Source organism: Hevea brasiliensis, chromosome 6 (assembly GCF_030052815.1).
Source record: "Hevea brasiliensis isolate MT/VB/25A 57/8 chromosome 6, ASM3005281v1, whole genome shotgun sequence".
In the NCBI taxonomy this organism is placed as follows: Eukaryota; Viridiplantae; Streptophyta; class Magnoliopsida; order Malpighiales; family Euphorbiaceae; genus Hevea; species Hevea brasiliensis.
Genome location: NC_079498.1, coordinates 14735210 through 14807298, shown reverse-complemented (window position 1 = coordinate 14807298; position 72089 = coordinate 14735210).

Sequence of the window (72089 nt, the reverse complement as noted above, 5' to 3'; positions counted from 1 at the left end):
TGGGTATCAAGTACCTCAGACCGTCACACCTTCGGTCACATATGTATCTCCCGGTGTGCAACAAAACAGCTAATAAGCTGTAATAAACATTAGGCACAGGGCCAAGTATCATCATAATGTCAGAATGGCTAAAAGCCATAAAATCATAGAATGGCATAATGCCATGTGCAGTACTGCTAATTGAAACCTATTAGCATGCCAACCTATCCAAACCAATCTTACTAGGTGTACTAGGGCATGTTACACTTTTAAATTTTATAATTCTTGAAATTGAAGTTTAAGTGTCACTATTCATTTCATTTGTCAACTAAAATATTGATTTTTGCATAAACAATAGGTACATTGATTCTAATATTCTCAACATACCACATTTTGCATTCTAAAGTTGTTGTTATTGGTTGTCAATACTATTTCAAAGCTTAGTGTTGGTTATTCACAATTTTTAGATTTCAAGCACTAAGTTTGCTGTTCCATTGGTCATTTGTACAGTAGGAATTTGATAAAATTGTCTTCATAAAAGTTGTTCCTTATTGTGTCTAGTTACATTTCCTTTTTTGAATCACTCCATTTAGAGTTTTGTAACTCAAGTTATGGCCTAAATACCATAACTGGCCGGATTGCAATTTTCCAGATTTTTCTGGGCAAAACCAATTCTGCAGGTTTTGTACACTAACTACAGGTCAGTTTTTGAATATGTTATGATCAAAATTTGGGTTTGGTTTCTTCATAAAAGTTGTAGGTCTATGTCTCAGCTATAGGCTGGTAAAATTTTAGGTCAATTGGACCTTTATACACTGAGTTATAACCAAATGAATAAATACTATTCATTTGGTCATTTTGCCCAGGCAGAATTCAAGTCACCTGGATTAGGGCAATTTTTAGGTCAACTTGGTTTGGTTTTCTGGGCAGGGTTTCTTCACCAAAGTTGTGCCATTATATGTCTAGTTTCATGTCCAATTACCCTTGCACCAATTGAACCTCTACAACTCCATTTATGGCTGCCCAAACCTACTGGACTCACACCTAGTCCTGCAGGTCACCAAGGGCAGCATGCCTAAGGTCGACTCCAACATCCTTACTCACTTCAATTCCTCCTCACACATATTCAAATGGTCACTAATTGACCATTACAAGGTTAACATACCATTACATGAGCAAACCCTAATGTTGTTCAAGTGTCTACATTTTTTTCAAGTTCTTTCATGCATTCCACTTGCATTTCACTTACACAAACATATTCAATCACTCATCTCATACCAAGGGTAGCTCATAACCACTTTGCTATCAAGAAAAATCATCAAATCCTAACCAACCCTAGCTGTCAAAATTATAAGGGTGCATACACACATTTTTATTTTGTTTTCTTACATTTCCTTTTTCCTTCCTCTTTTGGCTGCCTAGAGGATGTTCAAGTTGCAAGATCAATTTTTTGTGAAGCTAGATAGTGGTTTCAAGGTAAGAAGAGGTGAGGTTTGAAGCTTTCATTAAGCTTCCATGGAGGTTAGGGTTTGGGATAAGAGAGACGGCTGGTCTTTGGTTAGGGAAGAAGGCAGATTGGTTTTTAGTTATTTCCTTCATTTTATCCTCTTTTAAGTGGTGTTTAATAACTTGTTGAAATTTGATTGGTTAAAAGCATTTTAATTGCATCATGCTTACTTAAGCATGATGTAATTATTATGTTTTCTTTCATTTTTCTTTTTCTTTAATTTCTACTCATTTTTAATTTGATTTTTAGCAATATTTATTCACATTTTATGCCATAATAATTATTTACTTAACGGGACAAGTTGGCCAAAAATCATCTCTGAAGACGAAATGACCAAAATGCCATTCGTTTGGATTAACAGACTAAAATTGTCTATACTAATTGAAAAAGTTTTTTAAGCATACTAATGCCATTGAACCCTCAATGAATTTTCTCTGGAGTTTTAAAAATTATTTTATAAATTTTCTCCCGGGTTTAGGGCTTCTAGTTGTGAGGACCGCAACTTCCCACTGGGTTACCCATCGCTAGGGCACCGGCTCATTTAACTTAGTTGTATTTTATTTCTAAAATTTTTCTTATTAATATTTGAGTTAATTATGTTTCCTCACTTTAGTTTAAATATTTTTCCAAATGTTCTAGCTGTCCGGACCGACACCGGTCACCGGAACGGTAGAATGTACGGAATTGTTACAGTGAGGGTGTTACAAAGACTAAAAGAAATTTAGAAATAATGAAGAGTAGAGGAAGAATGATGACATAAGAAATTTATAGAGGTTCGGCTATCCCAAGCCTACGTCCTCTCCTCAAGGCCCTCTTTGAGAGTTAACTCCACTAAAATTCTTCTTTGGGTGAAGAATAAGCCCCTTACAATCAGCACAAGAGCAAATCCTTGCTCTTTTACAAATCCTTTTACACTTAAGAGCTATTTAAAGCTCTATCACACTCAAAATTATAATAAGTACTCACAACAACCTTGCTTGAACTCTCAGAACAAAGAATTTACAACTCAAATATCATGTTCTCAACATTAACTATGGTAGCTCAAGTTCTAGAGAAAAAGAATGAAGAAAATCTTTAGAACACAAAAAATTTCCAAAAAGAATTGTTGTTGTAAAACTTGTTTCCAGTCATAGATGGTGCCTATTTATAGTTTTTGCAAGAATAACCATTAGGGGTGCATTAAATATTAAACTAGCCATTCAACTACCCAAAGCTCTATTTTATCGAGTTGTAGAAACCTAGGTTCGCTTGTAAAAGTTATTTACTTTAGCTGCCAAAGGTTGGAGCACCAAAAAATATCTTTTAAAAAGTCACTTTCGGCTGTCGAAGTTCCCATTTTCGGCTGCAGGAGTGCTCTCTGGACAAAATGACTTTTAATGCTCAAAAACCATGCTTTAAAGAATGAACTTCGATAGCTGAACTTCCCACTTTGGGCTGTTAAAGTGCTCTCTAGACAGAAAGCATTAAAAGGGCACTTAGGCTTAAAAAATGCATAACTTTTTGACCGGAACTCGGATTTTCGATCCGTTTAAACAGTTGAAAAGCTAATTTGATAAAATTTTCAATGAAAACACTTTGAAAAACAAATTTGCATTTCTCAAATATGAAAATTTCATTTTACTCTTCCTTGGTCAAGAAAAAGTTATAAGTAAAGACATTAATAAATTAAGAGCTTTTTTAAAAAACTCATAACTTTTTGATTCGAACTCAAATTTTTGATCCGTTTGAACCATTAGAAAGCTAATTCAATGTATTTTTCAACTAACTTTTCAAAATTGTCACAAAGGTTTTGCGGTCACCAAATGATTCTCACCAAAGCAGAAAGAGTGAGGAGTCGCCACTTTAATTTTAAGGGAAATTAAAGAAAAACTTTTGTAAAATTTATGAAGGCCACTTCTAAAACAGAGATTCTAGGTTTAGGGTCCGTGTACGAGTAGGAAAAGTGTTTGGCACCTCACCTCATCCCTTAATGAGAGCAAGCATATTTAACGATGTGCTCCTTATAATTTAAAATTGATAAATTTAGGGTTAGAATTGTGATGTTAGTCCCTGTCATTGATAGAAGGACATTTAATGTTTCACTATTTTGGGTCACCCTAAGAACTCAAGTAAGTGGGATGATATACATATACACATACCATATACATTTTTTTATATATATATTATATTTTTATTTTATTTTCATTTTAATTTCATTTTATTCATTATCATATATCATATCAAAAATATAAAAATAAATTTTTACCTTGTTAGGATTGGATTTGAAGAGTTGTTGAAGCTTACTTTTTAAGGGTTTGATGAATGATGATGGATTAGTAGTTCAAATTTTAGATTAAGCTTTATTTCTATCTTTATTTTATATCTTCTTAGCAATCAATCCATTTGATTTGAGTGCTTTTGAGTGAGAGAAGGGGTGAGAAGTAGGTGAGATAAGCTAATCAAATCTAGAACAATCTTTCTAAACCTTTCAAAAAAAATCATAGCATGCATTTGAAAAAAAAATGATCCAGGCATTCTTTGAATTTTTTACCCATATTTTTTTAGCCTTTTAGCCAACCTCCTTTGAAACCAATTTGAGCCTACATTTATCCCCTTTATTTATCTTTTTCCCCCACATTACTATTACCAGCACCCATAAACCCAAACACTTACCTCCCCTCATGAGAATAATTTAAGAAAGTGATAGATAAAAAAAAAAAAAAAAAAAAATATATTTCTTTTCTTTGTGTGCTTTATGACTTACCTATGTTGGGATCATTGGGGTCTTTTTTTAAATTTGATTGAAGGACAGAAAGGTGAAATATCTGAAAGTAGGTTTGTTTTTTTTTAAAATACTCTTTGTTTTGCTGAAAAAGATTCAAATAACCATAGTCTAGTACTCAAAATGACCTCGAAGTAAATTGATGTCATGTTTATTTTATTTGTTATGTATTTATTAAGTTCCTCTTCTTTCAAATTAGGACTCTAATTCCGAAGGAGCGTTATTTGGTCCCTAAAGATTCATAACGAGTGAGGAAGACTCTCGGCTTACCCATTATGTACCTTATCATTAGCATTCAAATAACTGAGGGTGTGGTGTGTGTGATGGATATACAAAAACTGACTTTAGTATAGATTTTCATCCCTCTTAATTAGGACTCTAATTTAAAAGGGATGCATTGATTGGAATCTTTAGAATTCCCTTCCTTAATGAGGATTCTCAGTTAATGGAGGGAAATCTCATCACCGGTAATAATTATCCATAAAATCTTTACTCAGATCGCTTCCTATTAAATTGTTTAAAATTTTATTAATGATATTTTTATTTAACTCAGACGAGCTGAAGGGAGGACTGCCCTTTAATAATATGATCTCGAGAAGAACTCTCCATTAAGTCTCGATATAAAATTTGGGGTTCTTGGAAGTACTCTCCCGTGAACCGAATATTGAAATTTGTTTGATGGGATTTGTTAAAAAAGAGTCTGTAGGATTTCCGTGTTCATTAACATCAGGGGTTGTTTCAAGGAAAGGACTCTCTCTTGACCCCCTATTTTGAAAAGTGAGTTTAAAAGTCGTGGATGTTGATCCGAACTCTTCACCAATCTTCCTCATAATTTCCTCGATCTCTTTGCTGTCTGAACTCCTTTATTATTCCCTCATAATTTATTGTCTGAACTTCTCTATTCTAGGTTTCGTGTCTTATGGTCTGAGTTCCTTTTAATTTTCTGATCTTATAACTCATCGAGCTTGCCTCGATTTTAGATCTCTTATCTTGAATTCTGATCTCATAACCTCTTTCCTAGCCAACTTCATCTTCCGACCTCATAACCTACTCAAACCTTTCTACATGGATCCAGACTACCTCTATTTTATTAACATTTTCTCATTTACTATCGATTGACCTTCTTATGCATTGAGGATTGCCATTGATCTTTGCTCCAAGATGATTAAGCCTTTGAATGGAGACCAGCTCTGATACCACTTATTGTCCCTTGTAGCAACTCAAGAAGGGGGGGGTGAATTGGGTTCTAATTACAAAATTAAAGACTAAAAGAAATTTAGACACAAAGAAGAGTAGAGGAAGAATGATGACACAAAAAATTTATAGAGGTTCGGCTATCCCAAGCCTACGTCCTTGTAACGCCCTCACTTTAGGTAGTCCATAAATTATACTATTTCGATGACTAACGTCTGTTTGGACAGCTAGGATGTCTGGAGCTACACTCAAACTAGAGTGAGTAGACATAAATTGATTGAATAAAGACTAAGTAAAACTAAGAAAAAAAATAAAAGAAGCGAAGTGCAACTCGGTTAAATGAGCTAGAGGTCACAGCGATGGGTGACCCTAATGGGAAGCGACTGTGAAGACAGTTACCAACCCCAGACTCATGGCGAACCCTGTAAAATAATTATTTGGGATGAAATTGAAGGATTTAGGAGGTTTAAATGACAATAAAAATGTCAACGGAATGCAAGGAAATAAAGCCAATAGGTAAAGATAATTATAACTCGATGAACACAATGAAGGGCATTTTGGTCATTTCACCCTCAGTGTTGAATTTTGACCTAAATGTCAATCAAAATGAGAGAGAATAAAATAATTAACATGAATTAAAATTATGAAATTGTGTAATGAAAATGAGTAGAGAAAACAAGAAAAGAAAATAAAAGAAATAAAATTTAAATAAATCTTTATGATATAAGCATGATGCAAAGATGACCTAATTAAAAAAATTTGCACTAATAAAAATTTAACACATAAACTAAAATGGATAAATATTGAATATAAGACAAATTCGACCAAAGAAATCTCATCTTCTTCCTTGGTTCTCCCATGGCCGAATCACTATGCTAAGAGTTCCTCACCATTTTCTTCTCTTTTTAGCTTAATTTCCCATGAGTTTTCCATAATTTTCCATTAGTCCCAACATTAAAAGTTTATCTTACACCTTGGAGAAGAAGTTGGTAGCAACAAGGAGTAGAAATAGTGAAATTTTCAAGTTAAAGCTTGGTCAAGTTGAAGGTTAGTGCAAGATTTTCCTACCTCTCTTCTTTAATCATGATAAGCATGTTAGAAGGAGTAAGAATTGCATGAAAAATGATGTATTTGATATGTGTATGAAAGGAGTGAATTTCGGCAGCCATGAAAGGATTCGGGGTTTGATTATTTTTGATGAAATTAATTTATCTATTACTGTTGTTGATGAGCATATGTGATGGATATGTTGATTTGGTATGAGTTTGGTATGAGTTTGCATGAATGATGATTATGGAAGTTAGGGTTTTGCATGAAATTTGGGAATTTGTTGATATGATACTCAATTGAGGTAACTAAGGTCAATTAGTGACCATTTGATATGGATTGACCATAATTTGAAGTTGGTAGTTTGATTGAATTGAGAAATTGGGAGTGTGATTGCTTGTGCAGGATTTTGGACCTATGAGTCCAGTATGTTTAGGCAGCCATAAGTTGAGCTACATTGCTCCAATTGGTGTGAGGGTAATTGGAGATGAAATTTAGGACATAAAGCCACATTTTTCATGAAGAGACCCTACTCAAAAACTGAACCTAACATGACCTAAAATTAGCTTGAATCTAGGTGACCATATGCTGGACCTGAAAAAATGACCATATAAATAGTAAGTGTTCAAATGGCCATAACTCACATTAGGAAGGTCAGAATGACCTGATTCTTGAACCATTGGAAAGGTTAGACATACGAGCACATTTTTCATGAAAAATACAAAACCCATTTCTGACCCTAACCCAACCATATTGATTAGGTCAATAATTCTGACCAGAACCAAAACTGCCCTGAAATTCTGGATTTTGACCTACCCGACCAGTTTTGGTAAAAATGCCATAACTTGGTCTAAAAAACTGAAAATACAGTGAAAACAAAGCCAAAATTTCCATGAGACCTAGGACTACAAATTTGGTGTTTTGACCAAAATCCAAAACCTAATGGAACTTGGGCAAATTGTTAGAACAAGTCAGTATCCCAAATCTTGAAATTAACCTAAATAGCCACTTGACCCCATAATAGTATTTAGATGATATCTCCCACTAGGAAACTTCAATGAGCCAAACTGTCCCCAAATTTGATTTAGGAACCTTCCTCAGATTTTAAGTGTAAGAACCCTAAAATAGGAATCAAAAACACTGACCTGAACCTGAAATCCTGAAGGCATAAGGTTTAGAAGTCCAGGCCAGTTAATTGGCTATAACTCACTCTACATAACCTGAAAAATTTTGATTCTTGAACCTGAGTGACCCTAATACATAGGAGAACAACTCATATGAAGGTAATTAGGCCTAAATATGACTGTAACATGTCTAAATGGTTGGACAAAGTTTGACTCCAGAATTTGCCTAGTTCTAGAACCATAAAGAGGTAATGAACTAGTTTTGGTAATTTGACCATAACTTGAGTTCTAAAACTCCAAATGACATGATTTAGAAAGGAAAACAAAGATAAGACATAGAGGAACAACTTCCATGAAGGAAGTGTTGCCAAACAATGGCTACATCTTAACCAACTTGCTAGGTGAATTTAAGACACCCAATCTGGAGCTTGAGAAAGGTTCATAAAATGACTTGTCATATGATATGGAATTCACTAATATGAATTTTTAAACATGAAAGTGACATGAATATGCATGTGGGACTTATGTTTTCCATCACGAGTAACATGAAAATGCTATGAAATACAAATAGTATATAACATGAAATAATGAAACTATAAGTACTTAATAATACTACTTTAAGTATACCTAGACTTATGTACATAGCATGGCTCGATTAGTATACCAATTAGGGACTAGAGATTGTAGTACTACCCACATGAATAATCATTGATAGATAACATCTATTTGATATGGTTATTACTCTAGCTTTATGTCTGCCCATTGGCCATTGTACCTGATATGATTTTTCTGGTTTTATGCCTGCCTGCTGGCATTGTGTCTGACATGACCGATGTATACATGATAGCCATACAGATGTCTAACTTAGTATACTCCTATGTATCCAGTCTTTGTAGTTTGTTATAGGTTACTTGGGTACAAATATGAGTAATAAGCTTTAAAATTAAATAATTACATGAAGAGATTACTGATATGAATTTAATAAGACTGAATATGAGATAAATGAATAGAAAAGATCCTGATAAATTTAATTGCTTCCAAAGTTCAATAAAAATTATAAATGACTCAAAACTCATGAAATTTGGTATTTTATGAAGATTTTACATGAAGCATTTATTTTAATTTCTTAGTTTATTTTTACTTTAAATTATGCATTACTAAGCATTATGCTTAGCGCGTTGGTTTTTCTATCGCATAGGTACTGGTGAGTAGGACCGGTTCAGACAGTGAGTTGGAGCAGACTTTGCAGTAGTGTGACAGGTCATCCTAGCAGTCCTTTTTTTTTTTGGTAGGGCCCATGTGTATCTAGATTTTGTACGTTGTTCATTGTACATAAGTAAATAATGTAATTCATTTTGTGATTATAAATAAATTGTAAATTATTGTATATGAATTTTATATGAATGAAATGAAGAATATTTACTTGGAATTTTTATGAGCCATGATGATATGACATGATATGGAAAAGAATGAGATGGATAGTATGACATATGATATGAGATTTTTAATAGGTAAATAATGGAACCCGCCAAACGCTAATAAAACAGAGGAGATTCTATCTGGGTCTCCACAAAAATAAATTGTGATAAAAAAAATTTCGATACATGGACAAATATGAATAAATGAAAATTAAGTTAATATGGTATAAGATAGAGTGCTCCGACACTGAATGTGGCATACCTTGCTCAGCTACATTGTAGAACGGGTAAGGGGTGTCACAGTCCTCTCCTAAAGGCCCTCCTTGAGAGTTAACTCCACTAAATTTCTTCTTTGGGTGAAGAATAAACCCCTTACAATCACCGCAAGAGCAAACCCTTGCTCTTTTACAAATCCCTTTACACTTAAGAGCTATTTAAAGCTTTATCACACTCAAAATTATAATAAGTGCTCACAACAACCTTGAATGAACTCTCAGAACAAAGAATTTACAACTCAAATATCAAGTTCTCAATATTAAATATGGTAGCTCAAGTTCTAGAGAGAAAGAATGAATAAAATCTTTAGAACACAAAAAATTTCCAAAAAGAATTGTTGTTGTAAAAATTGTTTCTAGTCATAAATGGTGCCTATTTATAGTTTTTGCAAGAAAATAACCTTTGGGGGTGCATTAAATACTAAACTAGCCATTCAACCACGTAAAGTTTTGTTTTATCGAGTTGTAGAAACCTAGGTTCGGCTGCCGAATTTATTTACTTCAGCTGCTGCAGGTTTGAGCATCAAAAAATAGCTTTTGAAAAGTCACTTTCAACTGCTGAAGTTTCCACTTTCGGTTGCCGGAGTACTCTCTGGACAAAATGGCTTTTAATGCTCAAAAACTATGATTTAAAGAATGAACTTTGGCTACCGAACTTCCCACTTTTGGCTGCCGAAGTGCTCTCTGGACAGAAAGTGTCAAAATGGCACTTAGGCTTCGAAAATGCATAACTTTTTGACCGGAACTCGGATTTTCGATCCGTTTGAACTGTTGGAAAGCTAATTTGATAAACTTTTCAATGAAAACACTTTCAAAAACAAATTTGCATTTCTCAAATGTGAAAATTTCATTTTACTCCCCCTTGGTTAAGAAAAAGTTACAAGTAAAGACACTAAGAAATTAAAAGTTTTTTTAAAAACTCATAACCTTTTGATCTGAACTCGAATTTTTTATCTGTTTGAACCATTAGAAAGTTAATTCAATGTATTTTTCAACTAAAACACTTTTCCAAATTACTTTTTCATTTTTGAAAAATTTATTTAATTTTCCCTTGGTAAAGAATTAGGTGAAAACTAAGTTGAACAAGATATTCTCAGTACTACCTAGACTTGAGCTAACACAATTAATTAAATGAGATTTACAAGATATAAAATAAATAAAAGTTATATTTTAGGGTCCCATAAATGTTTCCTTCCTTATCTTGCTCTTCCTTAACCTTGATTTGAAGCAATTTGGCAATTTCGAATCTAGAGCCTACAAATTCAACACAAACACTTTCAAAGTATATTAGTAGCACATTAATTGTTTATTAACATTAAAACATGGATTAAGACACCTAGATTCAACAGAGTGAATGATTTAAGATTTCCTGTAATTGCACCAGACTATAGCTAATTGCAATACATGCTTTCTTTATTTATAATCTATAAAATAAAATAATAGTAAAAAATATAAATTAAAGCAATATATATATATATATATATATATATATATATATATATATATATATATATATATATATATATTCCACATTAGCATTTCTCTAATGCAATTTATTTATAAAAAAAATCCTCTTTTTGCTAACTGTGCATAACCATAAAGTATCACTTTGTTATAAATTTTACATTAGATCTTGATTTAAAACTACATAAAAGTGCTATGTGATTCCACTCTTTTTTGAAGTTAGGGTTTAGATTAAGTTTGTGACAAAGTGAACCTCATGGTTAAACATGTTAGCAAAGGAAGGCTTTTTGCCATAACACCATTAATATTTGCTAATATGGCATTGATTATTTGATTAAAACTTTTTTCTAATTATAAAAATGGGTCTCATTTGAATTGAAATTAAAAAAAAAATTAAAAAGCATGTCTAGACCCATCCTTCGTCTCCTTCCACTATCAAAGCCATCATATCCTTCCTCGCACCATTTCCTTACACACCCTTGTCCAAACCAATTCTCAATCTCAAATCAACTAACTACCCACAATGCTAGATGAAAATTTCAATGTGAGGCTAAGTGATTTGGATTCTTAAGGCTAATGGATCATGACAAGAGTCTTGTTTGTACACTTATTGTTGGAACAATGGGGTATTTAACTCCTAAGTATCTTCACTATGGGAAAGCAACAAAGAAAAATGATGTTTTTAGCGATAGTGTGATGATGCTTGAAGTTGCTTGTGGCAAAAGACCAATCAAGAGAGAAGCAAAAAGCCAAAAATAGTGAATGTGATTGATTGGGTTTGGGGATTGCATAGTTAGGAGAAGATCATTGAAGCAGTTGATAAAAGGCTAAATGGTTATTAGAATGAGGAAGAAATAAGGAGGTTGCTACTTGTGGGCTTGAGTTGTGCTAACCTAGATAGCATGAGAGACCTACAATGAGAAGAGTCTTACAAATCCTTAATGGTGAGGCTGACCATATGATTGTGCCAAAGGTGAAACCAACCCTTACTTTCTCTTCCCATTTTTCTTTGACTCTTGAGGACATTATTTCTGAGTGTGAATGATTCAAGATTCTCTGTTACCAGCTAAGACTATAGTTGATTACAATACATGCCTTCTTTATTTATAATCTATAAAATAAAATAATAGCAACAATATAATATATTAAAATGATGCCATTTATACAAAATCCTCTTTTTGTTAACGACATATAACTATAGAATATCACTTTGTCATAAACTTCACTTCAGATCTTGATTTTAAAATATGTATAACCATAAGGTACCTTTTGTAATTTCTCCAAAACTCAAGCATATAAATAATCGTTACAATACAATTTTATACCTCCAACAAAAATTTCTTGTAATGGGGACAAGAAACTTTCACCAAAGACCTACACTAATGATCATAGTGAGAGTTAAATAATATACTAACCAAGAGTGACTTTTCTGTAGTAGTACAGTCAAAGTTGGAGTTGAATGGTACACATGATACCATCATCACAATCGTCTCCAATTTCAACTAAAAAAAAGCGCGTAATCCACTTTAATGCCATATTTATAGTAATCGTTCATGTATCTTTTGGACGAAATAAAATTATTACGTTAATAAAACGCGATTAAAGTTGAGGTCATTATGATATGTCTTTTGCATATATTTATTAAGCACACACACATGAACTTCATGAAAAATATGAAGAAAATGTGCCAAATTATTCTCGTAAGTTTCCAGTCAACACGCACATTTTGACACTTGAAAAATCTCTCTTTGCATCCTCCAAACCCCCAACCCCCCCCCCCCCCCCCCCCCCCCCCCCCACAAAAAAAAAAAAAAAACAAGAACATTTAATTCGGTAACTTTTAAATCAAACAGAACTAAACTAAATTAGAGAAAAAAATAATAATAAAATCAAATCAAACTAAATAAATTAAAAATTTATGCAAACCAAATTGAATCAAATCAATTCAATTTGATTTGAATCGGTTTGATTTGAAAGATCATTTTAAACTTTTTAAAACTTATTTTGCACTCATTTCAAACTTAATTTTAATTATATTTTCTATTTTAAAATCTAATTTAAGGTCTAATAAAATTAATTTAGAAAACTAAACTATTTGATTCAATTGAACCTATTTTTCTTAAAAACCGAACCACATTAAATAAACTAAATTTTTTAAAATAAAAAATTACATTAAACTGAATTATCAAAAAAGAAACTAAAATTTCTAATTAATTATTCGATTTTTTTTTTTAATTTGAAATGCTTATCCTTGGAACTATTACATTAATTAATTACTTGTTCAAATAAAAGGCTATTAATTATAAGTTGCTTATTAAAAGAATTAGTCATGTATAATTAGCATTATAGGGTTTGCAGCCCTTGAACTGCCGCACAAAAATGAAGAAAAAAAAAACATATTTTGAAAAATAAAGAACTATTTGAATTAGCCATTTTGTACAATCAATAATTAATAGTTAATAGTTGTTATCCTAATAATTGATAGTTAATAACTAATAATCGATTGTAGTTAATGTACCTTAAGTGTTTGGTAAAATTATGTCTAATTGTTGGTGTTGATATATACATAAAATGATTAATAAGGTTATATATAATATTATTTATTTTATTATTGAAATAAATATATAATTATTAATTTATTATATAATATATATAATAATTAAAAATATAATTTTAAAATAAATAATTATTTTATATATATATATATATATATATATATATATATATATATATATATTTTATCCTATAAGAATGAACATTAATTTATAATATTTTTATATTTATCTATTTTGTAATATTTTTATATTTATCTATTATTTCTTATAATTTTAAATAACATATTAATATAAAAAATTCATTTGAAGACAAAAAAAAATTGTGTTTAATAAATTTTAAAAGAGCAATATAGTTTAAATAAAAAAAATAAATTAGTTGTCAACAAACGAGGGAAAAAAACTTTAAAAATAAAATTGATACAAACTATAGCCGATAAATAATCTTATTATTATAATTTTAATAAGTTTATAAAATTGATTGATTCAACTATTTGAATATCTATCAATACATCATATAACTAAACCAAAGACCCCATAATAATAATAACGTACCTTATGTATAATTACCATAAGGAATGTTCCACTTAAAATTTGACTTGAGGTTAAAGAAAAGCACTAAAAATTATGCCAATTTGAATAAGAGATAAAACCTTAAGTCTTAAAGAAAGTGATATGTAAGCATTTATCATATGAAGAAAATTAAGTTTTTACTAAGTTTTTTTTTTTTTTTTTTTTTTTTTTTTTTTTTTTTCACTTTTCTCACAGTTGTCTTGCAAAGCACATCTTCATGCCTCAAATTAAGGCTAAATCTTCTTGGTCTCATAATGTCACTCTGCAAATTTCAACTTCACAATCAAATGCTCAATTATAAATTGAAAGACTTTTTATTGTTTTTAGCACCAAACAAACTGGCTAGATATTTATAATTTTTATTTTTATTTTTTTCTTTAGGGTAATGATAAAGAAATTTCATAATTTTTTTTTATAAGCAAGCAAAATTTTATTAAGAAATTAAAATTTTTTAACTAAAAAATTTCATAGCGGTTATTTTTCCACTTTCCAATTTTATCCATCATGGTATGAATGGACTCAATGCTGAATTTCACTACAACTTCCATTTTGTCACACATTAATCACAAAAACACTTGCAATTTTCCTTATGCATTATATATATGTATTAGTCAAACAAAATATTTATAAGCATTTGTGTCTCCTTATATTTTTAATTTTGATTTTATGTTTATTAGTAAGTTTAAAACTAGTCTCTTCTGCTTTTCGATAATATATATATATATATATATATATATATATATATATATATATATATATATATATATATATATATATATATATATATATATATATATTAGAGATATAAAACTATATATTCCTGAAATTTTTAATTATAAATTTAACTTTTAAAGTTAAGTGGTTTATTATTTTGATATCAGATCATTTCAGACAAAAAAAAGAAAAGAAATTAGAGTTTGAATTTTCAGATGTTCCCGTTTATTAATTGCAAAAATTTCATACTAAATAAGCTAGGTTTGTATTTATTTATGTTTAAATTTTAATAAGCATTCACATGTGAAATGCCTTTATAAACAAGTTTAAATTTTTAGATATAATAATAATAATAATAATAATAATAATAATAATAATAATAATAATAATAATAATAATTAGTGGTTTACCCTCTTAACATTGAGCTACAACCACAGACATGCCATCATCCACTATCAATAAATATAATCGTTAATTACATGCTTAAACTAAATACCCATCAAACCAAGAGAATCCTCACTATATAACCTAATACATTAGTAAGTCCTCTCAGTCTCTTTTAGACATAATCTAATATATTTACTACTTTAACTATTATACTACAAAGGGTGTCTTCAACTATATGGGCAAGATCCTTCTCACCAATGGAAAATAATTCCTTCCTCTTGAATTCTATTTCCTTTCTCCACCTTAGGTCAAAGCCTCTTTCTCTCATTGGGACTACAATGGGCAAGAGCCTCTCATCAATGGGTAAAGCTAAATCTTCAGTAATTGGCAAAGCCTTTCTCTGCAATGGATGACAACCTTACTCTATGAGCTAAAAGCCAAATAACTTTTTTATCATTTTTCTATTTATAGTATTAATTCCCTTAATCTTAATCTGATTAGGAGTCCCACTCAATTTAGGAAAAACACTAAAATAAGAGTTTTATTCTATATAGGAAATATACATCCATTCTATTGAGGAATATTTCTTCCACTCAAATTAGGAAAATGTCTTCCAAATGTCTTCCAAAGAAAGAAACATAAAAGAAAATGCAATATAATTAAACTTATGACATCATGCATGATGTAATTAAGCCTTCCAACCAATTAAAATTTGACAAACTTGAATTAAAGATACAAAAGGATTAAAAATGGATAAAAAAAAAAATCAAAAGTTGTCTTCCACCTCCAAGCTTGGCCGACTTCATGGAAGAAGTGTTCACCATTTATTTCTCTTTTCTCACTTAATTTCCTAGCAAATCCTATCCCAAAACCTATAATTCCTTTCACCAAAAATTACTCCCACACCTTGGAGAAGTATTTGGCAGCCAAGAAAGAGAAGGAAAGTGAAGGAAAATTGAAGTTTGACTAAGAGATAATTATGCTCAGTAAGATTAGTGCTTACTTTTCACATCTCTCTCTCTTTATTCTATGTTAGGGACTTGAATTGAGTAAGAAATTGCAAGAAAATTGAAATCAAACATATGTGTATGAACACCAAGAAATTTCGATAGCCATGGGAGGAGGTTGAAATTTGTTGAATTGTTTAAATTGAGTTGCTTAGAAGTGGTTTCTGATGAGTAGAGTTGAGTTAGATGTTGAATTATGTGTGTTGAAGGAAGTAATGGATTTTAGGGTTAGGGTTTATGAAGAAATTGGAGATTTGATGCTTAGGTATTTAATTTGAGTTTTAATGGTCAATTAGTGACCATTTATGGTGGATTGACCTTAATTTAGAATGAGCTGTGGCATTAAGAAGTGAATTGGTAGGCTGCCCCTAATGTGCCAGAATTACTGGGCTTGAGTCCAGTGTGGTAAGATTCAATAACTTGATTTGTGTAACTTTAATTGGTGCAAGGATAATTTGGGGTTAAACTAGACACATAATGACACAACTTTGATAAAAAAAACTCTTCCTAGAAAACTAACTTAGGATGACCTAAAACTTGGCCAAATCTGGATAACCAATTCTGGACCTGGAAAAAAATTGACCAAATAAACAATGTTCGTTCATTTGGCCATAACTTGGTGTAGAAAGGTTCAAATGACCTGATTTTTATGTCAATGGAAAGCTTAGACAATTTAGAACAACTTGCATGAAGAACAGAAACCCAAATTATGACCATAACCAATTCAAATTATTAGCCAAAGTTAGGACACCAAAACTACCAGAACCAAGATTTGCCTAGAATTTCTGGACAATGGCCAATCCTGTCAGTTATGGTGATTTGGCCATAACTTGAGCTACAAAACTCTAACTAGAGTGATTCAAAAAGGGAATTAAAGAAGACACATAAAGAAACAATTTTGATAAAGAAAAGTTTGTCAAATTCTCACTGTAGCTTAGACTAATGGAACAGTAAACATAGGACACAAAAACTAAATTTTTGAAAATACTTCTAGGAGGCTTTGAATTATAATTGGCAATCAATGCCAACAAATTTAAAACCCAAATTGTGGTATAATTATATATCTAAAATTTGTATACATATTATGCTTGAAAAAGTCAACAATTAGAGTGAATAGTAATGTATGAATAGTAACCACTAAATTATGTGAAATAGTAAAATAAACTAGAAAAATATTGTAATTGTTAAATATAGGATGTGATAAGTAATTTGTGATTGGTGAATTTGAATGACCCCAATGATATAGGAAATGGTATAATAAATTAGAAAAGCTATTATAATGGTTAATATAGATAATGTGATTAGTGAATTTAAATTCCTATATTTTAGTGACTCTAGGATATAAGAGAAATTAAGGCTAAAAATTTGAAATCCATGAAATGATCATGGATTAGTTGAACAATGAATGGTAATTCACCTAAATCATGTGAATAAGTAGTTAGGGCCTATATGCCCACCACAAATAGAATTTATAATACATTAATAATTCAACTCGAAATATGAAATTAAAATTAACTTAAGTAGATTGTCAAATGTATAGATAAGACGAAGTTATTATGAGGATATATGTTTCATCGTAACTAGAATAACAATAATAATATCTTACCCCATAAATAGTATATGAGAGGAAATAAGGAGAATCATAAATACTTAGAAGGTAAAAATATTTCTTGAATTGCAAATAATAATTCATATAAATTTTGTAATGAATAAATGAATCATATAAATGTGTGAATGGGATATTAGTTCTCATTAGGAGAGAAAGGAAGAATATTTTAAGTACAATAGTACATAAGAACCATTGTTGTGAATTATGATTAATATGAATGATATAATGAATGTATAAATTATGATGAATGCATAATTTTTGTAGAATTGTATTTTAGAAATTTATACTTCTACTATGAATAGAATTGAAATGTTATAAATTATAATCGAAATTTATAATGAAATAATGAAATAATAAAACAAAATATATTAACACTTAATGGTACTTATGTTCCATGTATTGCCTAGACACGTGTGTCAGATTGGATAGATTGGTATGCCAATAGGGTATTGTTTGAGTAATACTGCGTAAGGCTTTATGCCTTTATTTCTAGCTTTATATCTGCATTCGTGGCTTATATGCCCAAGTATCTGATTATCTCTTACCATGGCTTTTTAGCCATACTGACTGCATACGTGGTTGACGTTCCGTATTTCACGTCCCATGGTATGATGGCCCGAGACATCACGGTGTCCAGTGCCTAGTGACCCGCTTATCCAGTTTAGTCAGCCTATCATAAGCTATTTGGGCAGTGAAATAAATTAAGAATATTAGAAATTAAAATATCAGAAATTAAATAAACAAGTTAGAAAGACCTGAAATAAATTAGATTAGCTCTAATAAATTATTTATTAGAAAGACTTGACATGAACTAGATTAATATTAAAATTTATCTATTATGAAATAACTCTAAGAATTTTAATTATTATAAAATGATCTAAGATAACCTAAAAAATATTGAGGAAGTGATAAAAAGATTAGCAAAAGAATTATAATTTAAATAAATATTTCAAATGTGTCTTACATAATAATACAAACATAAAATTTAATATTTTTAGATCACTTTTATATTGTACATTATTACTGTAAATTTATGAACTAAGCACCTCCAAAGAGGGTTAAATTAGGATAAAATATATTTAATTTTAGAAACCTCATATGAAGTATAATTAAATCTTAATTATCCGAATTATATTTTATTTCTATCTTTATTTGTATATTATTTATTTGTTATATTATTGCACCTCTAAGCAGCAATGCTTAGCGCGATAGATTTGTTTCCTCGCGTATGTACTGAAGATAAGGTCCAGTGGACATTAGACTGGGACTTTGGAGTTCAGATTTGCAGAGTGTCCAAAGTTGTCACATCCTTAACAATGCATATAGATAGGGCTCATATAGGTCATACTATGTAATGTGTGCATTATAATTAATCATTATGTTATAATGTAAATTATGAAATTGTATTTAATGTGTATTTGATGTAAATTAATAAATTAGCTTTTTCATATGTAATTAATTTTTATTTCATGTAAATTATAAATTTATGTAAGTAGTTTGTAAATTATGTAAATTAATAAAGTTTGAGAATTTTGATATATGAATTGAATATTTCTTTGTAGATATGAATACTTATTTATGCTTGGAATGAATGGAAATTTTGAGTTTGAGAAATTGAGATTTTATGAGATTATGTTAAATATATTTGGAGTTTGGAGATATGAAAAATATAATTGGGAGTGTTTTTAATAGGTTCTGAAGAACTATTTTTTTAAATTACAGCCAGTACTCTGCCGGATTTTCTATAAAAATTTGCGGATATTCAAATTAATGTAAAATTTTAAATAAAGACTAAGAATGATATGAATTTCATATAAAAGCCTTTTTAATCAATCAAATGAGTATTTAGAAAATAAGATAAGATAAGATCAGGTACTCCGGCACTCAGTGTGACATGCCTTGTTCGGCTACACTGTAGACGGATGAGGGGTGTCACATGTCTATTTTAAATACTAGAATAATAAACTTAAAATGGAATAATCTATTTTGAAATAATTCCAAAATTAAGTTTTCACACTTTAATCTTACTATGGATGTAATCTCGTCTATTTACTGGATTGAGAATTGTTTGCCTTGATGGAAATTAATCCTAAGATATCCTAAGTCCTCTCTCAAGGTACCTAGGGTGTATTTTAATTAACCTAAACCCTAGTTTCATGGCGATTAAATTAATTAAAACCTTTTAAGATCTTTGACTAATTTTGGAACTCCACAAAGGTCATCAGCTTATTTCTAGGTCAGATTTCCTAGGTTCAAAATCTCGATTTTCTCTCAAGGTACCTAGGGTGTATTTTAATTAACCTAAACCCTACTTTCATGGCAATTAAATTAATTAAAACCTTTTAAGATCTTTGACTAATTTTGGAACTCCACAAAGGTCATCAGCTTATTTCTAGGTCTGATTTCCTAGGTTCAAAATCTCGATTTTTTAATATTAATCTTCACCTTTCAGTCCTTCAATTAATATCTGTAATCAATACTAAGTGGGTACCAGCACATAGCATGCATTAAGATCACAAGAAATTAAATCAAGGAACCAATCTTAAATTCAATAAATAAAACTTAATGTTTGTCCATAATAATGATTACAAGCATTACTCTCCTAATTCCAGAATATGAAAATTACTTACTCATAGTGAGTTTAGCAAACATGATAATAACAACGCAAAAGACAATAAAAATCCTCTAAAAGAAATAGAATGAAAGAACCGAAGAGGATCTGCAGCTTTGATCTTGTGGAACTTTGGCTGAAGGCTCCTCCTTGACACTGATGTCCTGCTCTTCTAGATGGCTGTGAGTGATTATGAGGCTCTAGGATTTCCCTTTTCTTCCCCTTATCCTCTTTTCAGTTATCTGCAGCCTCTATTTATATTGAATGGCCTAGGGTTAGGTTTTTAGAGTCCCTAAGGTGTGAGGAGTCTCTTCTCTCTATCAAAAACTACAGCTAGAGCAAAATCAGGAAGCTGACTGTTAATGGATACACGACCCGTGTATCACTACACGGCCCAGGGCCATGTAACTAACTGGAGTTCTGAAGGTTTGCATCTCGCAATGTCACTGAAGGTTACATAGGGCATAGGAGGTTACACGGGTCGAAGTACACAGCCCATGTACTTTCGTTCTTAAGAGAATTCTTCAAACCTAGCCAGGCAGAGACTTACACAGATCACCATGATTTACACTGGTCTAAGTACACGACCCGTTTACTGCATTTCTTCCTTGTCTTTCTCAACTTTCCTTTGGCAGCAGGTTACACAGGTCTGTGTCTTTGCTTACATGACCAGTGTAAAGTGTATCAGCAACACTTCTCTTCCCTTTGTGTTTTTCCAAGCTTTCTTTTGTACTCCTATACCTTGGAACTTCATCCAAACACCTGAAATAATGCAAAAAACATGAAATTGAGGGTTTGTCAATGGAAATCACAAAAGTTAATGAAATTAAGGACTATGCATGAGATTGCTTGCCTAAATGCTATGAAATAGTATACAAATGTACTTAAAAACATATATATAATACAAGTGTATCACAAAGTAAACACATAAAACACTAATATTTATTTGGTTCACCTTCTCAATATAAGGCTACATCCATGAGCATGCCATCTTCCATCATCAATAAATATAATCATCAATTAAAAGCTCAAACTATACTACCCATTAACCTAATTACACTCAAGAGAACCCTCACTACATAACTGCTCATAGTAAATATATTAGTTAGTCCTCTCAGTCTCTTCTAAATATAATCCAATATATTTATTACTTTAACGACTACACTACAAAGGGTGTCTTCAACTATATGGGTAAGAGCCCTCTCACCAATAGACAAGAATTTACAACCCCACTCCATGAGCTGAAAGCTAAATAACTTTTTCACCATTCTCCTATTTATAGTGTTAATTCCCTTAATCTTAATCTAATTAGGAGCCCTGCTCAATTTAGGAATAACGCTAAAATAAGAGTTCTACTCTACATAGAAAATATACCTCCATTCTATTAAGGAATATTTCTTCCACTCAAATTAGGAAAAGGTCTTCTAAATTAATTAGGATTTTGGGTCATAAATCTAACAAAAACAAATATTTGCTTATCTGGATTTTTTTATTCTATCCTTTCTCCATTCATATTCTAATTGATAAAATTAATACAATTATCAAAATTATGAATTTTTTAGGTTATTTATTCTTTTCTTTATGTATGATGTATCTTAATCCTTCACTTGCTAAGAAAAATAAGGATAAAGTAAATATATATTGATCTAATTTTTTTTTTTATTCTGCCCTTTCTCCCCTCCCCCAACACCCCCCCCCCCACCCTAAACCAATTATCCCAAGTCTTTGTCTACTATTACTTGCAACCATCAGCTACCAATGATGCTAATGTAGGATGGTTGATGTTGGAGTGGTACTAAAAGATCCTCTTAGATCATGACTTCCTTTGCTTGTTGAAAGAGAGCTAGCTCCTTGTGACACTAGAACCATAGATGGGAGAACTGGTTTCTCCATGTTCCATGTGAACCATTTAGCTTTCTTAAGTTGTTGAATTGTTAAAGATAAAAAATATGTCTCCAATTAATCAATCCATGATTCCAATTTTTCTAAAAGGAACCAGCTCTTGCTAATTCTTGGACTCAGCTTGAATTTAACTCCTGATAGTTGTGATGCCATTAGTATGAATTTTTTACATGCATTCACTAGTCTTTTTACTTGTCCAACAATCACTATGTCTTCCATTTGGGAGTGCTATCTCTTCTAATGATGTATTCTTCACTTCTTTTTGGAGCTGATATTTTTGTTCATGACAATAGTAGATAGCATCTCGATCCCATAGGTATAAATTTCTAAGAAGTACCTAACAAATGTTAAGGAGCTTAACTTCACACATTGCTTCATCAATGAATTGGTTTTTGGATGTGGCATCGTCTCCAATCTAAACTTCTGCATCAAGTTTGTGGAGATAATATTTTTCTAACGACTGCTATCAATTATGGTGGTAATTATCTCCTGCTTTACTTGCATGAGCAAAGTGAATAATTCTTCCTTCACATTTGGTGACTTTTGTAAACACAAATTTGTCAACTTCGACTTGGCCATCAAAGACAAGCTCATATACGGACTATCAACTTGCTCAAGCTCAAAAACATTATTAAAGTCTATCACTATTGTTCTTGTTGTACATTTGATTTTGTTCTCCTTTGCCATTTCTTTAGGAATAACTTTAGGTGGAGCTTCCAACACTCTTCATACATATGCCTTGTAATTTTACAATGCTTACAATATTTATCAAAATTCAACTTCAAGGTTATGGAATTACCTTTTTATGAGGCTAGATTCCCCTATAAGTTTGTATGCCTTTTCTTTTTTAAAGTTGTTGAATTGTTAAAGATAAAAAATATGTCTCCAATTAATCAATCCATGATTCCAATTTTTCTAAAAGGAACCAGCTCTTGCTAATTCTTGGACTCAGCTTGAATTTAACTCCTGATAGTTGTGATGCCATTAGTATGAATTTTTTACATGCATTCACCAGTCTTTTTACTTGTCCAAAAATCACTATGTCTTCCATTTGGGAGTGCTATCTCTTCTAATGATGTATTCTTCACTTCTTTTTGGAGCTGATATTTTTATTCATGACAATAGTAGATAGCATCTCAATCCCATAGGTATAAATTTCTAAGAAGTACCTAACAAATGTTAAGGAGCTTAACTTCACACATTGCTTCATCAATGAATTGGTTTTTGGATGTGGCATCGTCTCCAATCTAAACTTCTGCATCAAGTTTGTGGAGATAATATTTTTCTAACGACTGCTATCAATTATGGTGGTAATTATCTCCTGCTTTACTTGCATGAGCAAAGTGAATAATTCTTCCTTCACATTTGGTGACTTTTGTAAACACAAATTTGTCAACTTCGACTTGGCCATCAAAGACAAGCTCATATACGGACTATCAACTTGCTCAAGCTCAAAAACATTATTAAAGTCTATCACTATTGTTCTTGTTGTACATTTGATTTTGTTCTCCTTTGCCATTTCTTTAGGAATAACTTTAGGTGGAGCTTCCAACACTCTTCATACATATGCCTTGTAATTTTACAATGCTTACAATATTTATCAAAATTCAACTTCAAGGTTATGGAATTACCTTTTTATGAGGCTAGATTCCCCTATAAGTTTGTATGCCTTTTCTTTTTTAAATTTTCCTTTTCCTGCCTTGTTTTTCCTCTTTATAACCGTGGTAATATTACTAGCACTACTGACGTCAAGAACTTTGAAAAGTCTCATCTCAACTTTGATTCTTTCATGCAATATAATTGTATATTTTTGTAAGGCCTGTGGCTCTATAATTGAAATCCCTAACGTTGTCATTTATTTTCGAAACTTATTTGTGTAATCTTGCACTTTCTAGTGCCATCTCTATCAAAGGTAGTGCTATTGATTCTAGCAATCTTTCAAAAATTTGATTGGATGGACATCTTTTTGTAGAAGCTATTTGAATTTGCTCCAAGTAAGGTCTATTGCTACCTCAGTTTTGTTGAAGGATTTCCACTCTTTTGTATGGCTAACTATTTTTATTTATGCATAAAACACCCTTTTGTGTTATTGAATCATTAGATATCAAAGTAGGCCTCTAATTGAACAATTAGATGCTAGTTTCACTAGGTCAATTGCTCCATCATATACCAGAATGCCCACTTTAGCTTCCACTTTATAATTATCAAGGAAAAGTATGGTTGTGATAATTGGTTATTTCTTCCTTAGAGTCCATATCTTGTTAGTTAAAGGAACCCACATTTTCTCCTTTATAGATTTTCATCTTAGTCGATGAAAGGGTATGAGTTATGGCTTTTTCTTTGCTTAGGGTTTAGGCTTCTTGCATCTTGATCCAGCTCAACATTATGGCAAAATCAAATGTTAAAGATGCTAATTTAGTGGTCAATTTTGTAACACCCTCACTTTAGCTAGTCCATGCATTCGACTGTTCCAGTAACCAATGTCTGTCCGGACAGCTAGAATGACTGGAACTATATGTAAACTAGAGTGAGGAGTCATAAATAACCCAAATAATGATAAGGAAAAATTTAGAAAAAATTTTAGAAATAAAATACAACCAAGTTAAATGAGCCGGTGCCGTAGCTATCACACCTTGCCCCTCCGTAAGGCCTAACATGATCCCGTAGTATACTTATGAATTACCCAACTTCGTCTACTGATAACCCATTAACTACACTACAAGGGATTTTAAACCTTTTCTTATTTATTTTTACAGTGGTGAGCACTTTTGACAGGTGTTAAAATTTTTTTTTTTTTGACATTTTCTTAACTCAAGTGAAATCAAATAATAAATCCGAAGTATCAATAATTTCTGTAAAAATTTCAGTAGAGTGTCATCTGTATTTAGAGCAAAACAGTTCTTCAAAAACCTGTAAAAAGCACTTTCAATATATTTGTTCAATCCCAAACTCCAATATGGCTCAACTCAAATCAGTGTCTTCAACACAGTTCGAACTCAATTCAATATCATTTTCAGCAATTTCAAAGAATAAGTGCAAAATAAATGAGTATTTCAAAAGCTGAAATAAGAGAATTATAATACAACATTTTGACAGGCCAAAATAATTTATAACTTTATTTTACAACTGCTCAAGACCAAGTACAATATATACATACAGTTCACATACATTATAATAATATTTACAAGGAAGTGGTATACTTAATATACACGAGAAAATCCCAATGCGAAGTCACAAGTAGCCTACTCTGCTGCTTTATCTGTCTATCTACCTGTGATAGCAATGAAAAAGCTACCACTGAGTAAAATTTACTCAGTGGTGCACAATAACAATTTAAAATGCGGTATATAAAACTTTTATTAACAATTACTGTAACACCTCTATTGGCATAGTCTGGTATATTTCACTATTCCGGTGATCGGTGTCGGTCCAGATAATTAAGGGGATTAGAACTATGTTTAAAACACCTAGAGAAGCCTTGAACACAAATAATTAGTAATTGTCAAATATTTAAGTATAAATAAGAAAAACAGAATATAAAAAGTTAAGTAAGTCGAGAGTCACAGCGATGGGTGACCTTCTCAGGAATGACTGCGAGGTCGATTTAAACTCAAATTTCGAACAGTAAAATGTGATGCTGCGGTCCTTAGGACTATTGCGAACACAGTGGAAAAGAGAAAATCATGAAAAAGAATTATTAAGCCGGTCAAATAATTAGGTCAGAGATCAAGAAGAAATATTGAATTATTTGTAAACCGGATCGAACCGACGAGGGGCAATTTGGTCAATTGACTTCTAGAGCTGACTCCTTACCTGACTGTCAAATAAAATCGGAGAAAAGAAAATTTTGGAATCGAGAATTAAATTAAAGAACTAATGGAAAAATAAATATAAAAGAAAAAGAAAAAGGAAAAAGTTTATTACATCACCCTCATGACATCATCATGATGTCAAAATTCATTTTAAATTTCCTACCTAAATTGACTAAGTCAAAAACATTTTTAAAGACTTAAAAATGCATAAAAAAGAAAAGAAAATTAGATTTCCTTCTTCCTCACCCAAATGTGCCACCCCACTTCTCTCTCCCAAAGCTCTCCCTCACTTCACCTCTATGAAAGCTCATTTTTTAGCTTGAAAAAACCAAAAATTTAGCCATAGAAATTGCAAATTCCTTAGTTAAACCTTGTTTAGGCCACTTGAAAAGGAGTTTGAGCAAGAAAAGAAAAGAATGGGTGGTTGAATTTCAAAGAGAAGGTCAGTAACCTAAACTTTGAATTTCTAGTTGAATTATTGTGTTTATAATTGAATAAACTTAGAAATTATGAAAAATGGAAAAGAAAACAATTGTTGGAGGACTATATGTAAATTTCGGCCAGCCTATGTAGAGGAGTGATTTGCATGTGTTTGATTGAATTAAATATGTTAGAAAGCTTGAATGAGTTGAGAAATGGTGTTTGTATGTTTGAAACTAATTAAATGTAACAAATCAAGTGAGTTAGGGTTTTGGAACCTAGGGTTTTGGAAGACAAAAATTGGAGAATTGGTCAAATAGTGTGTTTAACCTTGTTTGAGCTGAAAAATGGTCATATGTGACCAATTGTGGTATGTTGGAAGTGTTAGAATTAGGTTTAAATTCGGATTGCTTAGGGACATTCTGCAGGCAGCAGGACCAAGGTCCTTTTCAGGTACAAAAACTGAAAATTTACTAACCCAATTGGTATGAGGCCAATTGAGAATGAAACTAGATACAAAATGTCACATTTTTCATTTAGGAATCATGCTCAAAAAGTGACCATAGCATAGTGAACAAATTGGCCAAATCCGGAAGTGAGTGTTCTGCCCTGTACAAAAATGACCAAATGAATAGTATTTGTTCATTTGGCCATAAATTGGGCTAGGTAGGTCTAAATGACCTGAAATTTTACCAGTAGAAAGCTGAGATATAGGCCTAAAACTTTCATGAAGAACATAAACCCAAATTATGCCCTTAACCAAGTCATTTAGCCACCCAAATTTGACGACCTAAAACTGCTAGAACCAAGTTGGTGCCCAGAAAATCTGGGTTAGGCCAATCCGACCAGCCATGTTCAAATGGTTATAACTTGAGCTAGAAAACTCCAAATGGAGTGATTCAAAAAGGGAAATAAATTTAAGACAATAAGGAACAATTTCTAGGAAGAAAACTTGGCCAAATTCTAATAGCAACATAACCAATAGAACAGTGCAAAATAGGTCACCAAAACTGAAAATTTGAAATTTTGCTTAAAAGACTTAAGTTTTGAGAAAACAACCAAAACCAAAAAATTAGGTAACCAAAATATGGTATGTAAGTGAAATTAGAATTCCTATACCTATTAAGCCTTAGATAGTCAACAAATTGACTTGAATAGTATCACACCTTACCCCTCTGTAAGGCATAACATGATCCCGTAGAATACCTAATGAACTACCGAAGTTCACCTACCGATAACTCATTCAGTACCCTACAAGGGATTTTAAAACAATTTTCTTATTTTTGATAAGTGGTGAGCATTTTCTAATAAGTATTTAAAACATTTAGTTAAAATTAAAACTAGTTAATATTTTTGATCCATTTTATTTTTCCGCAAATTTTATAAAAATTTTGGCAGAGTTCTATCTATATTTTGAGAAAACAGTTCTTCAAATACCTGTAAAAAGCACTTCTAAAATTTTTCTTAACCACTAATTCAAATTCTCAATCAATCTTAAATCTCAAGATTCCACAATCAACATTTCTCAATTTCCAAAATTCAATAATCCTCAAAATACTAGCAATTCATCTCATTCAAATTAAATAAAATAGTTCCACTCATATTTCATTTGAGACAAAACAATTTATATATATATATATGTCATTACAAAATTTACATCAAAGGAAATTCAAACTAAATTTTTATTACAAACTTTATACAAATTTTGTACAAGTTGCTCAAGAACCATTTTACATGTCCATATATTTATGTGCAATACATACATCAAAATAAATATTTACAGGCAGGATATAAATTATACCCGATAACCTCAAGCTGATAAATCCTCAATCCTTAACAGCTTAGTCTGCTACTCCTCTAGTCTCTATATCTGCGACAACAATAAAAGCTATCACTGAGTACTAGGACTCAGTGGTGCACAACATACTAAAATAATCTTTATGCAAAACTTAAATCACATTTATTCAAAAATTTGACTGAACATGAGAATTAAATACAAATCATGCATTATGAGATTTTAATCCCAAACAATTTCATTTTGAAGTATCAAATCACATTTCATAAAACCCACAGTAAGATCATGCCATTCGAAACAAATAGAATCTCAATAGCCGGAGGCTAAAGAGAAATCACATCACAAGGCTAGCTAGCTCAAATATATGGATATCCATTCACATCCTCTTCTACTGGCACACCTCAACACTTCTCCAGAGAAGGAATCAAAATTCGAAACTAATTACCCTCACTAGTAATGCTAGTGAGCTGTACATGCCATGCAACTGCTATCTACCCATCATCATTAATCTCTAAGCTGGCATGCAATGATCGTAACTCATGTACCAAAGACAAAGGAGTAACCCGTAGACTTGCCATGGTCTTGTAACTTAAGGCGTCAGCCACAACATTAGCTTTCCCTGGCTGATAGTCTATCAGACAATCATAGCCTTTTATCAACTCTAACCATCTCCTCTGTCTCAAATTCAACTCTTTTTGGGTGCCCAAATACTTAAAACTCTTATGATCTGTGTAGATGTAACACTTTTCCTCATACAAATAGTACCTCCAGATCTTAAGAGCAAACACTATAGCTGCAAGCTCCAAATCATGTGTCGGATAATTCCTCTCATGCAGTTTTAGCTGGCGTGATGCATAGGTAATGACATTCCAATCTTGCATCAACACACAACCTAACCCATTGTGAGAAGCATCACTATATACTATATATTCTTTACTCGGAGTAGGTAAAGTCAGGACTGGAGCTTCAGTCAAACATTTCTTCAATTCATCAAAACTCTATTGGCATTTATCTGTCCACTAAAATTTCACATCTTTTCTAAGCAGTTTGGTCAATGGAGATGCCAACACGGAGAATCCCTTCACAAATCTACGGTAGTATCCAGCTAAACCCAGAAAACTGCAAATCTCTGTGACATTTCTAGGTGGCCTCCAATTAAGGACAACTTCAATTTTACTTGGATCTACCTTGATGCCCTCTTCTGATACTACATGCCCCAAGAAAGATATTTCTTTCAGCCAAAATTCACACTTTCACAATTTGGCATATAGCTGTTTCTCCCTCAAAGTTTGCAGTACAATCCGCAGATGTCTATCATGCTCTTCTGCATTCCTCGAATAAACCAATATATCATCTATGAATACCACAACAAACTGGTCGAGGTATGGTCTGAAGATAGTGTTCATCAGATCCATAAAAGCAGCCGGAGTATTAGTTAACCCGAATGACATGACTAGGAACTCATAATGGCCATAGCTGGTTCTGAAGGCAGTTTTAGGAATACTCTGCTCTTGTACTTTCAGCTGATAATAACCTGATCTCAGGTCAATTTTGGAGAACACAGCTGCACCCCTTAACTGATCAAATAAGTCATCAATGTGGGGCAATGGATATCTATTCTTTATTGTCACCTTATTCAATTGCCAATAATCAATACACAAGCGGAGAGTGCCATCCTTCTTCTTTACAAACAACATCGGCGCTCCCCAAGGTGACACACTAGGGCGGATAAAGCCCTTATCAAGCAATTCTTGCAACTGCACTTCAACTCTTTCAATTCTGCAGGTGCCATTCTATATGGCGTTATAGAGATTGGGTCAACACCAGGCATAACATCAATCTCAAACTGCACCTCTCTTTCTGGAGGTAATCCTGGTAATTCATCAGGAAATACATCCAGAAAGTCACATACCGTAGGGATGTCCCTCAGTTCTGGACTCCCCACTTGGGTGTCTATCACATGTGCCAAGTATGCTTCACACCCCTTTCTGATCATCCTTCTGGCTAGTGCAGTCGAAATGATGTTTGATGGTAGTAAATGCCTCTCCCCATGTATTACCACATCACCGTACAAAGGGAGACCAAAAGTGACTGTCTTCAGTCTGCAGTCAATCATGGCATGATGCCTGGCTAATCAATCCATGCCCAAGATAATATCATACTCTCTAAAGGGCATTTCAATCAAGTCTGACAGGACAATATGTCCTTGGATCACCAAAGGACAGTCTCTATAGATTCTGTTGACCCGGACCTCTTGTCCTAACGGACTAGTTACTAGCACTTCAAAACCTATTTGCACACATGGAACAGCAAGTGAACAGACTATGCTAGCATTAACATATGAATGGATTGAACTCGGATCAAACAATACAAATACTTCTTGATCAGAGATAGAGAATGTACCAGCTACCACATCGGAAGTTTTAGCCTCTTCTCGTTGTCTCATCGTGTAAACTCTAGCTGAAGCACTTCCTTGTGCTGATTGACCAACTGTGCCCTGACTGCCAGAAGCAGTGCCTCTACCTTTGCCTCTTCCTCTGCCAACTGACTGTGAACCTCTGGGAGCAGGACTCTGAATAGATCCCTCGACAGTAGTATGAGCTGGACCATATCTCAAAGACGAAGCACTAGTGCAGTCTTTAGCTATATGGCCCTTGCCTCCACAGTTAAAACAGGCTCCAGTGGCCCAATAGCATTCCCCCCCATGAATCTTGCCACAAGTCTCATAGGGGCGGGTAGAATGTGAACCCCTACTCGACTACTGACCAGACCTAGGGGGTCTATGTCTGGAAAATCTACCCCTAGCAAATCTTCCACCTCGACCCCTGCTGGGTCCACTAAACTTCTTTTTCTTTCCATAGGTACTACCAGAACTCTGTTCAATTGATTTTTCCCCCTTATCTTTCTCTGATTTCTCAGCTTTCTCTAATTTTTCTTTTATCGGGGTCACCTCTGATTCAATCCTTTCTAGCTCAAGTGCTTAAGACATGAGCTCTGAGAAGTTGGTGTGTCTGAATCCCACAACTTACATCCTTACACTGGGCTTCAAACCCGCCTCAAATCTCTTGCACCTTGCCTTGTTGGTGGAAAGGAGACTCCCAGCATAATGACTTAAGCGGGAGAACTCCCTCTCATACTCTGCCACTGATCTATTCCCTTGTTTTAGACTCAAAAATTCTTGTAATTTCTGATCAACATATGCATCTGGGATGTATTTCTGTCTGAATTCTCTAATGAAGTCATCCCAGGTCAGCACTGGTGGTTCAGCTAAGCTATGGGGGATGGTCTTCCACCAAACATACGCATCCCCTTGCAGTAGTGACACAGAGTATTCAAACTTCAGTTCATCTTGGCAGTGCAGCTTCTTAAATACTCTATCCATTCTTTCAAGCCATTACTCTGCCTCTAAAGGGTCCACTGTACCCTTAAATTCTGTAGCTCCATATTTCAGTAATTTATCATACTGTTTGGCTAGAGGCAGTGGTTGTGCCACAGGTGTCTGGGGTGGAGCTTGAGCGGGCATACCCTCAGCCATTTATTGAAACATCATGACCATTCATCATGCGAATCGCATGCAAAACTGCGGCATTTGCGGGGCTGGTGCTACAGATCCACTAACATTCTGCAAAGCTGGGGCTTCCCCTTGTGCCTCAGCTTCAACAAACTGCTCAACTAAGCGATCCCCTTCTTCCATCTCAGTCTGAAGTTAGGGTATCTCCTCAACAAGTAACACATGGAGATTTGTAACACCCTAGGCAAATCCCACATCGACAAAACACGGGAGAGATGCTGGGTTCATAAGTTGATAGTTCGTAACCCCTATTGACGCGTTTTAAAACCGTGCGGGCTTCGAGGCGGACAATATCACGGGCCATTACATTTGTGGTATCGAGCCACTCGCGTGCAACCTTGAGCGATGGTGGGGCAAACCTCGAGGACGCCGAGTCCCATAAGGGGGTGGATTGTAACACCTAGGCAAATCACATCGACAAAACACGAGAGATTTGGGTTCATAAGTTGATAGTTCGTAACCCCTATTGGCGAGCGGACAATATCACTAGCGGGCCATTACATTTGCCCAAATCTTTTCTTCCCATTTCGATGTGGGACACGAAGTTTCCACCCGGTCGTATTTGGTTGAACAAGCACGTCCCAACCCCATCCCGGGTCGTGACAAGCCCACGCTTCCGCTGGTGCGTCCTCGCACCACACACCGTACTAGAGGGAGTCCAGCTCTGATACCACAAATGTAATGGCCCGGCCCACTAGTGATATTGTCCGCTCTGGGCCGAAGCCCTCACGGTTTTAAATGCGTCAATAGGGGTTACGAACTATCAACTTATGAACCCAGCATCTCTCCCGTGTTTTGTCGATGTGGGATTTGCCTAGGGTGTTACAAGATTTCTCTCCGTTAGTTCATATTTATGATGTAATTCACTGTATGTAACAAATATGGACATTGAGCAGTTGTACTTAACAAAGAAAGACACAAATTCTCAAGTTAAAACATACTTCAAAAATTTGCTCTGATACCACTAAAACATGTCACACCTTACCCCTTTGTAAGGCATAACATAATCCATTAGAATACCTAATGAACTACCGAACTTCACCTATCGATAACTCATTAAGTACCCTACAAGAGATTTTAAAACAATTTTCTTATTTTTGATAAGTGGTGAGCATTGTCTAATAAGTATTTAAAACATTTAGTTAAAATTAAAACTAGTTAATATTTTTGGTCTATTTTACTTTTCCGTAAATTTTATAAAAATTTTGGCAGAGTTCTATCTGTATTTTGAGAAAACAGTTCTTCAAATACCTGTAAAAAGCACATCTAAAAATTTTTCTCAACCACTGGTTCAAATTCTCAATCAATCTCAAATCTTAAGATTCCACAATCAACATTTCTCAATTTCCAAAATTCAATAATCCTCAAAATACTAGCAATTCATCTCATTCAAATTAAATAAAATAGTTCCACTCATATTTCATTGGAGACAAAACAATTTATATATATATGTCATTACAAAATTTACATCAAAGGAAATTCAAACTAAATTTTTATTACAAACTTCATACAAATTTTGTACAAGCTGCTCAAGACCCATTTTACATGTCCATACATTTATGTGCAATACATACATCAAAATAAATATTTACAGGAAGGGTATAAATTATACCTGATAGCCTCAAGCTGATAAATCCTCAATCCTCAGCAGCTCAGTCTGCTGCTCCTCTAGTCTCTATATCTGCGACAGCAATAAAAGCTATCACTGAGTACTAGGACTCAGTGGTGCACAATATACTAAAATAATCTTTATGCAAAACTTAAATCACATTTATTCAAAATTTGACCGAACATGATAATTAAATACAAATCATGCATTATGAGATTTTAATCCCAAATAATTTCATTTTGAAGTATTAAATCACATTTCATAAAACCCACAGTTAGATCATGCCATTCGAAACAAATAGAATCTCAATAGCCGGAGGCTAAAGAGAAATCACATCACAAGGCTAGCTAGCTCAAATATATGGATATCCATTCACATCCTCTTCTACTGGCACACCTCAATACTTCTCCAGAGAAGGAATCAAAATTCGAAACTAATTACCCCCACTAGTCGTGCTAGTGAGGTGTTCAAATATATGGTCATGACATTGTGGTTTCAAAACTTATCTTAACAATTTGCTAAACATTGTCATTTTAAATATACACAATAACTTTCACAATTTAAATCAAAACATCATAAATAAGGTCACAATAAACTTTCAACAATGCAAAGCAAAAGTAAAATGCATATTTCATTCACTTTATCAATGAATTTTAAAGCATAGTGATATTGTGCACAAACCTCAAGCGAGTCGCCTCTTGGCCTTGACTCGGTTCCTCGGGTTCTTTCCTGGTATTCTTTTCAACTAAAATACACAATTTTACAGTGTTTCAGTACCATAACTTAGCATAAATCCAAAAATAAATTTAACTTCACTTTTACTTAGCTATAACATGCTAAACTCGACGTTCTTGAAATTTTGTGTTTCGGGGTTACTATTCACTATACTATTCAAGTCAAATTGTTGACTTTCTAAGGCTTAATAGGTATGGGAATTCTAACTTCACCCACATACCATATTTTGGTCCCTAAATTTGTTGGTTTTGGTTGTTTATTCAAATTCTAAGTCTTTTAGGCAAATTTGATAAATTTTCTGTTTTGGAATCTAAGGTTGCACTGTTCGATTGATTACTTTTCTATTGCAATTTGGCAAAACTTCCTTCATAGAAAATGTTCCCTATTGTCTTAAGTTTATTCTGCTTTTTGAATCACTCCAATTGGAGTTTTGTAGCTCAAGTTATAGCCATTTGAACCATGGCTGCCGGATTGGACACAACCCAGAATTCTGGGCAATTTTCTGTGCTGGCAGTTTTAGGTCACCAACTTGGGGTAGCCAAATGACTTGGTTAATGGCATAATTTGGATTTGTATTCGTCATGAAAGTTTTAGGTCTATATCTCATCTAACCACTGGTAAAATTTCAGGTCATTTTGACCTGCTTAGCTCAAGTTATGACCAAATGAACAAATACTGTTCATACTATTCATTTGGTAAGTTTGTACAGAGGCAGACTGTGATTTTTCAAGTTTGGTCAATTTGTTCACTAGGTTTTGGTCACTTTTTGGGCATGGTTCCTAAATGAAAATTGTGTCATTTAGTGTCTATTTTCATTCCCAATTGGTCCCATACCAATTGGACTTGTAAAATTTCATTTTTGGTCCCTCAAAGGAAATTTGGTCATGCTCCATCAGAATTTGGCTTTGATTCAAACACCTCTAACACTCTTTATTAGGTCACAAATGACCATTTTTCACTTCAAATAAGGTTAACTACATCATATGGCTCATTCACAAATTTTTCTCCCCAAACCCTAGTTGCCAAGAACCCTAAATTTTCAACTTCTCAATTCTAAGCAATTCAAGGCAACCTCAACCTATACATCATATAAGCATCACTAATCAAGCTAGAAGGCATGTTTAATTAAATCAAAACACATCAATTCCATAAACTTCCATGGCTGCCAAAAATTCATTATTTCCATACAAGCATCAATTCTTCCATTTCATGTGAAATTTCAACTCAACTTCACTTAATTAAACTAAAGAAAAAGATTAAATTAACTTACCTCTCTTGTGAGATTTCCAAGCTAACCCACTCTTCACTTTCTTCCTTCCTATTCTTCTTCAATATTCTTTTCTAGGGTAACTTAGAAGCTTTTTAAGATTTAGGGTTAAAATTTGTGGGGGAAGAACTAAATTTTTCAAGCTCTAAAAGCTTGTTAATGGAGGAAAGTGAGGGTGAGGGAGAGAGAGAGGTGAGTGACAGGTTAAGAGATAAGTTTTCTCTTTTTTTTTTTCTTCTCTTTATGCTTATTTTATGTCTTATCAAAGATCAAAAATCTAATTAATTAAATTCACAAATTCTTATTTTTATGGCATCATGCATGATGTCATGCATGATGTCATCACCTTTTTAACTTTTTGATTTTCTTTCTTTTTTTTATTTTTCTATTAATTTTTTAATTTAATTCTTGATTCTGAAATTTTCTTTTCTACAATTTTATTTGACAGTTAGGTCAGGAGTCAGCTCTCGGGGTCAATTGACTAAATTGCCCCTCACTGGTTCATCCCGGTTTGCAAATAATTCAATATTTCTTTCTGCTCTCTAACCTAATTATTTGACTGACTTAACAGTTCTTTTTCATGATTTTCTCCTTTCCACTGTGTTCATAAGGGTCCTAAGGACTGCAGCGTCACATTTTACGGTTTGAAATTTGAGTTTAAAGCAACTTCGCAGTCCTTCCCGAGAAAATCACCCATCGCTGTGACTTTCGGCTCGTTTAACTTCTTATGTTCTGTTTTTCTTATTTATACTTAACTAATTGAACATTACTAATTATTTGTGTTTATGGCTTCTCTAGTTGTCTTAAGTGTGGTTCTAATCCCCTTAATTATCCGGACCGACACCGGTCACCGGAACAGTAAAATATACCAGGCTATGCAAATAGAGATGTTACAAATAGTGTCGTGAATAGTAACCCCGAAATACAAATTTTAAAGAACGCCAAGTTTAGTATATTAAAGCTAGGTATAAGTAGATTTGAATTTATTTTTGGAATTATGATAAGTTGTGATACTGAAACACTGTGAAACTGTGTGTTTCAGTGGAAAAGAATACTGGGAAAGAACCCGAGATGTCGAGTCAAGGCCAAGAGGCGACTCGTATAAGGTTTGTGCATAATAAACCTTAATTTATCGTTTTCTCATAAAAAAATTTATTTAATTATGCATTGTGAAATTATTGTGTTAATTATGAGTTTTGAGAACTACTGTGTTGCCACTTTGGGAATGAAAATTTGACTTTAGAAATTGATTGTGTTTTGCATAAAATATTTGAATTACTTGATTTAAATTGTTTTTTTTAATTCACACTTGGCATGGTAATATTAATATGTTCCTCCTCCACTAGTGGGGTGAGTTTGATATTTGATTATATTCCTCCCTCTCTGGCTTGCCAGTCTAAGGTGAGTTTGGATAAGTACTCATTAGCTAGCTAGCCACCTCCCTCATTGATTTCGATTAGTGGGGTGAGTTTGCCTTGTCGTGGTGTACAACACGACATGTTTGGAAATTTTGTATCATGGCCTAAGTTGTGTTATTGATTGGCAACACTATGATTATTAAATTGTTTAATCAAATTTGTGTTATATTAAGCTTTGAAAATTATGATTTGCTATAAATGTGATTTGAAAAATTGTGAAATGTGATTGTGAGATTTTTGAATTATGAATTGTTCATAAATGTTTTATATTACGCATTTTGTATTTTATTGTGCACCATTGAGTAAACTTTACTCAGCGATAACTTTAACTTGCTATCGCAGATAGAGAAAAGGACATAGCAGCAGAGTGAGCTGCTACAGTCAGAGAGGAGCACAGTTGAAGAATTTTTGTACGGGTATTTGTTAATACCTTTGTAATTATTTTGATGTAAATGGTTTAGTGTCATATGTATTAAGGTAGATTGAGCAGTTGTACAGTCTATCTATAATAATATTATTTTTGAGATTTTACGTTTGTAAATTAACTTATGAATGTGAATTAAATATTTAAAATGCAATGCGCATGAGTTTATGCAATGTTTTGAGATATCAATTCTTGATTTGAAATTTGGATTTTGAATTGAAGTGTTGCTATTGTTGTTGATTTGAAGCTTGGTGGTTGCAAATAGGGTTGAAATTAATTATTTGGAAGTGTTTTTCACAAGTTTTGAAGAAATGTTTTTCCCAAATATAGACGGCACTCTGCCAAAATTTTTATAAAATTTACGAAAAAATAAAATGGGACAAAAATCTTAACTAGTTTTCAAACTTCAATTAAATGTTTTTAATTCCTACCAAAACGCTTAACACTTCCAAAAAGTAAGAAAATTGTTTTAAAATCCCTTGTACTATATTTAATGGGTTACCAGTAGGCGAAGTACGACAATTCATTAGATGTACTACGGGATCATGTTACATCTTATGGAAGGGTAGGGTGTGACAATTACAATTCAAATAATTCAGAATTTCATGTCAGAATTTTCAAAGCTCATATAACACAAATTTGATGAAACAATTTAATAACATCCATACTCATCTCAGACTGGCAAATCAAAGAGGGAGGAATATAGTCATACTCACCCCATAAATGGAGGAGGAACATAGTAATATTTCCATGCCAAGTGTGAATCAAAACAATTCCAAATCACAATATTTAAATATTTCATAAAAACCACAAATCACATTTTATCTCAAAATTTCCATTTGCAAAGTAGGCAACACAATAATTTCCAAATAAAATTCCCAAAGCCAAAACAATCAAATTTATTCATAACTCATTTCTCCAAATAAATTTTCTAGTAAAAGCAGTGAATATAAAAAGTATTATGCACAAACCTGATTTGAGTCGCCTCTAGGCCTTGAGTCAATGTCTCTTATGCTTCTCAATATCCTTTTCAACTGAAACACACAATTTAAAGTGTTTCAGTACTCATTTAAATTGTTTCTAATCATAAGGTTCCATAATTAAATTTTATTGATACTATTCCTTTCATTAGTCAATCTATAATGTTGACCTTTAATGCACACTAGGTGAATTAATTTTAATGTTACTAATATATCATATTTTATAGTCCTCAAGTGTTGGTATATGTTACCAATTTCATTTTAAAGCTTATTGCATTTTATTGCAATTTTTTATATTTTGTATGCTAGATTGCTCTAGCTAAATGTCTTGTTTCTCTTGGTTTTTAGGTTCTGGTCAAAAGAGCGAAATTGTAGATTTATGTCTTAGTGACATTTTGGCACTAATTTCATATCATTTGGAGTTTTCTGGACCAAGTTATGGTCATTTTACTATTGCTGGTCAAATTGCCTTTATATTATGAACTTAGGTCATTTCCAATTCTGGCAGGTTTTATACCCAAATTTGTGCAAGCATTTTGACTTGCTTATGGTCATTTCTGGGTTTGGTGGTCTTAACCAAAATTGTAGCTCTATGTCTAAGCTTTCTAACCATATAAATTTCAGATCATTTAGAGCTGTGTTGAGTGAGTTATGGCCAAAAGACTGACTACTGTTCATATGGTCAGATTTTATGGTTACCAAGTTTGCAATTCCGAATTAGGTCAATTTTACGGGCAGTTTCTGGATAGAATTTCGGCAACATTTCTACACGAAAGTTGGCCTATTTTATGTCTAGTTTTGCCTCCAATTAGCCTCATACCAATTGGGATTGCACAAATTCACTTATGGCTTAAAATGTATACTGCCCTTAAACACAATTCTCATACCCCAACCAATGCACATTCAACTTGTTATAATTTCACTTCCTATACCTCATTCTGGATTTGTACCAAACCATAACCATTCATCACATCACATTATGGTCAATTTGGGCAAAATATACAAACTCTCCATACACCAAATACAACTCAGAATTACAGAGTCTAAATTTAATAATATATACACATAACACACCTAATTAACACATATAATTCCCACTAATGATTTACATATATATTCTTTAATCCTTGGTACCATAATGCATCAAACCATTCCCTGAAAATTAAACACTCCTAATTACACCATAAGGCTACCGAATTGTCCAATTGCAAATGTCTCCCTTAATTGTTTTCAAGCTTCTAATATCAATTACTCAAATACATAAACACATGGAGTTAACTAACCAATACATCAAATTTCTTTAATCAAACTTAATTCTCATTAAACATCATCAATTACATCAATTACAAGTGAGAATAATCTGCTCACCTTTCCTTTCCATGGCTGCCAAAAGTTACACCCAATAATTATTCAAGTAATTCTTTCAATTTTTCAACCAAAATACTACCCACAACCTCAACACAAGTTTTAATTAAGCAATGGAAGAAAATGGACACTTACCTCTTGTTGGAGCTTACTAAAACCTCACCAATCTTGCTTTTTTTAGCTGCCATAACACTTCCCAAGCTATGTAGACTAAATTTAATGAAGGAAATTATGTGGAAAATGGCTTGAAAATGAATGCATGGAGCTTGGTTTAGGGACATCAATGGAGGTTTCTTAGGGGAAGATAAATTCGGCCAAATGAAGTTTTTGAGCAAGAAGAAGATTCATGAAGTGTTAGTGGAAAAATCTGTCTTTATATAGTTTATATAATCCCACTTAGTGCCCCACTAAGTGCCCCACTAACTCACATTAAACATTTAATAATCCAAGTTTCCATATTTATAAATTAATCCCCCATTTCTCTTTTAATTGTACTTCATTTTTAAATTTCATTTTTCATGGCATTTTTAAAATTTAACACTATAAATTTTTCATGGACATTTAGGTCAAAAGTCCACTATAGGTATCAAATGACCAAAATGCCCCTTTTCGGGTTGCATTTCGAATTTTTCGGTGCTACCGATTAACTTCTTGACCCGCCGATTTCTTTAATTTTCGTTTTTGTTTATATTGACTTACTAAATTTTCTTTGACATTTCCAATGTCAATTACACCTCTGTAGACCTTTAATTTGGTCCCGAAAATGTTTTCCCGAGTTCTTCGCGGTCCAGGGCTAGTCAACGGTCCCTGCCGTAACTTCCCGGTGCGGTCACCCATCGCTAAGAGTTTGGCTTGTTTAACTTAGTCACATTTCGTTGCTATTATTTTTCCTTTATTTTTCTTGTATTTTCCTCTATTGTATTTCATTATTTCATGTCTCCTTACTAACATTTAAGTGTAGTTCTAGGCATTCTAGCTATCGGGACAGACACTGGTCACCGAAACAATAGAACGCACTGCCGAATATAGGGGTGTTACACCATCAGTAACCCAGTGGAAAGTTACGATCCTCGCAGCTAGGAGCCTTAAACCCAGGAGAAATTTCATAAAATAATTTTTGGGACTCCAGAGAGGAGTCATTGAGGTTTTGATAGCATTAGAATGCCAAGAAAATGCTTAGGAAATTTTTAGATTGGTACAAACAATTTTAGTCTGTTAAGCAAAATGAAGGGCATTTTGGTCATTTCGCGTTCAGAGATGATTTTTGAACAACTTGTCTATTTAAGTAAATAAATTATATGACATAAAATATGAATAAATATTGCTAAAAATTTAATTAAAAATGAGAAGAAATGAAAGAAAAGAAAAATGAAAGAAAAGCTTAATAATTACATCATGCTTGAGTAAGCATGATGCAATTAAAATCCCTCCACCAATCAACATTAGACAACTACTTAATAAACTAATAAAAAGGAGATAAATAAGACAAAAAGTGATAAACAAATCTGCATCTTCTCACCATGGGCAGTCGAATCAAAGAGAAACGAGAGAGAGAGAAGAAAGAAACCACCATTGAAGCTTTTGTCCAAGCTTTAATTTCTACCTTCAATCACCATAAAACCCTATCTAGTCTTCACAAAAATTTATCCTTGCAACTAGAACAATCTTGGGGCAGCCATTAGAAGGAGAAAATTAGAAGATTTACAAGCTCAAGTAGGAGCTCTAAAGAGGTTAGTGCTACCTTAAACTTGAACTTGAGTAGGAAAATAGAAAGAAATTCAAGACAAATTGAGAAATATTCATGTTTAATTCAAGAGAAATTTTTGCCAGCTTATGAGTTAATGGAGTTGATGAATTTGAATGAAATAAATTGTGATTATTGGAGTTGTTTAGTTTGTATATATGGTTAGAATGTTAGTTTTGCATGGTTGTATGAAATGGACATTTGAGAATTAGGGTTTGAGGCATGAAGTTAGGGTTTTGTTCATGTGTTGTGGAATTGGAGTCCTAATAGTCAATTAGTGACCATTTGGCTATGTTTGATGAGGAATTGAAGTGAATTATGGCTTTGGATTTGAGGTTGGGTATGCTGCCTCATAGGACCTAAAAGGCTGGATGTGAGTCCAGCAAGTTTGGGTAGCTGTAACTTGAGTTGTGTAGGTTCAATTGGTGCAAGGCCAATTGGACATGAAAATAGACACATAATGGCACAACTTTGATGAAGAAACCTTGCCTATAAAACAAACTTAGGATGACCTAAAATTGTCCAAATCAGGGTAACCAATTCTGGACCTAGTAAAAGTGACTAAATGAATAGTGTTTGTTCATTTGGCCATAACTCAGAGTAGGAATATCCAATTGACCTGAATTTTATATCAATAGAAATCTTAGACAATTTAGAACAACTTTCATGAAGAATAGAACTCCAAATTTTGATCGCAACTTAATGGAATTGTCCACCAAAGTCAAAATATCAAATATGGCAGAACCAAATTTGACTAGAAAATCTAGGTAAAGACCAATCTGGCCAGTTATGGTAAATTGACCATAACTTAAGCTACAAAACTCCAAATGGAGTGATTCAAAAAGGAAATTAAAGAATACTCATAAAGGAACAACTTTGATGTCGAAATTTTTGCCAAATTTCGACTATAACAATGACCAATGGAACAGTAAACTTAAGGCATGAAATCTGAAAATTTTGAATAACATAAAATAAGCTTTGAAATGGTATTGGCAATCAATACCAACAAATCTAGATTCCAAAATGTAGTATAATTATGTATATATAATTTGTATACATATTATGTATGAAAAAGTTAACAAATTGAGTGAATAGTAATGTGTGAATAGTAACCCCAAAAACATAAGAAATAATAAAAGAAATTAAAGAAGCCATTATGATTGATAATATATAATATGATTAGTGAATTGTGATTTTCGAATTTGAGTGACCCTAAAACATAGAAGAATGTTTTAAGTACAATGGTGCATGAGAACCATTGATGAGAATTGTGATCATATGAATTATCAAATGAATGTATAAATTAGGTACTATGTGCCTAAGTATTTCCTAGACATGTGTGTCAAATTGGATAAATTGGTATGCCAATAGGGTATTGTTTTAGCAGTACTGCGTAAGGCTTTATGCCTGTATTCATGGCTTTATGCCCGTACTCATGACTTTATGCCCACACTCATGGCTTTATTATATGTTATCATGGCTTTTTAGACATACTGACTGCATACGTGGTTGACGTTCCACGTCCCATGGTATGACGGCCCGAGGCACCGCGGTGTCCAGTGCCAATGACCCGTTATCCAGTTTAGTCAGCCTATCATAGGTTACTTGGGCAGTGAAATTTATTGAAATAAGTTAAGAATATTAGCAATTAAAAATATTAGAAATTAAATAAATGAGTAAGACGACCTAAAATAAATAAGAATAGTTATTTAGTAAAAAGTACTGAATGAAATGATAAAAAGATTAGCAATAGAAATATAAATTAAATAAACATTATAAATGCACTTTTTCATAATAATATAAAGCTAAGAATAAAATTCTTGAAATTTTTGGGGATGGTATATTATTACTGTGAATTTAGGAATTAAGCGCTTTTAAAGAGGAATAAATTAGAACAAAAGATAGTTGATACTAGAAGTATTATATTAAATTAGATTAATTTCAAGAGTATCCAAATTATGATCCATTCTTTCTTTATTTGTATATTATTTTCTTTGTTATATTATTGCACCACTAAGCAGCAATGCTTAGCGCAATGGATTATTTCCTTCGCGCGGTACTGAAGATAAAGCCCAGTGGATATTAGACTGAGATTTTAGAGTTCTGATCTGCAGAGTGTCCAAGGTTGTCACCTCCTCAGTAATGCATGTAGATAGGGCCCATATAAGTCATATTTTATATTTTGTATAAAATGCTTAGTTATAATATTGTAATATAGATTATGAAAATGTAATTAATAGGTATGTAATGTAATTTATGAATTACATGTTGAAACATAGATTATGGAATTGTAATTAATTTGTAGATCATGTAAATTATGAGTTTATGTAATCAGTCTGTAAATCATGTAAATTAATGAAACTTGAGAATTTCTATATAAAATAAGTGGAGTTAGAAACTCTAGTGAGGGACTATAGCTTTCCTAATAGAATATTAAAATAAGTGAAAGATAAGAAAATGGTAGCAGCTAAAGCAAGTAACTCAGTTACTTTAGTGGGCTGTAGATAGTTTTAACACCTTAATAATAGTGTTACTTAACATTTAGTAAGATAGTACCCTCTTAAGAGTTTGTAAAGGTGCAAAGACATGTGCCACTTAATGACATCTTAATAGGGATGTTTGTGTGTATAGTTAGTTAGCCTTACAGTTTAGTAATGTAAGGCAAGAGTATGCTCAAGTTGAGGAGTCAAAGACTCCTAATAAAGGTTTATAACCCACGAGGTGGCAAGCTAGACGTAGTAGGAGAGGAAAGCCAAAATGAAAAACTGCCATTTTAAGTGAGTTTATATGGCCCTTAATCTAAGACTTTGGATAGTTAAGGCATCACAACAACCTTTTCATCAAAGTTTGTGCAGAGGTGCCCTTTTTGAAATGTCATTGCCATGCAAGCCAAGGTTATGCGCATAGGAAGAAATGAAAAAGTTCATAACTTGATAAATGGCACCTTAGAAGATATAATAAGATGATAAAAGAGGGAAGATGTATCAGGTATCTTAACAGTAGTGTGTGCTTTACAGAAATGAAGTAAAATGGTTAAGAAGGTAATAAGTAAGGAGCCTTAAGGCTTAGAGTAGTAGATTTGGGTACCTAGACCCTAACTTTGGAGGGGATGAGAATAGGTAAGTGAGGAATTCTTTGGTGAAGCCCTTTCTTAAAAAGGGTAAGGGAATGAATGTAGTTGAAGTAAGGAAAGAAAAGAGAAAATGCTTCCTTGAATCCTTTCCCAACTATTTATGCTCAGACTGAGAATCTCGTCAAATAAGAGAGAAGAAAGATGCTAGGAGGCAAGTAAGATTAAAGCGTAGTCATTAAGGCACAACTACGATACCCGGGGGAAAGTCAGGATGATTGAGGGATTCCAGGGTAGTAAGAGGCAAACAAGATAGTCAAGACCCCAAATTTGGAAGAGGAGAAAGTCAAGCTGTCAGTAGGGATACAGATCAAGGAGTCAAAAGCCCAGTCCTAGATAATGTAGAGGATGTAGATACCTAATAGAGGTTGCAAAAGGATATAGTTATATGGCAAGCTGCAAAGTGGAAGGGAAAGCATGTAGATATGAAATGGGATAGCCAAGCATTGCCAATGGGTAAGGTAAAGAAAGCAGACCAAGGGGAAAAAAAGGAAATTCAAATAAGAATGAGTTCAATAGAAACAGAAGATGAATTCATGAACTAATAAGATCTGAATTCATATAAAGGACTATTGTTCTGTATTTACAAAGTAGGTTGGGCGAAAGTGCCTCTAAGTAAGCTTTTTCATTAATGTTATTCTTTTTCCTTTAATAAATCATTTTATTGTCTCCTAAAATAATTAATCCATGTAAACCCTAATGTCAAATACTACCTTAGAATAATCCTACTTATTCATGTTACCCCTGTAACCTAAAGACCCAAACTTAACTTCTAATGAAAGTTAATCACCTCCAAGTCTTTAAAAAGGTAAAGGAAACTTTTCCTTTCTCCTATCAAGTGATTTGGAGAACAAGTGGGAGGAACTCTCTCTTTGGGAACCTTAACTACAATAACAACCCAAATTCAAACTGTTACTAGCGTTAGAGCATTGGAAGGTATAAGGCCACCAAAACCCATAGCAAGCTTGATCTTGACTTTTTCTTTAACTCTTCTATAATATATCTTCATAAATATATGGATGACACCCATTGACATTCTATTTATAAAACACCATTTCATTTAACATTTCCTCTAATGTACAAACAAATTTCCACTTTCATTTCATGGAGCTCATTTCATAGGGCTTAAGCAAGGCTTTTCATCACATTTATTACATTCTTTCCTTGAAAGTTGGCATATGTGTACAAGGGTCTTTCCATTCTTTTAGGCTATCATTGGCTAACTTTGTAAACTATATAGTTCCTCATAAAAATCATAAATCTTTTTAGTATAATCTATATTACAAAAATACAGTAGCAAGAATAGTGCCAAAATAACCAAAATTATAAATGTCTCAAAATAGCTCCACAAAATGGTAGAAAATACATAAACTTGATTTTATCAAAGCTTGGAGCTTAATTATCTAAAATCTATCAACTATTACATTTACTTGAGTCCCTAAAAGGGATAGGCAGAAGAAGGGGAGTAAATATATAAGCCCAGTGAGAAGAGAATTAGATGGGGAAAGGAAAATACATTAATAAAATGCATTTCAAGCACATAAATGCATCATTCTCATGAATTGTTCCACAACACAAACAAGTCATAACAAGGTAGCTATATCACTAAAGGTTCCCCTTTTCCTTTACTTTCATATCATATCATATGTCCAATATGCTCGATCCATTATAGGTGCTTTTCAAGACTTCCTCTTAACATATCACATTAAACAATAGTTTTGGAGAGATAAAATTGCCTAACTCGGTTACCCTGGATGTTAGAGACATAGAATTGCCTTACCTAGACATTCCTTTCCTTTCTTTCATATGTGAGTTCATTTTGCATGCATGCTCTTTCCTTTGCTTTCCTTTATCTTTCCAATTAGGAACCATTGGGTCATCCATAGTTGTGAGCATAACACAAGTAAATGAACATGCAATACTTTCATGAGTTAAATACATGAATTATAAAATGCAATCTTATTTGTAATATATCTAATTTAAAATAATCACTGATGCATGGATGCACATATAAGTAAAATAATAATTTAAGAAATCATTTATAATTTTTACTCATTTGGACCGCATCCCCTTTTAACCTTGACACTTACTTCTAATTGGGCATCTTCCTTTTTAACTCTAGTCCTTGAAACTCTATCCCCTAAGTTTATAAAGAGAAGATTACAAAATATATTTAGTTAACTATTTTGTTAGAATTAAATTATGATTTATATTTGAGATGCAGGTAACCTTCAGCAGTTGATCATGCGCATCCTTGGCTCCTAAAGTTGCATGCATGGGTTAATGTTTGTGAAGTTATGTTGCATAAGCTTGAAGTTTTGCCTATCGAACCTGCATTTTCCAAAATGCCTATTTTTGGTTTATTCTTCTGTTTGACCTACCCAAATCATTACTCATTCTCAAGGTTATCATTATCTTTTCTTCCTCTAAGCAAGCTTTTACATGAATGTTATTCTTTTCCCTTTAATAAACCATTTTATTCTCTCTTAACATAATTAATCCATCTAAAATACTACCTTAGAATAATCCTACCTACTAATGTTACTATTTAAATCTTTAAGTTGAAAGGAGTGTAGGAATAAGGGTACTCGTTAATGCTTCTAGGGTTTCCTATTTCTATGTTCTATCTCCTTTTCTATGATTTCTTCTCTATGGTTCTCTTTAGCATTTTTAGAATTAGGATATATTTAAGTTTCTCTCATTTACAAGGGTTTGGAGAGGAAGAGAGATAGAATGTGGAGGAAGGGGAAAAAGAGAAGGGAGAGGGCGAATAGGAAGATTCTAGATTATAGACGAAAAAGGTTCTAGGAAATATCTTAGGTCATCCCTCCTTTTTTATATTATTTCTCTCTATGTTTGACGGTTGAAGTTGGGTTCTTTGGTAGTTGAAGATACCTCATCATCGAACACTTCAGAATCCCTTAACTCACTCATTGTTCCAGTTAGTATTTTAATTGCTCTTTTTACCTTATCATTACTTTAACTAGATTCCTTGTTAATCAACTCTGAGAAAGGATTCCATTTCTTTAAAGCCTATTCTAACATATCACATTGAGGGTATTACAATGGAATAAGCTTCATATTAGCTCATTAATAGAATCAGGATACTAAAAATGGAATGCCCTTGAAGTGATTAGAGATAAGAGGGCTTATAACGATATACTATACTATTGTGTCTGATAAGACAAAGAAATTAATTAATGGTGGACTAAAGAGAAGCCAACCAAAGGGTTCAAAAGGAGAAAAAAAGGCTCAAAACCTAAAGGTTTGTAGAGTAGTGATAGTAATGAGTAGGCACTAGTGGAGATGGCAAAGAAATAAGAAGAAAGCTAAATGAACCGAAGACAAACATGAAGGCTGCGAGGAGGGAAAATAAATCATTTCACTATTAAAGCATAAAGATCCCAAGAATTAAAGAACATGAAGGAAAGTAATGAGAAGTTTCACCCTAAAAGCAAAAGGGATGGAATATTGTTCATCAATTAACAATGAACTGTGACCTGTGGAAGAAATTCTACTCTTCAGTTGCCTAGTGTTAGGACTCTCTAAAAGAAAGGGTAATAGCGAGATGATGGAAATGATGTGCAAAAGATTTAAAAAAAAATGATGTGCTCTAAGAGATTCAAAAGTCTGTGCCAAAATTTATTTGCAGTCAATCTCCAAAATTGAAATGATAAATTCTATGTATAAGTGAATATCCGACAAAGAAGATGAAGGGATAATTAGAAGGACAGAGGTCGACTCAAGTTGATTACCTAGAATAAATGTTAAGATGAGCAAGAAGGCAGAATGGAATAATAGACCCCAACCTAAAAAAGAGGTGAAACCTCTAAGCATGAAGTAAAAATGCTTTTAGTGAAAAGAGAAGAGCATGTTGAGCAAAGCCTTTTGTAAAGTACAATAAGAATAAAGCTATAAAAGGAAGAACAATAAATGAAGGTGATGTAGTTCATAGGCAGGCTAGAAGATAAGGCTAAGCATTATGTATATAATCATAATATATTATGGATGAAGGCAAAGATTTCTCTCTCTCTCTATGTATAACTAATGCTTAAATGAAGGACTACGATTAAGTGGGAAGCAATTGCACTAGTTGAGATCATGAGCCAAAGGAAAAGAAGATGAAAGATCATCTGAGATGAAAATGCTCAACATTAATGCAAGTGGTAGTTAACAAAAGAGCTTATCAAAGTGACAAGTTTGAAAAGGAACATAGTAACCCTCCTAATGATAACATGATGTATTTTATAAGTCCCAAGACAATAAGTCATGGTATAGCAACAAAGCTGAAGGGGGGTTGAGAAGTAAATGCATCAGAAAAGAGGATGGGAATGCCCCTTATCATATCAATTTGATGTAAGATATGTCCTTATAGGAAACAAAGTTGGCATAAGCCAAGTTTATGATACCTAAGGCAGCAAGTCGGACAGGGGAATAGATGAACCAGCTACTCAAGAAGAAGATAGACGATGACGTCCAAGGGATGAAAAACTAATTTGACATCAGCATTTGAGCTACATGTGCTAGCTAAAGTGAGTCATAGTTTAATTAAGTTCCTTATTGTGTATCATTATGCTCTGAGAGTTTTGTCATGTACAATGGACCATAATGTGGTGCCAATGGTACTCATGTGATGATCATCTTATGAATGACATGATGGCAGCAATGGTTGGGTTATGCCCTTACTAGTGTTGCTTGTGTCAGGTAGGACTCTTATTAATAGGAATGGTGAGAAGGCCGATAAAAGTAAGAATATGGCATTTGACGAAGAAAATAAAGAAAAGAAAGAAAGTAAAGAAAATGGCCAAGAGTGTGCCATGTATAAACTTAAAACAGGCACCAGGAACTTGTAACCCTTCTCAACTCTATGATAGGAAAGGACAATAGACTAGATGGGCCAAGTTAAAGGTAAGGGCACAAAAAGGACATGTTATATTAAATTGCATGTGCTTCATAATAAAAGCAATATGTCAACACAATAACAAAGTATAATATAAGGGCTTATAATCAAGCTAGAACCAGAAGAGAAAGAAATGACCTAAAGTTGACCATGGTGGCTATATGATAACTTGAGGGAAACATGAACATAAGGAATGAAGCTAAGAGGTGGATGATGTGGACTGTTAGGTACGTCACCTATATTAAAGTCCATAATTAGAAATAAAGATAAAGAAGAAGTACCCCAAGCTCAGACAACGTCAATAACAACAAGAGTGACATAGAAAACAAGATTCAATGGGGTAAAAGAGAAGCTAAAAAGAAATGAGTTACAAGGATAAGATCAAAAGAAGAAGCCAACTTGAAAGACCCAATAAGAAGAAGTTGCAGATGATAAAATTAGAGTTGAGGGTTTATAAGCTTCTAAATTTAAGAAGGTATGTGAGTACTGAGAAAGTGGAGAGCTCTATTAGAGCTTTAGTAGCTCTAGAAGACTAGTGGTGATTCTATAAAAGATGCATATCCCAAAGAGATAAGGACTAGAACTGCAAGAAAGGTCACCAAGTTGAGTGGTGATATTTGGGACATAAAGAAGTATCTCCTTAAAGTACAAGCTCCTTTTTAGGTTTAACATTTGGGGATGAATGTTCTTAAAGGGAGAGATTGAAATACCCCTTACTTAAAGTAACCAGCATATGTACTCAGAGACAAAATGTTCCTTGAAGTTCTAAAGGAAAGAAAGTCCAAAAAGAAGTGGAGTGTTTAGAGAGAGAACACGAAAAGAGGGGTTAAATTGTAAAAAGCCTATCCAAACAACTTTAGCCATTGAATTTTACAAGTTCGACCATAAAAGTTACTCAGACCTAGGTATAAAACCCAATGGTTAGGGTCCCCTATTAGCCACCTTTCTCAATTTCTCCAGCTCTCTCCTTATTTTCTCCCATCTTCCTTTAGTTTCTCACCCCTTATAATCTAATTCTTCCTCTAGTTTGTCATGCCTTGCAATCTAAAACACTCTACCTTAGCTCCTAATGAAGGAGAATAACCTCCAAGCCTCTAGAAGGGTAAGACACCTTTTTCTTTCTTTTTCTAAGTGGTTTGGAGAAGAAGTGGGAGAAAATCTTCCCTTTGGAAACCCTTATTGGGAGAGGTAAGCTTTTTTCTCCTTTTTTTTTTTTAATTTGTTTAAAGGTTAGGGTAATATTTTGTAAAAAAGGTGGCTTAGATTTAGTTTAAGGTTGTTTTAGGGTTTAGAACAAAAGTTATGAAACTTGAATTTAGATATAAAGATTTAAGTTGATAAAGAATGGTTTTAGTTATTTTAGTTATTTACAGTCTAAAATGGTACAATCGACCTAGAATGAGAACCTTAGGACTTGATGTTGAGATTTGAAACATGATCTTAGAATCCCAAATCTAATTCAATTTATTTAAGTCTTAAACTAAGAACCTCTAAATCCTTTCTTTTATAGACTTGAAGATATGGCATAGAGAACCCAAAGATAAGACGTCTAAAGGCCGTCTAGTAGTAGGTGAAGTAATAAAGCCTAGCAACTTCAGGTTAGTAACACCTACTAAACTCTTTTAAAAAAATGTTTTTTAATACATACACATGCATTCATGTATCATGTTATATTTTATTAGATATAATTGCATTTTATGGTAATTTATATAAATGTAGATTTATGCTCATAATGAGCTGTAAGTTACTTGTGATGTGCTAGCAATTTATAAACGACCCATTAATTTACAATTTGTAATGATATAAAAGGAGAGGAATGGCATGCATGCATAATGAGCTCACTATGTCATAGGATGTTCGTGTAATGCCCCAAATTTACAGATCCTATTTATTATATTTTAGCAAGCATATCAACTATTGAATATGATATGTAGATAAGATTAAATGAGGGGTTAAATTAAAAAGCTTGTAAGAGCACCTATGGACTTTGTTATAAAGCTAATAAAGTTTGAGGGCAAAATTAAAATTTTGTCAACTTAGCATATAATTGAGTTTAATTAGAATAATTAAGTATGATTTATTAAGTTAATTAATTAACAATTAAATAAGTCAAAAAGTGGACCAATTGTAAGAAGACACATGTTAAAAGAGATAAATATCCAAAATCATATAAAACAAGAAATGGTGTTTTCTTCTTCCCACAATCTGCCGTCCCAATCCTCTCTCTCTTACTCCATTCTCTTTCCTTCAAACTCACCTATAAACGCCTTTTCATGCAATTAAGATGTTGTTTTGGTGATAGAATTGAAGAAGTGGATGATAAAGCCATGAAAGCAAGGTAAAAGTGAAGGAAGAATCAAGTTTTGGTGAGGCAGAATTTGTGGGTGAGGAGAACCAAGACCATGATCTGAATTAAGCTAGAATTTCTGGTGGAAAGTCACTACAATTAGGAGCAAATTTCTAAAATTATGTTGAGGTAAGAGCTTGTCCATGGTTATTAGCAAAAATTGTTACTTTATGCCTCCTTGAATGGTGACTACCAGAATGGTATATCCAGTGAGCAGTCTGTGTTAATTTAGTCATAAGTTGAGTTATAGAGCTCCATTTGAAATATAATTTATACCAAACTTTTATTAATACATAAACCTACAACTTTTGTGTTTTGACCCAGACCTAATTTTTAGGGCAAAGTGATTGAAATTCTAGAGAAATTTGGGATTGTGAAAACTGGAATTCCTGGAATTCTAGCAAGTAGCCCTGTGACCCTTGTGTAGTAAACAGGGTATATCTCCCTTTGTACAACTCCAATTGTGATGATTCAAAAAGCTTTGAAAACCTAAGACATAGGCCTACAATTTTTATTCAGAGACCTTATACAAATTCTGGGTGTAAAGTACTTGAATGTTGAGTGCAATTCTGAGTTGGAAATTTGGAAACCTAGAAATTCCAAGACAATGCATCCATGGATAGTAGTTGGTAATTTAGCCATAACTCATGATATAGACCTCTGAATTAGGTGATTCTTAAACCATTGGAGACTTAAAACATGCAGGAACATTTCTTATGAATACCACTTTGGTGGAATCTAGCTCTAGAATGGTCAAATTGGCCTATGAACAGGGACCATGAATTCTGGTTGTAGCCAGACTTGGTCAGGTAGAAATTGTATAGTATGTAGAAAAATAAGAATAAATTGAAATCTAGACCATGGAATGGGGTGATTCCTTATTCAAATGAAAGTTAAGACACTAAGCTACAAATTATATGAAGATCATAAAAGCAAACTTTGTTTTTAGAATACTCAAAGAATTGAGTTTAGCATGCATGAATTTATATTATCATGTCATAATCAATGTGATTTGTTATGAGAACTTTTTGAATTTCTTGAAGAAGGGAGTTCAGTCCAACCTAGCAAGGAACAAAGGAAGGATAATAAAGTTAATTAGTGGTGTTTTTTAAGAGCTAAGCAAATATTAAAAGCTTAATTTTGATATGTGCACTCTTAATTTCTTCTTAAAAATTTGTTATTTAGGGTTTTCATGCCATTTAGGATTTTTGGTTAACTTGAATGTAAATGTTTAATTTATGAATAGAAAATGATGTTTAATGTGTGTGAAAATGATGTAGTGCTTATTCGGAAGCATGTTGCTTGGTTTGCGTTGATGTATGCATTGTGAATAGACAAATTAAGCAATCTGGCCGAATTTGACCAAAATAGACTTTTAAGTCCATATCTTGAGTTCTATAATTCCAAATGACCTGAAACTTATGGCACATTAAAGCTAAGATTTAATGCTAAAACTTTCATGAAGACAAGTTGCCTAAATTTAGTGTGTAAATATCTTTAATAATTGTTAGAATTTGAGTTACAAAACCTAGGACCTAGTAGTAGGGCACCTTGAATAGTCCAGATTAAAATGGGTATAACTCACTCTAGGGAACTCCAAATGAGGTGATTCTTGATTTATTGAAAATATAAGACATAAAGAAACAACTTTTATGAAGAATAAAATGACAAATTTTAATTGCAACTTGTTCAAATCTGAACTCCAAAAACTGCCCAGAACTTGTCCTGTGATTAGCTAAGAATGTATCTGAACATGTCCTGCTTATTTAGTCATAACTTGTGATCTATAAATCAGAACCAAGTGATTCAAAAACCAAATTAAAGTTAAGACATAAATATACAAATCTTATGAAGAAAGCATAAGCTAATTCTTCCATTTACTTAGTCTGATTTCAGATTGAAAATAGTATATACATTCAGAAATTTGCAAGATTTTACTATATTCCTTATTAATGCAAATTATACATGTATTTAGCATGCTTGAATGCAAAGGCTACGCAACATAGAAATAGCATGAGAATGTTAGCACACATAGCTATACAATTATGGGAACAAAGAATGTTGAATGAATATTAATTATAAAAGTTGAGCCAAGTAAGCATAGACAATGGGTATAGGATTGGATAAATGGGCATGCTAATAGTCAGAGCCATCAAGTGGTCAATATCGAGAATGAAAATCAGTGTTATACTGGTCAGAGCCACCGAGTGATCAGTACTGAGAATAAAAATCAGTGTTATATTGGTCAAAGCCACTGAGTGGTCAATACTAAGAATGTAAGCCTGTGCTAAACCGACTAGAACCACCGAGTGGTCAGTGTCATGAGTCCTATTATCTAATTTATATACCGTCTGTCATAGGTCACTATGTGTACTGGAGTAAAGTCTCCAATTATGATCATAGATATAATAATTCCAAATAAGTTATGGTAAAGTGCACTTAATCTCATTCAATGGTATGATTACTAAGTGTGAAATTATTGGCCTCTATATGTGTTATGATGTTATATTATTGCTTTAAAACTTTTAATTACACTTTTATGAATATTATGAGTTTTTTATGTGTTAATGTGCACAAGGAAAATTATTTTATTTTAAATGAAGAGTGCACCACTAAGCTATTTAGCTTAGCGTGAAGATTTGTTTCCTCATGCAGGTACAATAGATAAAGTGTAGATAGAGGCTGTCAGGAGATAGACTGGATCTGCAAAAAAGTCTAGAGTCACCTTATCTCAAACTTTTGGGTAGATGCATCTTCATCATCTTCATTGTATAGTGCTACTCATATGTGTGTATACCTTATGTTGTAAATAATATTTTGTAAACTTTATTTTTTGGAAATTTTAATCATAGGTATGTAAACTTTAATTCAGCCACATGAGTGGTTAATAAAATTGTAGATTAAAAATATTCCTTGTGTATATGAAATGTGAATGAAGAATTGATGTTGATGAAAAATTTGATGATTATTATTTAATAGAAATGATATAGAAATTGAGACTTGCACAGGTTATGAAAATATTTTTAACAGGTGAAATATTGAAAATTAGGGGAAACTCTTGCAGTTTCTCCATTTAATAAACGGCTGGATTATAATGTAAATAAATTAGCAAGAAAATAAGCAAAATAAATAATAGACAGAGATAGGTGTTCCGTACACCAAATGTGATATCTCCTTACTCGGTTTCACTGTAGACTAAGTAAAGGGGTGTTACATTTAGTGGTATCAGAGCACGGTTTAGGCATTCCAAGACCTAAGTATTAAGTTATAACATAAGTGTGTGAACATGCATTGCATCTACTAGGGATTGAGGTGACTCTTATGCAGATCTACTCTCCTATTTATTTTAGGTTAGTAGAATAGACTCCGATACTCCTTAGGCTATTGTAGAGGAAGTTGGGAGTCATGGCCCAGAAAGCAGTAGTGTTAGAGGTGCGAGAGATTGTATAGCACAGATAGCTACTGAATAACCTACAGAACCTCAGCAGCAGTTTTTCTAGCAGATGGCTGATTTACTTAGGTTGGTGATAGGAGTTCACACGCAGTCCACAAAGAAATCACTGTTGGAAAAGCTCTAAAAGTATAGGGCTGTGAACTTTAAAAGGAAAAAGGAGGATGACCCAGTTGCTGTAGAATATTGGCTGGGGAGGATTGAGAGAGTTCTCCAGCAGCTGCATTGCACACCTGACCAGAGCTTGGAGTGTGCAGTCTCACTACTGCAAGAGGATACTTACCAATAGTGGGACACAGTAACTAGGATAGTGCAGCCAGATGTGATGACATGAGACTTCTTTCTAGCGAAGTTTAGAAAGAAGTATATCAGCCATATTTATTTGGAATATAGGAGGACAGAATTTATTTCTTTGAGGCAGAGACAGCTGACAGTGGCTGAATATGTGAGGAAATTTGTTTGGCTGAGTAAGTACACCAGGGAGATCATTCCCACAGAGGCAGAGAGATGTAAGAGGTTTGAGAAAGGTCTCAATGATAGCATCAGGCTTCATATTACAGTATTACAGCATATAAATTTCACCCAACTTGTGGCAGTAGCTATGAATGTGGAGAGAGTTCGAGCTAGTGAGCAAAATAGGAGGGGTGAACAATAGAAGAGAGGCTTTGCCCAGTGTAGCTCCACATTTATAACCAGTAAGAGGTCCAGAGGGCAGTTTAGTCAGGCACCAACTTAGAGGCCAGAACATGGATCCAAGTCCACATTTAGGAGAGGCCAACCGACAGTATCAGTGGCTAGTATACTAGGACTAGTAGTGAGAGGTCCCACCCTAGCAGTATGCACACACTGTGGGAGAATGCTGGGGATTGACTAGAGCATGTTATAAATGTGGAGCCACTGACCACTTCTAGAGGGACTTTCCTAGGAGGACTAATCCCCCAGCATAGATAGAGAGGTCAGTTTCTACTACACAGAGGGGTAGGAAGCCCAGGAGATCTGAAGCAGTAGGGGGCACTGTGAGGCCTGCATTTGAGACTGTGCAGAGATCAGATACTCAAGTTCCAGCACGTGCATATGCCATTCGAGCCAGAGAGGAGCAGGATGCACCTGATGTCATAGTTGGTACATTTTTTCTCTTTGAGTCAATAGTGCCTGCATTGATAAACCCAGGTTTAACTCATTCTCACATGTGCATTGCCATTCAAGTAGAGAAGGGTTTAAGAGTTAAAACCATTGAGTAAGACATCCTAGTTACTAACCGTTTAGGTCATAGTGTGATAGTAAACAAGGTTTATAGGGGTTGTCCCTTGAGGATTCAGGAATATGAGTTTTTGGCAGACCTTATCGAGCTGCCTTTTCATGAGTTTGATGTGATTTTAGGGATGGACTGATTGTCACGTCACCAAGCTATGATGGATTATTGTTTTAAGAGAATCACATTGAGGACTCCTAATAATAAAGAGATTACTATTGTGGGGGGAAAGGACAGATTATCTGTCTAATGTTATATCAGCCACTACTGTAAGGAGATTAATAAGAAAGGGTTGTGAAGCCTACTTGGCACATGTAGTTGATACTAAGAAGGCTAAGCCTGACCTTTATGATATACCCATTGTATGTAATTTTCTAGATGTCTTCCTGAGGAGTTGCCTGGTTTGCCACCAGAGAGGGAAGTGGAATTCGCTATAGAGGTTATGCCTGGTACAACACCAGTGTCCATAGCTCCTTATAGGATGGCACCCACAGAATTAAAAGAGTTAAAAATCTAGTTACAGGAGTTACTGAATAAAGGATTTATACACTCTAGTGTGTCATCCTAGGGAGCACCGGTATTATTTGTAAAGAAAAAAGATGGGACACTTAGACTGTGTATAGATTACAGATAGTTAAATAAGGTGATTGTGAAGAATAGATATCCTTTACACAGAATTGATTACTTATTTGATTAGCTGAAGGAAGCAGGTATATTCTCCAAGATAGACCTTAGATCGGGATAACATCAGCTGAGGGTAAAGGAGTCTGATGCCCCTAAAACTGCATTAAGAACCTAGTATGGACATTATGAGTTTTTAGTTATGCCATTTGGGCTAACTAATGCACCAACAGCATTCATGGACCTGATGAATCGTATCTTTCATCCTTATTTAGATCAGGTCATGGTGGTCTTTATTGATGATAGACTAGTGTATTCTAGAGACCGGGAAGAGCATGAAGAGCATTTAAAGATTGTACTGCAGACTTTGAGGGAGAAGTAGCTATATTGTAACACCCCTTACCCAGTCTACAGTGTAGCCGAGCAAGGTGTATCACATTTTGTGCTAGAGCACCTTATCATCTTATCTTGTCTTATCCATTTTTAATCTTATGTCCTTTTTTTTTTCAAATGGGGAAACGAACGGAGTCTCCCCTGTTTTATTAGCATTTAGTGTATTTCACTATTCACCTATTAAAAACAATTTCCTATTTTAAAATATCTCATATCAATATTTCAATATCTCAAGTACATATCCATTTCATATCATCAATCACTCATATAACATTTCTTGTAAAATACATTTCATTTCATTAATAAAATTCATGTACATAGTTTATAATTTATTATACAAGTTGAAAATATGATTACAAGCTTTCTTATATACAATGAACAAAAATGAAAGTACAACTGGTAATCATGGGCCCTACCAATATACACTACTGAGATGACTCCACTCTAGTGCAGATCTGCTCAAAATCTCAATCTGGACTCTACTGGTCAGCCTCTCCAGTACCTACGTGTGGAAAACCAACGCGCTAAGCGATATTCTTAATGGTGCATTTAATACAATAAAAGTAAGTTATATAAATAAAATACATGTTTCATGAGGGGAGAAATATAAAATAATATACTTTTATACTTTGAGTCTATGCATATTTTATTGCTCTGTAGGAGCATATTATGTTTTTGGGATTTTTATCATGTAATTATTTAATATTAAAGCTTATTAAATCATATAAGTGCCCAAGTAACCTATAACTGACTGTTAAGACTGGATACAAGGGAGTATACTATTTAGACTTGTGTGTCTACCAAGTATACATCATGTCATATCAGGCACAAGGCCAGAGGGAAGGCATAAAGCCAGAAATCATGTCAGGGATAAAAGCCAGTAATTATATTATGTTAGGCATAAAGCCAAAAGAATAATCATTTCAGACATATGTTGTCTATCAATGATCATTTATATAAGCAATACTGCAATCTATGGTCCCTAATTGGTATACTAATCGATCCAACCTCTCCACATAAGTCTAGGCATACTTTAGGTAAGTTAGTGACATTATGTTATTTTATGTACTATTCATAAGTACTATTCATTGGCATATCATGGTCATTCCATTTGTGATGGGAACATAGATCCCAATCTCATTTTCAAGTGATTTATGTGGTTAACAAATCATTTTGGTTAATTTCATATCATATAACAAGTTATTTCATGAACCTTTCTCAAGGTCTAGATTTGGTATTGCAATTTGTCCTAACAAATTGATTATGATGCAAAGTTTGTTGGATCACACTTCCTTCATGGGAGTTTTTCCTCTACGTCTTATCTTTATTTTCTTTTTTAAATCATATCATTTGCAATTTTAGAACTCAAGTTATGGTCAATTTTCCAAGACTGGTCCATTGACTTATTGCTGTTCTAGAACTAGGTAAATTCTGGAATCCTAAATTTGTCTAGCCATTTGGATATGTTACAATCATATTTAGGCCTAATGTCCTTCATATGAGTTGTTCTTCTATGTCTTAGGGTTATACAGGTTCGAAAATCACTAAGTTTTAGGTTGTGTAGGGTGAGTTATGTCCAATTAACTGACCTAGACTTATGAACCCTTTACATTCAGGATTTCAAGTTCAAGTTAGTGTCTACAATTCCCATTTTAGGGTCCTTACACTCAAAATTTGAGTGAAGTTACTAAACCAAAGTTGTAGCTATATTTCTTAAGTTTTCAGATCAGTTTGGCTCATTCCAATTGAAGTTTTATAGTGGAAGTTATGGTCTATTTACCATTGGGGTGTCAAATGGCACATCTGTCTAGGTGCAGGAATTTCCAAATTAGGAATTCCTGAATTCTCCTAGCAATTTCCCTATGTGGCATTTGGTTCTAGGTTCTGGTCAAAACATCAAAGTAGTTCTAGGTCTTATGAAGATTTGTGGTTTTGAATCACTGCATTTGCAATTTTGTAGACTGAGTTAGGGCATTTTTGCCACAATTGGACGGATGGCCTAAAGTCTAGAATTTTTAGGTTAGTTTTGGGCTAGGCAGATTCGATAACTTGACTTTTCCTAGCACTTTGAATTAGTTAGGGTCAAAATTTAGTCTCCTAATCTTCATAAAAAATGTTCTAATATGTCTCAAGATTCTATGGATTTAAGAATCAGGTCATTTGGCTCATCCTAGAGTGAGTTATGCTTAAAAAACTAAACACTATTCATATGATCATTCTATCCAGGTCCAGAATGCCACATCCGGATTCAAGCAAATTTTAGGGCAAGCTATGGTCAGTTTTTGGACAAGATTTCTTCATGAAATTTCTAGCATTATGTCTAAGGTTTAATCTCCAATTGGCCTCACACCAATTGGAGCTATGTAACTCTACTTATAGCCATTCAAAACTATTAGATTCAAGGGTCCAGAATCTGCTTCAACACACAACATCACACCCATTCAATAGCTTGGTCATCTCATCAATTCATATCAACAATTGGGTGCCAAGTTAACTTAATTTAGGAATAATTACATCAGTTAGAACACAACAATTAAAATTCCCAAATTTAGCAAATTCTAAACCAATTTGGTACAACTTCAAAATCCAAGGAATTTGATAGCACTAACCTTATTCCTCAGCTTCCAACAACCTTCAATCCCTCTTCAAGTCAATCAAACTTTAGTTCCCCTTGGAAAACCCTTATTGGCAAAATTTTTTGCTTGCTAATCTCCCAAATTTCTCTTGGTTTTTGAATGCTTCCTTCACTTCAAGGCTGAATTTGGTAGTTTCTCTTAGTTTTCTAAGGAAAACATAGAAGAAATTAAGTGAATCAAGGTTTTGGCGTGACTTTAATGGAGGACTTGAGAAAGAGGAATGAGAGAGAGAGAAGTGGACGGGAATGATGAAGATAGAATTTTCCTTTCAATTATTGATTTATATATTAATTTAATGCCCAATGGTAAATTTGTAAATATAGAGAATGGCATTTTTGTAAATATTTTGAAGTTTATAATCATTGTATTTTGACTTTTTTAATAATTATATTTAATTTTCATAATTTAAATTAATTAAATTAATCTAGCTTCATTAAATTAATAACTCTTATTTTTTGTCAATATTGGACTTTTAAATTTAATTGACTAAGTTTGATTCTTATAGGTTTATGTTTGTCTTTTCTATAATACCCGATAACTCCTTATCTTCCTTTGCTTTGTGCTTATTTCTTCTTATTTTCTTGGCTTATTAATTCATGGAAATCCTCTTAATTAAGTCTTCATTAAGGGTCTTACAGGGTTCTACATGAATTTAGAATAGCACTGAACTCACTATCAGTTCCCAGTGAGGTCACCCATCACTGGGGCTTGTGCTCATTTAACCGATTTCTACTTCACTTCTATTATTTTTCTTTACATTAATTGATCTTTATTTCATTTAATTATGACTCCTCACTCTAGTTTAAGTGTGGTTCCATACATCCTGGCTATCCAAATGAATGTTAGTCATCGGAACAGTCGAATGTACGAAACTACCTAAAACGAGGATGTTATATATATGCTAAGTTGTCTAAATATGAATTTTGGTTGCATGAGATTTCTTTTCTGGGCCATATTGTGTCAGTTGATGGGAAAAGGGTGGATCTCAAAAAAATACAAGCTATTGTGGATTGGAAACATGGAAAAATGTGACAAAAATTAGAAGCTTCTTATGGTTGGCTGGCTATTACAAGAGATTTGTGAAGGAATTCTCTCTCATAGCATCGCCATTGACTAAATTGTTGCACAAGAATGTTAAATTTGAGTAGGATGATAAATGTCAAGCAAGTTTTGAAAAGCTAAAAGTGATGCTTACAGAGGCACCAATCCTTACCCAACCATTGTCAGGGAGAGACTTTGTGATTGATAGTGATGCCTCTCAGAATAGATTAGGGTGTGTATTGATGCAAAAAGGGAAGATAGTTGCTTATGCTTCTAGGCTACTTAAGCCACATGAGAAGAACTACCCCACACATGATTTAGAACTGGTAGCAATTTTGTTTGCATTGAAGATATGGAGGCATCACTTATATAGTGAAAAGTGTTATATATACACAGATCACAAAAGTCTTAAATATTTGCCCATTCAGAAGGAGTTCAATCTGAGACAAAGGAGGTGGATAGAGTTCCTAAAGAACTATGATTGTATTATTGATTACCATCTCGGGAAGGTAAATGTAGTAGCAGATGCTCTAAGCAGGAAGTTCATAACAGCCTTAAGATCTTTGAATGCTCGTTTGACTATAGCACAAGATAGAGCTATTATAGCTTAATTACAAGTGAAGCCTAGTTTGCTACAGCAAGTGCAAGAGGCCTAGAAACAAGATGACAAGCTAGCAACTATCATAAGATAGATTCAAGAGGGGAAAGATAACAAATATGAGATCAAGGGAGATAATTATTTGTATTATAAAGGAAGGATAGGTGTACCTGATGATGAGTTAATCAAGAAGAGCATTCTCAAGGAAGCACACAGTAATTCTTTTGCTATGCTTCCCAGGAGCACAAAGATGTATCAGGATTTGAAAACTCATTATTGATGGCTTGGCATGAAGAAGGATATTACAGATTATGTGGCTAAATGCCTGATATGTCAGCAAGTAAAGGCAGAGCATCAAGTTTCATCAGGATTGCTGCAACCAATATCGATACCAGAGTGGAAATGGGAATGTATTGCCATGGATTTTGTTATTGGTCTTGTAACACCCTCCCTATAGCAATTCCGTACATTCTACTGTTCCGGTGATCAGTGTCGGACTGGACAGCTAGAACGTTCGGAAAAATATTTAAACTAAAGTGAGGAACCATAATTAACTCAAATATTAATAAGAAAAATTTAGAAAAAATTTTAAAAATAAAATACAACCAAGTTAAATGAGCCGGTGCCCTAGCGATGGGTAACCTAGTGGGAAGTTGCGGTTCTCGCAACTAGGAGCCCTAGATCTGGGGAAAAATTCATAAAATAATTTTTGGGACTCCAGAGAAGGGTCATTGAGGTTCTTATGGCATTAGAATGCCAAGAAAATATTTAGAAAAATTTTTCAATCGGTACAGACAATTTTGACCTGTTAAGCCAAACGGAGGGCATTTTGGTCATTTCGCCTTCAGAGACGATTTTTGACCGACTTGTCCAGTTAAGTAAATAATTATCATGATCTAAAATATGAATAAATATTACTAAAAATTAAATTGAAAATGAGTAGCAAAGAAAAGAAAAGAAAATGAATTAAAATTGCAATTTTGACCTCATGCTTATGTCACTAAGCACTCTCACCCAATCACATTGTGACACATGTCCATAAACTATTTAAAAATGAGTAAAATGGACAGAAAAATTGAAGCAACAATCTGCTTCTTCTTTCTTCTTCCAACATCACTCACTTCCCACACCCTTCCACCATTAAAAACTCCACCCAAGCTTCCAAATCTCTACCAAACCACCTCAAAACTTTGTCCTCCCTTCACTAAAAATTTTCCTTACCACTAGAGTAAGACTTGGGCAGCAATTAGAAGAAGAGAAAGTGGAAGAAAATGAGGTGTGAACAAGCTTAGAAAATCACCAAAGAGGTTAGTGCCATATTCTTTGCTTTTACATCTTTCTAATCATGAATTTGAGCTAAATTAAGTTGAAAATTTGATAAAAATTGAATTAATGAAGCATGGTTATGTTCCATGAAATTTTGGCAGCCTTAACATGAGTTAGAGTTAGGAGAATTCTTTGGTTTAAAGTGACATATTAGCTGCCCCTCTTATAAATTATATGATTAGTATAGCAAATTAGGAGTAAGATGCATGAATTGTAGGCTTGGTCAATTAGGGTTAGGGTTTTGAAATTTAATTTTGGTGGTGGATGAAAATGGACATAAACTAAAGTTTTAATGGTCAATTACTGACCATTTGGCTATTGGTAAACAAGAAATGAAGTGTGTTTAGTGATAGGATTTAGGTTTAGTGTGGCTGCCCTAGGTGACCTGCAAAATTGGACATGAGTCCAGCAGGTTTGGGCAGCCATAACTTGAATTGTAGAGATTCAATTGGTGTTTGACCAATTGGACATGAAACTAGACACATAATGGCACAAATTTGGTGAAGAAACCATGCCCATAAAATCAAACCAAGTGGACCAAAAACTTGCCCTAATCTGGGTGTCCTGCAACCTGTTTCTGCAGAATGACCAAATGAACAGTGATTGTTCATTTGGCCATAACTCAGTGTAGAATGGCCCAATTGACCTGAAATTTTACCAGAAACAAGCTAAGATATAGACCAAAAACTTTCATGGAGAAACCCACCCCAAATTATGACCAGAACCTATCCAACAAGGGAGTTGCAGTCACTGTTCACTGCACTGTAGATATGGTCAGTCCAGAAAAATCCCAATCCGGCCAGTTATGGTTTTTGGACCATAACTTGAGCTACAAAACTCCAAATGGAGTGATTCAAAAAAAGAAATTCAACTAGACAAAATAAGGAACAACTTTTATGTTTATCATTTTTCCAAATTCCCACTTCAACAATAACTAATGGAACAATAAAGATAGGGTATGAAAACTGAAAATTCTGCTCCATTAATTTTAAGCTTAGAAATGGTATTGGTAACCAATACCAACAAATTTTGAATGCAAAATGTGGTATGTTGGGAGTGTTAAAACCAATGTACCTATTTTCTATGCAAAAGTCAGCATTTTTGTTGACTAAGGAAGGGAATAGTAACACCAAAACTTGAAATTCAAAAATTGTAAAATTCAAAAATATCAAATGCCCTAGTATACCTAACAAGATTGGTTTGGATAGTTTGGCATGCCAATAGGGTTCAGTTAGCAGTACTGCACATGGCATTGTGCCATTCTGTGATTTCATGGCTTTTAGCCATTCTGACATTGTGTTGAGATTTGGCCTTGTGCCTGATGTTATCTGACTTATTAGTTGTTACATTTGCTGCACGGGAGATACATATGTGACCGATGGTGTGACGACCCGAGGTACTTGATACCCAGTGCCAGTTTACCCGTTTATCCAGTCCAGTCGTCCAGTATAGGTTACTTGGGCAACCAAAAATGAAAGTGGATAAATTTAATGAAATAATGAACATAACCAGTACAAAATAAGTAAGACTACAAATACTCATCGAAAATTTATTTGCAATAAGACATCAATACATTCACTGCATATTTATTTTCTGTTATTTCTTTTTATTTTATTATTGGCACCACTAAGCATTATTGCTTAGCGCGTTGCTTTTGCCACGCGTAGGTTCTGGAGATACTGACCGAGAGCCTAGTAGACCACAGACTGGGTGAGACCTCCTGCAGCTCTGCATAGTGTCCGTGTCACCTCACCGTCATCAGTGCATTGGTAGGACACTAGGTTTTATTTTGATATTTTGTAATTAACTTTTATTTTCTCATATGTAATTGAAACTTATGTAATGTATTTTGGTATTAATGTAAATAGTAGAAATTGTGTTTATGAATGAAAAAGTGAACATTTATTTATGACTTTTACGTAATTATCATATGAGATGAATGATTGAGAAATGGAAATGTTGTTGAAAAACATATTGAGATTTTGTTAATGAAATGGAGTTAGGGATTGATTGAAAATATTGGAAGTGTTTTTCACAGGTTTCGAAGAACTGTTTTCTCCATTTTTAGCCGGTACTCTACCGGATTTTCTATAAAATTTTCGGAACCTCAAATAAATTATAATTTCAATAAATAACTTAAATGAATTATATTTCACAAGTTATTTTTAAAACTATGATAAAAATTAATTAAGGAAGAATAAAAATGATTAAGATAAAATAGAGTGTTCCGGTACACCGTGTGACATATCTTACTCGGATATACTATAGACGGGTAAGGGGTGTCACAGGTCTCCCTCTTACACAGAAGAAGCATGATGTTATATGGGTAATAATTGATAGATTGACTAAGTTCACCCATTTTCTACCTGTTAAGACTGACTATTGATTAGAGAGATCAGCTGAGTTATACATTAATGAGATAGTTCGGTTACATGGAGTGCCTGCATCAATCATTTGTGATAGAGATCCAAGGTTTATATCACGATTCTGGAAGAAGTTGCAGGAAGCTTTAGGCACTCAGTTGCATTTCAGCACTGCTTTCCACCCTTAAACATATGGGCAGTCAAAAAAAGTGATCCAGATACTTGAGGATATGCTTAGAAGTTGCATTATTGATTTTGAAGGAAGCTAGGATAGTTATCTTCCATTAATGGAATTTTCCTATAATAATAGTTATCAATCGATCATAAAGATGGACCATATAAGGCTTTATATGGAAGAAAATGTAGAACACCTCTGTGATGGACTGAACTTGGTGAGGATAAATTGATAGGCCATGATTTGGTGAGAGAAACTGATGAGAAAGTAAAGCTCATCAAGGATAGTTTGAAAGCTACCTCAGATAGACAGAAGTCTTATACAGATTTGAAGAGGAAAGATATTGAATACGAGGTTGGCGATAAAGTCTTCTTAAAGGTGTCAACATGGAAGAAAGTCCTCAGATTTGGGAAGAAGGGTAAGTTGAGCCCTAGGTTTATTGGTCCATACGAAATCATTGAACGTGTGGGTCCGGTAGCTTATAAGCTAGCATTACCACCAGAGCTAGACAAGATTCATAATGTATTTCATGTCTCAATGCTAATAAGATACAGATCGGATCCCTCACATGTATTATTGATAGATACTATTGATATACAACTTGATTTGACATATGAGGAGGAACTAGTAAAGATCTTAGCAAGAGAAATCAAGGAAGTGAGGAATAAGAAAATTCCACTGGTGAAAGGGCTTTGGAGGAACCATAAAGTAGAGGAAGTAACGTGGGAAAGCAAAGAGATCATGAAACAACAATATCCCCAACTATTCATATAACGTACGATCTCTAATTTCGAGGACGAAATATCCTAAGAGGGGGAGAACTGTAATGCCCCAAATTTGCAGACCATATTCATTATATTTTAGTAAGCATATCAACTATTGAATATGGTATGTAAATTAGATTAAATGAGGGGTTAAATTAAAAAGCTTATAAGAGCACATATGGACTTTGTTGTAAAGCTAATAAAGTTTGAAGGCAAAATTAAAATTTTGTCAACTTAGCACATAATTGAGTTAAATTAGAATCATTAAGTATGATTTATTAAGTTAATTAATTAACAATTAAATAAGTCAAAGAGTGGACCAATTGTAAGAAGACACATGTTAAAAGAGATAAATATCCAAAATCATATAAAACAAGAAATGGTGTCTTCTTCTTCCCATAATTTGCTGTCCCAATTCTCTCTCTTACTCCATTTTCTTTCCTTCAAACTCACCTATGAACCTCTTTTCATGTAATTAAGATGCTGTTTTGGTGATGGAATTGAAGAAGTGGATGATAAATCCATAAAAGCAAGGTAAAAGTGAAGGAAGAATCAAGTTTTGGTGAGGCAGAATTTGTGGGTGAGGAGAACCAAGACCATGATCTGAATTAGGCTAGTTTGGTGGAAAGTTGCTACAATTACGAGCAAATTTCTAAAATTATGTTGAGGTAAGAGTTTTTCTATGGTTATTAGCAAAAATTATTACTTTATGCCTCCTTGAATGGTGACTACCAGGATGGTATATCTAGTGAGCAGTCTGTGTTAATTTAGTCATAAGTTGAGTTATAGAGCTCCAATTAAAATGTAATTTACACCAAACTTTTCTTAAGACATAAACCTACAACTTTTGTGTTTTGACCCAGACCTAATTTTTAGGGAAAAGTGGTTGAAATTCTAGAGAAATTTGGAATTGTAAAAACTAGAATTCCTGGAGTTCTAGCAAGCAGCCCTATGACCTCTGTGTAGTAAACAGGGCATATCTCCCTCTGTACAACTCCAATTATGGTGATTCAAAATGCTTTGAAAACCTAAGACATAGGCCTACAATTTTTCTTTAGAGACCTTGTACAAATTTTGGGTGTAAAGTACTTGAATGTTGAGTGCAAATCTTAGTTGGAAATCTGGAAACCTGGAAATTTCAGGACAATGCATCCATGGACAATCGTAGGTAATTTAGCCATAACTTATGATATAGGTCTCCAAATTAGGTGACTCTTAAACTATTGGAGACTTAAAACATGTAAGAACATTTCTTATGAAGACCCCTTTGGTGTAATCTAGCTCTAGAATGGTCAAATTGGCCTATGAACAGGAACTATGAATTCTGGTTGTAGCCAAACCTGGTCAGGTAGAAATTGGACAGTATGTAGAAAAATGAGCATAAATTGAAATCTAGACCTTAGAATGGGGTGATTCCTTATTCAAATTAAAAGTTAAGACACCAAGCTACAAATTATATGAAGACCATAAGAGCAAACTCTGTTTCTAGAATACTCAAAGAAATGAGCTTGGCATGCATGAATTTATGTTATCATGTCATAATCATGGCATAAATGTGATTTGTGAGGAGAAATTTTAGAATTTCTTAAAGAAGGGAGTTCAATCCAAGCTAGCAAGGAACAAAGGAAGGACAATAAAGTTAATTAGTGGTGTTTTTAAAGAGCTAGGCAAAGATTAAAAGATTAATTTTGGTATGTGCACTCTTAATTTCTTCTTAAAAATTTATTGTCTAGGGTTTTCATACCATTTAGGATTTTTAGCTAACTTGAATATAAATGCTTAATTTATGGATAGAAAATGATGTTTAGTGTGTTTGGAAATGATGTAGTGCCTATTTGGTAGCATGTTGCTTGGTTTGTGTTGATGTATGCATTGTGAATAGATAAATTAAGCAATCTAGCCAAATTTGATCAAAGTGGACTTTTAACTCCATATCTTGAGTTCTATAATTCCAAATGACCTAAAACTTCTGGCAAATTAAAGCTAAGATTTAATGCTAAAACTTTCATGAAGATAAGTTGCCCGAATTCTGTGTGTAAATACCTTGAATAATTGCTAGAATTTGAGTTACAAAACCTGGGACCTAGGAGCAGAGCACCCTAAAAAATCTGGATTAAAATAGGTATAACTCAATCTAGGGAACTCCAAATGAGGTGATTCTTGATTTGTTGAAAATCTAAGACATAAAGAAACAACTTTCATGAAGAATAAAATGACAAATTCTAACTACAACTTGTTTAAATCTGGACTCCAAAAATTGCCCAGAACCTATCTTATGATTAGCTAAGAATGTATCTAAACATGTCTTGCTTATTTTGTCATAACTTGTGATCTATAAATCAGAACCAAGTGATTAAACAAACAAATGAAAGTTAAGACATAAATTTGCAAATCTTATGAAGAAAGCATAAGCTAATTCTTGCATTTACTTGGTCTGATTTCGGATGGAAACAATATATACATTCAAAAATTTGCAAGATTTTACTATGTTCCTTATTAATGCAAATTATACATGTATTTAACATGTTTTAATGCAAAGGCTATGCAAACATGGAAATGGCATGAGAATGTTAGCACACATGGTTTGAAAATTATGGAAACAAAAAATGTTAAATGAATATTAATAATGAAAGTTGAGCTAAGTAAGCCTAGACAATGGGTATAGGATTGGATAAGTGGCTATGCTAACGATCAGAGCCACTGAGTGGTCAGTACCGAGAATAAGAATCAATGTTATACCGATAAGAGCCACTGAGTGGCCAGTACCAAGAATGAAAATCAGTGTTATATTAGTCAGAGCCACCGAGTGGTCAGTACCAAGAATGTAAACCTGTGCTAAACTGACCAGAACCATCGAGTGGTCAGTGTCATGAGTCCTATTATCCAATCTATATACCATCTGTCATAGGTTACTACGAATACTAGAGTAAAGTCTCCAATTGTGATCATAGAGATAATAATTCTAAATAAGTTATGATAAAGTGCACTTAATCTCATCCAATGGTATGATTACCAAGTATGGAATTATTGGCCTCTATGTATGTCATGATGTTATATTATTGCTTTAAAACTTTTAATTACACTTGTATGAATATTATGAGCTTTTTATGTGTTAATGTGCACAAGGAAAATTATTTTGTTTTAAATTAAGAGTACACCACTAAGCTATTTAGCTTAGCGCAAAAATTTGTTTCCTTGCATAGGTACAGTAGATAAAGTGTAGATAGGAGATGTCAGGAGATAAATTGAATCTGCAAAAAAGTCTAGAGTCACCTTATCTCAGACTTTTGGGTAGATGCATCTTCATCATCTTCATTGTATAGTGCTACTCATATGTGTGTATACCTTATGTTGTAAACAATATTATGTAAACTTTATTTTTTAGAAATTGTAATAATAGGTATGTAAACTTTAATTTAGCCACATGGGTGGTTAATAAAATTGTAAATTAAAAATATTCCTTATGCATATGAAATGTGAATGAAGAATTGATGTTGATGAAAAATTCGATGATTGGTATTTGATAGGAATGATATAGAATTTGAGACTTGCACAGGTTATGAAAATATTTTAACAGGTAAAATGTTGGAAATTAGGGGAAACTCTTGTAGTTTCTCCATTTAATAAAGCAGTTAGATTATAATGTAAATAAATTGGCAAGAAAATAAGCAAAATAAATAATAGGCAGAGATAGGTACTCCGTGCACCGAATGTGATATCTCCTTACTCGATTTCACTATAGACCAAGTAAGGGGGTGTTACAGTTCGAGTAAGGGAATTTTGTGTCTCTGGCTCTAGTTGTTTGATATGATATGATAAGGGAAAGTTCGAAGGAGCTCCTATAATGGGCTAAGCATATTGGATATATGAATAAGATTATGACATGGCTGGGGAACCACTAGTGGCATAAATTATCTTGATGTGATTTGTTTGTGCAGTGAAAACTCATATGATTGTTGCATTTTTTTCATATGCTTGTTATTTTATTTAATTATGAAGTTTTCCTTTATTTAATTATGAATTTTTCCTCACAAAGTAGGCTTTTACTCACTAAGCCCCAAGCTCACTCCCTTCTTCTTCCTTCCCCTTCAAGGGTCAAACTTGAAGATTTAGTCAGCATGACTAGGTTATGAGTTCCAGAAGTTATTGCCTTATTATGTTTTAAAAATGCATATGTAAAATTTATGGAAGTCCTTTTAAGAAATGTAAATGTATAAAGGTTTATTGTGCTTGCAAAACAAATGTTTTATTATGTAAATAAAGTGTTTTATGACTCTTATGGGCCCTATGAATGTTTATAAAGAAATGTGTCCTTTTACTAGTTGATGCAAAGTAACATCCATATGAAAAATAACTAACTCTACATGCATTTTCAAAATAGCAAAAATCCATTTAACTTTAAACATTTCTCACTCTAAGAGGACACATTTCTTACATTATACAAAACTCGTATAATACAACCCTTCTTCAAAGTTGAAATCACACTTCCCTTGTATAAGAACATTTGAAAATTAGAATTTGAAGAATCCATGTTGACAACTTACACATATGTTTAACTCCACTAAACGCAGTACTTCATTACACTCCTTAGCCCATAAAGGAAAAATAAAAGGATAACTTCAAGAACTCATCACTAACTTTCTTGCATGCCGCTTAAACTCATATTAAATTCAATTTCCAAGCTTGAAGAAAGATTAATTAACCTAGCAAGGAAAATGTTTACCTCTTTGAAGCTTTGACACCTACACCCTACAAGCATAAACTTCCCCTATGGTAGGGTTTAACTCTGACTTAACTCTTGCAAGAAATCATTCAATTATTCAAAATATAACCTAGGAAGGAGAAAGGATGGAAGGGAACTGAGATTTGGAGTGTCAACCATACTTGGGTAGAAAAAATTAGAGAACCTTGATTAATTTTCATCTGTTTGGGTCTATTTATAACTACAACATCAAAGGCACTTTCAGAGCTAAAAGTGCGACTTTCGATAGTCGAAAGACCTACTCTTTCTAAAAGAAAACTCTACCCCTAAATCTCTTACTCCAACACTCCAACCCTCTAGCATACACCTATAACACACTCAAGACTTCTACCACCACATCTAACCATCCTTGAAACCCTATGTTTTATTAGAGTCCCCATGCATGATAGAAATTTCGATGCCAAAAACTTAGGGGTGATACACCTATCTTCATCTACACCTCTAAGAAAGTATAAATAATCCTCCACACAGCCTAACGAGGGGAGATAAATTCTAGTCTAAGGGAAAACTATCTCATCACCCTAAGAAGACTCTACATCCTCCTCTCCACAGAAGCTAGAGCATACCCTAATTATTTTATATTTATTTCTAATTTTATAACAAGTTACCATTATTTTATATTAAATTACTAACTTGATCATCAGAGGTCCAATGACAGGGAGATCCTCCACCGTGTCCATAGTTTTGTACGCATGCTCCATATGATCAAGTCCAAAACCAATAGATTTCAAGCTGTATAAATTGGTGTTATCTGTGGGTACGAGTGAACATTTCCCTCCAAATCCTAAAAAACTAATTGAGAAGTCTAGCTATGCTCCAACTCACTAAAAGCCATGGAAAAGGCCATACAAGCTCTAGTAACACTAAATCACCAAGAAAGAAATAAAGGTCTAGAGGCTAGATTCCTAGGAGTAGAGACCGATGTTTAAAGGCTAAATCATTAATGCTTATAGGATGGACTCTAAGAAAAAGAGCAAAATGCCCCAAGGCTAAAAAAGGGAGATTGATGTTGTGACACCTCTTATCCGTCTACAGTGTAATCGAGCAAGATATGCCACACAGTGTA